The sequence below is a fragment of the Nicotiana tomentosiformis genome, chromosome 5, assembly GCF_000390325.3.
Source record: "Nicotiana tomentosiformis chromosome 5, ASM39032v3, whole genome shotgun sequence".
Taxonomy (NCBI): domain Eukaryota; kingdom Viridiplantae; phylum Streptophyta; class Magnoliopsida; order Solanales; family Solanaceae; genus Nicotiana; species Nicotiana tomentosiformis.
The window spans coordinates 137,803,843-137,874,170 of NC_090816.1; the positions used below are offsets into that span (position 1 = coordinate 137,803,843).

General features: G+C 36.4%; 8 protein-coding genes and 1 long non-coding RNA gene across 14 annotated transcripts in view; 4 read left to right on the top strand and 5 right to left on the bottom strand.

Moving 5' to 3' along the window:
- Positions 1 to 1,427, top strand: part of LOC104117953 (uncharacterized) — a 3,160-nt gene extending 1,733 nt beyond the window's left edge. The window contains exon 3 of the long non-coding RNA XR_691168.4: positions 1,222 to 1,427. This is a non-coding gene — a long non-coding RNA (uncharacterized lncRNA). The remainder of the gene's footprint in view (positions 1 to 1,221) is intronic.
- A 575-nt stretch (positions 1,428 to 2,002) lies between these two features.
- LOC104117954 (intracellular protein transport protein uso1-like) lies at positions 2,003 to 6,047 on the bottom strand. The gene is made up of 5 exons (XM_009629103.4): positions 5,365 to 6,047; positions 3,982 to 4,200; positions 2,970 to 3,059; positions 2,658 to 2,762; positions 2,003 to 2,482 (listed from the first exon to the last, which is right to left on the bottom strand). Exons 1-5 carry the CDS (start codon positions 5,905 to 5,907, stop codon positions 2,264 to 2,266), a joined length of 1,176 nt encoding a protein of 391 aa, XP_009627398.1. The 5' UTR covers positions 5,908 to 6,047; the 3' UTR covers positions 2,003 to 2,263.
- A 2,121-nt stretch (positions 6,048 to 8,168) lies between these two features.
- Positions 8,169 to 27,518, bottom strand: LOC104117955 (F-box only protein 8-like). Of its 5 annotated transcripts, XR_011408058.1 has the most exons (4): positions 27,365 to 27,518; positions 26,777 to 27,072; positions 9,840 to 10,929; positions 8,796 to 9,729 (listed from the first exon to the last, which is right to left on the bottom strand). XR_011408058.1 is itself a non-coding variant. In XM_018778195.3 (3 exons), exons 1-3 carry the CDS (start codon positions 27,380 to 27,382, stop codon positions 8,330 to 8,332), a joined length of 420 nt encoding a protein of 139 aa, XP_018633711.1. In that variant the 5' UTR covers positions 27,383 to 27,517; the 3' UTR covers positions 8,169 to 8,329. The 5 variants fall into 5 exon arrangements, 2 of the variants coding, with proteins under 2 accessions (XP_018633711.1, XP_018633710.2); XM_018778195.3 differs by lacking the exons at positions 8,796 to 9,729; positions 9,840 to 10,929 and adding an exon at positions 8,169 to 8,435 and having other exon boundaries at positions 27,365 to 27,517; XM_018778194.3 differs by having other exon boundaries at positions 8,796 to 10,929.
- Positions 24,717 to 26,494, top strand: LOC104109907 (uncharacterized). Of its 2 annotated transcripts, XM_009619291.4 has the most exons (3): positions 24,717 to 25,626; positions 25,717 to 25,835; positions 25,934 to 26,494. In XM_009619291.4, exons 1-3 carry the CDS (start codon positions 25,272 to 25,274, stop codon positions 26,306 to 26,308), a joined length of 849 nt encoding a protein of 282 aa, XP_009617586.2. In that variant the 5' UTR covers positions 24,717 to 25,271; the 3' UTR covers positions 26,309 to 26,494. The 2 variants fall into 2 exon arrangements, with proteins under 2 accessions (XP_009617586.2, XP_018631021.2); XM_018775505.3 differs by having other exon boundaries at positions 24,717 to 25,835.
- Positions 27,519 to 36,539: 9,021 nt separating the features above from the next.
- Positions 36,540 to 44,686, bottom strand: LOC104099954 (uncharacterized). The gene is made up of 7 exons (XM_070175436.1): positions 44,382 to 44,686; positions 43,208 to 43,503; positions 38,912 to 38,985; positions 38,705 to 38,827; positions 37,808 to 38,623; positions 37,422 to 37,638; positions 36,540 to 37,023 (listed from the first exon to the last, which is right to left on the bottom strand). The coding sequence occupies exons 2-7, from the start codon at positions 43,500 to 43,502 to the stop codon at positions 36,770 to 36,772; spliced, it is 1,779 nt and encodes a 592-aa protein (XP_070031537.1). The 5' UTR covers position 43,503; positions 44,382 to 44,686; the 3' UTR covers positions 36,540 to 36,769.
- A 2,616-nt stretch (positions 44,687 to 47,302) lies between these two features.
- LOC104099929 (uncharacterized) lies at positions 47,303 to 48,012 on the top strand. Its single transcript, XM_009607068.4, has one exon. The coding sequence runs from the start codon at positions 47,345 to 47,347 to the stop codon at positions 47,903 to 47,905; it is 561 nt and encodes a 186-aa protein (XP_009605363.1). The 5' UTR covers positions 47,303 to 47,344; the 3' UTR covers positions 47,906 to 48,012.
- Positions 48,013 to 48,789: 777 nt separating this feature from the next.
- Positions 48,790 to 51,254, bottom strand: LOC108945754 (TPD1 protein homolog 1-like). Its single transcript, XM_070175535.1, has 4 exons — positions 50,962 to 51,254; positions 50,753 to 50,841; positions 49,820 to 49,939; positions 48,790 to 49,380 (listed from the first exon to the last, which is right to left on the bottom strand). Exons 2-4 carry the CDS (start codon positions 50,802 to 50,804, stop codon positions 48,953 to 48,955), a joined length of 600 nt encoding a protein of 199 aa, XP_070031636.1. The 5' UTR covers positions 50,805 to 50,841; positions 50,962 to 51,254; the 3' UTR covers positions 48,790 to 48,952.
- Positions 51,255 to 54,553: 3,299 nt separating this feature from the next.
- On the top strand, positions 54,554 to 56,603 carry LOC138893227 (uncharacterized). The gene is made up of 4 exons (XM_070177005.1): positions 54,554 to 54,623; positions 55,280 to 55,408; positions 55,480 to 56,027; positions 56,166 to 56,603. Exons 1-4 carry the CDS (start codon positions 54,554 to 54,556, stop codon positions 56,601 to 56,603), a joined length of 1,185 nt encoding a protein of 394 aa, XP_070033106.1.
- A 12,543-nt stretch (positions 56,604 to 69,146) lies between these two features.
- On the bottom strand, positions 69,147 to 69,834 carry LOC104099938 (uncharacterized). The gene has a single exon (XM_009607077.4). The coding sequence runs from the start codon at positions 69,798 to 69,800 to the stop codon at positions 69,471 to 69,473; it is 330 nt and encodes a 109-aa protein (XP_009605372.1). The 5' UTR covers positions 69,801 to 69,834; the 3' UTR covers positions 69,147 to 69,470.
- Between the last annotated feature and the right edge of the window lie 494 nt (positions 69,835 to 70,328).

The window sequence follows — 70,328 nt, forward strand, 5'->3', positions numbered from 1 at the left end:
TATTGTGTAATTTTTCAGCAAAAAGGGTTCAGATAAACCCCCTTTCGTCACCCTAGCTCCGCCTCTGCTTCTATGATGATGAATTTAAATGTTAGTAGTATATACCAGTGTTAATTTAAATGTTAGTAGTCTAACTGTTCTAACGCAAATCACGTGTCGAATTTCCTAATTAATATCGTTGACCCTCAAAATTCTTTAACAAATTAATGATAAAAGTTCTATTCATCGATAGAAATATGAAGATTGAGCATAACTCTAATAATGAGACATAGTATTGTGAATTTATATCTTCACTTGTTATTGATCGTGTCTTAGTTCATATGTCTCTCCTAGTTATAGACTTTTATTAACTTGATATCTTAAACTAATTTGTATTTATTCATGAAAGAGTAATATTTTAATTATCGTACTAATAAGATTTATTGATTATTTACTTTTAGGAAGGTAAAATGTGGAGTTTGATAATTTTTAAAAAAATTGTATGTTTTTAATTATTTGAAAGTTAAGACGTTATACGTGATTTGTATGCATTAGTTATACTTAAGAATCATGCTAGATATTTTTTTTCTATGAGTTTCTTTAATTTTTAACTTTTAATTTATATTTTATATTTTTTGTGTTATTATGTTATTTTATCAATTTATAAATTAAAAATTTTAAAGATCCACGGGGATTATGCCTCCCGCCTCGCTCCATATCAAGTAAAACGCCCCGCCTCACGCCCCTGCCTTTTAAAACACTGGTATATACATGCTTCTTCAATTATGCATGTGTACAAAGTTCAAGTCGAAGGCATCCATGTGCTACCAATGGCGGAGCCACCTTATGCTAAAGGATATCAATTGACACCCTTTCACCGGAAAATTACACTATTTTAGTTAGATTAAAAGCTGATTTTATGTATATATATATATATATGATATATTGACTCCCTTCATTTATTTTTTTGTATTTACTTTTTTATATATATTGACACTCCCTTAGTAAAATTTTTAGATTCGACACTACGCGCTACAACAGATAATGTACACTATAGTTTCACTCATAGAAGAATTGATACTTATATTTGACAAACCTCAAGCAGAACCAGTCAATAGCCGATGTAGATTTTGTTTAAATGCTGCAAGTGCCTCTTTATTTTAGTATAATCAAAATTTATTTATTTTTTCCTTTTCCAAAATGATGCAATAAATCTTTGTTTTTTGTTTTTTGGATGTGCAGTTGTTTTCCAGGTTGTGAAGATGGCGATTAATGGTGGGACGCTCTGAATATGGAAGCTCTTAATTTCTCCAGAAGACGAAACTTTAAGCACAGGAGTAATCTTTTTAGAATAAATAGTTAATAATAAACCAAACTATGAATAAGTTTGTGATTAAAATTCTCTTTTACTTGGTTACTACCCTATAAATTTCTTTTCCTTCTCTCTACTCTTTCTTAAGTTTCATTTTCCCCCCTAAAATAGCATCTATTTTAGATAATGCCCAACCAAAATATTTTAACCATTTAAATTTGGACCTCAGTTACAATTTGAAAAGTGCACGCTCGCACACACACATATAAATAAATTATTTCGGACCTCCAGACGTACTTGTTACTCTTGTTGACGGAAAAAAAATGTATTAGGCTATCAAGTTTAAAATGCTCGGTATTTTCACTAGTCTCAACTCTCAAGAAAAGAAATTTTCATTTACATCATTACACAAGCTACTGAGTCCCATGGGAAAATTTTAAAAGAGAGGTCATATATCCTAATATCCATTGTAGAAGAAAAGGAAAAAAAAGGCTGAATTCAAAACAGACAAATATATTAGTGTGGAATCACTTATATGATATTCTTACCCAGATTTAGTGAAATACAATCTTGAAATTGCATCCTTATCGCGCCATGATTATTTCATGAGCTTGATCTTTCTTGAAATACATGTGCATTATATGATATTATCATCTTATTAACGAATCACGCAGTTCATCACAAGAGTTTGTAAAACATAACCATGACTACTCAGATTCAATGGACTATTGGAATTAGGCCAGCATATCTTATAAGATACCAACAAAATGTATACTGAACCAGATACTTGGTCTACATCTCAAAAGAATGTTGAAAAGCAGATTGATTTCGATAGTATATTAGAAAGGAGAGAAGGGAATAGGAATTTGATTTCGAAACAACTATGCATTCACCACGAATGTTGTTCTCAGCCGAGCTGTTGGACTTAAGGTTTACTGCTCCTCAAGAAACATCTTCAGGATTGAGGACAACTCAGAAGAACCTACTGTGGACTTGCTTTCCATATGTGCATTTGCTTTCATCAGATCTGCGAGCTGCACGGGTTGTTTTGTTGCTTGTGTTGGAATGTTGGCGACAGTCTGAACTTTTAGACAACTTCCTTGCACAAGAACTGTAGCTGGTCTCATGATACACTTGAATATTGTTTTTTACCACATCTTTAGTATCAGGAGAATTGAAGTTCTCAAATTCCTAAAACATAACATGTTAGTCACTGAAACACGAGTCGCTTTACTTATAAGAGCATAACACTATGCATCAAGAAGATATTTCAAAGCAATAGCAAATTCAGGATTGCCCCCACAAGAAGGGCTATCACTGACAACTTTCGATCTTTACAAAACGAATGCACCAATGAGACGCTCACCTTGGACTTTGTCTTGGCGTAATAAGGTGTTAAGCAGGGGTTTACATCCTTGAGAAACATGTCATCTGGACTGCCGGGAATTGTTTGATCCTCAGAGCTGAATTCCTAAATAGAAACAAAAAAACTAATTACTCCCCTGAAGGCTGAAGCGAATGCCTAACATGTACATCCATGTCAAATATCGTTTGAAAGGATAATAACTTAGAGCAGAATTATTGCATAAAAGGATATTATCCAAGTTAGATCATGTAATTTGTTCACTACAAACTTTGTGTTGTGTTTGAAAATTTAGTACATTAATTAGAAATTTACCAGAGAATTAGCTGCTTCTTCTTGATCATATCCTGGACGGCTACCAAGGGAATCATAGCTCCCTCTTATAGCATATTTATCAGCTTTGACCTGTGAAAATTATAGTATCAGACACTTTCTCAAACGATCTAATGCTGGTCTTTTAGTTAATACATTATTACATCCAAAGCACATGGGGACCAAACCAGCAGACCTTTAAAAATTGTGGTAGCAACCAAATAGCGTAATTAAAAGAAACAAAAGAGTCTTTTGCGCCTATCAGAAGGTAAACTACAGAACAAACATATTACTTGATGACATGAGAAACCAAAGAGCAAGCTAATGGCACTCCTTACCTTTGTTTTTTCATCTTACAGAGAGCACTAGAAGAAACCCTGTTAAACAATTTATTCCCATACGTTATACGGATAACGAAGTGATGCAAGATCCCAACATATAGCTCCCTCCAAATCATTTGTAAGAAACATAGAAGTGAGAGTTTGACTTTCAACTTGCAAAAGTGAAAATATTGAAAAAGTCTATATCAACTAGATCCGTTTAGGATTCTTCCGTATTTTCATCTTGACCAGTATTTAAACTACTGAGTTTCTGATGGAGCAAGCAGCAACTAAAAACAATACTGATTTTTTCATGCCACGGGGCCTTTTTGGTTCATCAGTGAGGTAGAAAATCATTTCTCTTCTGCAATATGCTTTAAGACATATTTAAGAGTTCATGGATCGTTCGATCAAGGAGATTCTCTTTGGCAGTAGATATTTTGAATCTTTGAAGTACAACCGCAAACTCTAGTTTGGTGCACTTGCATTTCATGTTGAAGATTAGTAAGGCTAATAATATTAACAGAAAACTTGACTGAGTTTAACTAGTTTTTGTTTATCATAAGTAATGGTGAAACTTTTTAAATACAACATACATTGGAATTTTGTGGTTTAAAGAATAGAAAGATCCCAACAAAGAGTCCTAAACGATTCATATAAAGCTGATAGCACGCGATAATGACTTATATTGTTACCTCAGCAAGATCTTCGGCTAGGCATTGTAGTTGGCCTGTAAGAGAAGTGACCTGCCTTTGAAGACTAGGTATAAGCTGCTTTGCCTGTATAAGTTCTGAACCCTGCTTCTCCAAAAGATCCTGAAGTTGAGAATTCATAACATCTGGGAACAGTACGGCACTTTTCAGTGACTTTATCTCTCCCCTTTGCTTTAAGCACAAATCCTTAAGCTTCTCAACCTATCAGTATTATGAGCAAATCAGAAAATTAAGCAGAGTTAACAAAAGCTCAAAGCTTCAATTACTTCATGCTGCAAACTGCGGGGAGGAAAAAGGGAGACAACTTTGGATTATTCTTTTTTCTGTTCAAGGTCCAACACCAATCTCATAATAAGGAAATTCAAAAAAGAAGAAGAATAAAATCATATAACCAACTTATTGATAGACAACCAATACGCCATACAAAATAATAACATCATTACCCACATTTGCAACAACAAATGTGGCATCTCCAACAGGATAATTACATTATTCTTTTCGATTATCAACCACCAACACCAGACACATTTTACAACAACAAATGAGTCATCTTCTAAGCGAAGTTTCCGCACAAATTTACACCTCTACTATCCTTGAAAATCCACATATCAAAAGATAAACTTTTTGAATAAAATAGACAAAAATTTTGCATCTTGCTCTAAAATGTACTCCCAAATAATTAAAAACAACCACTTTTGAACAAATTAAAGAACAAGCTGTTGGTCAAACATTTCATTCAAAGTTACCCTCCAATTATTAAGATGCAAATAGAAAACTTCCCTTATAAAAATTTATGCTACAGAAGAAAAAAAGGTTCAAATTTCAAGAACTATGATAGAATGCAAGATTAAACTATATGATATACAATTATAGCACCTCTCTCTTTTTCTCTTCAAGCATCAACTTAAATAACATACGTGTATATTCAGTTAGTATCCAGGAATAATTCCAACTAATTGATAATCAACCAATGTGCCATCAAAAGTAACATCATCCCACATTTTACAACAATAAAAATGCCACCTTGCACAAGATAAATTCCAGCACTTTTAAGATTATAAACCTCCAGCACCAAAGACATTGATTACCAATTTCACATCACAAATACTTCTAAAAGGGGCATTTTATGATTTCAAATTATACCTCCAATATTCTGAAAATCCACATTTGGGAAACTAATCTCTTTGATAGAAATAGGCAAAAAGCTTGCACCTTGCCCAAAAATTTACCAAACATAATTCAAAAAGACACAGCTTTTAAACAATCCCAAGCTGTTTATAAACTTTTTAAATCAAAATTAGCCTCCAAAAATTAAGATAATGCGACGGTAGGCAGCAAAATCAGATATACAAATAGATTAAGTACCTCTCGGTTTTTCTCCTCAAGCATCAACTTGAGCTCAAGAATCTGATCCTCTTGCTCCTTGTTCATACTCAACAGCTCCCTCTCACTTCTAAGCACCATTCCCAATGTCCTCGTATTCCCTTTGACCTCAGTCAACGCCTTCTTCTCTTCTTTCTTCACACCAGTAGCAGAAGAAGAAGTACCTTTAAACAACTTCTTATGCAAAGCACTCAAACCACTGCCTCTTTTTACCGTTTTCTTCAAATCTTCAGCTATAAAATCCGCAGGTATAACCAATTTCAAATCACCCTTTTTCTGCTTAATCAATTTAGAAGAGGTAGATTTGTGTTCAACGAATTTCTTAACCATGGAGCTGAAATTGGAATAGTGGGTAGTAGTTGGAGTAACACCATTTGAAGCGTTCTTGATTTTGATTAGAGCGTTGTTGTTGTGGGTTTTTGGTGTGAGTTCTGTAGAAGAAGAAGGATCGGATTTAGTGGAAGATCGTTGTGAATCAAAACCAGTTTTATTAGAATAGCGAGACGATGGTCTGATAGAAGACATTGTTGGTTTTTTTTGGAGAGATTAATGTTTGAATTTTAGGACAGAGAGTGTGTGTCTGTGTGAAAGAGGTGAAGAAGAAGAAGAAGATGATTAGAGAGAGAGTTTGGCGCTGCCTTGAATTCAAAATTTTGAGCACGAGAATTTTGCCCTTTTGTCTACTTGGCTTACATGAGCGTTTACACTTAAAGAGATTTCACATGATGATAATTAATTATAATTACTTTTTGGGATTAATACATACTAACCCCTCAAACTTTCACTAAATTTAGAAAAAATAACATTGTACGGTCACTTTCGAAATAATAGTCAAAAAAGTATATTTTTTGCATTATACATTATGTATGTTATATACAAAAACTATATAAATTTTATATATTTTTCGACTATCGAATATAAATAGTTTGTGACGTGGGCTAAAAGTGATAATAACCCCTAAATTTACCCCTTACAACGTTAGCTTTATGGGAAATGGAGTTCTATTACACCGTCCTTGTTCGAAATGCATATTGACCCCTCATACGAAAAAATTACTATAAACGTAAACAAGAAACAAGTGTTTTGTACGAAATTTGTCTAAGCACCCTCAACTACACAAAAAAAAGTATAATAATTAATAATTGAGGACCTTTCTTGTTGAAGAAAGGGATGTATATATACCTCTATGAGCATAAGACCTCTCTTGTTGAAGAAATTGAGGCTAATAAGCTACGTGATATCTATCTTGGCATTTTCTCAACCTTTTTATGATAAGTTGTAAATTAGATGATACATCCTTAATCTGTCTTAAGGATTTAATTGAAATTAGTTTTGGTTCCTTTTTTTCTTTGTAGTCCAAATAAGTGATAAGTTTGGTGGTGGAAGGATTTCAATGAACCGATATTTTTTATTTTGAGCGAGTGAAGTTCACAATTAACTGCCGGATAGGGGTGTTCAAACAGAACCAGAAAATCGTACCAAACCGATAAGTCAAACCAATCCGATTAAAAATTTTGACTAGGTTTGGTTTGATTTGGTTTGATTTGGTATTGAGTAAAAAAATTCGAACCAAACCAACATATAAATATATAAATTTTTATATATATTCTTAAGATTTTATATAGAATTTTGTTTAAAAGATGTCGAGAAATATTTGAGATCTTCTCTTGGGGTGTAATATTTGATATACAGTGCATTCATTCTTATAATTATATCACTTTCTTATTAAGTGTTATTGAAATGCGTCAATCATCTCTTTGTTCTTTCATATTTATATTTCAAGATTTCTTATATACTTTTCGAATTTGAAGTGTTATTCCGATAATCTAAAATTACATAGAACATATCATTATTTAGGTGTTATATTGATTTTTATGTTTAATTACTAAATTTGGTTAACCTTGAAAGCGTGCATCAACCTAAAATTATTGTTAGACGACTAAGAAAATAAACTATCATGTGTTATTAAAAAATCTCCCCTAAAAATACTTTAATAGATCATATGTTTATTTTTATTTTTTTAAATTTTTAGTAAACATATATTCACTTATCAAAACATTATCTATAACTTTAATGAATCAAGATTGAAATTATATTCATATAACAAAAAAAATCCGAAAAATCCGACAAAACCAAACCAATCCAAATCGATATAATTGGTTTGGTTTTGATAAAATCCGAACCAACCCGGTCCATGTACACCCCTACTGCCAGATAATAATTGTTCTATTTTAATTAAGATTTAATAGCTTTGAGTATGGAGAATTGTGTTGCTTATTTTGAAGAAAATATATAGAGTATTTGTTAGCATCTGCATGATAAATTTATCCTTTTTTTTAATCTCACATAAATTCATTTTTTTTCCTTTCATGACCATACGAAAGTTTATTAGTATTGAAAGATATAGATAGATTCTTAATCTCCTTCAAGTGTATCTAATAACAATAACTTACAAGTCCTTTATTTTATATGAAATATGCTTGTTTTGAAAGATAGAAACAAAGACGAACTTAAACTCTTTTAGCCTGTAATCATACGCTAGTTTTGGAATTGTAGAAAGAATACCTTAATTTCGCAACGGAAGTATCTTAATTCTACAAAACCACAATAATATTAGCCTCTTTCAGAACATAAAACAAAAAAGAACCAAAAAAAAAAAAGGAGAGAAAAATAGTACTATTAATTATTTAAGTAAACCAAACATATAGATATAACAGTTACGACTATAGTTTTTAATACATAAATTGGATTACAGAGCGTTCAAGAATGTTCGAAAATAACTAAAAATTGTATCAAATACTTCAATCAACAAAGATGTCAGATCAATTCTCAAAGTAGAGGGCTTATAATTACAGAGATTGAAATGTTCTCAGCAAGTACTAAATTTAAAAAACTATAGTCCAGCTGATAATATATATCAGATACTTCAATTAATAAAGTAAAGCACTTAAACTATCTGAACTAAGACCAAAAGGAAACCAGTTCCCAATATCTCAATAGCACCTTTGTCTGAAGATTCAACGGAGACTTCATATCCGAAATGCAGGAATGATCTGATTAGAAAATCATTCAAAACTTGATTAAAAAAACAGTGTTTATTGAAGAAGCTATAGAGACGATTACCAATAGTACTAGTTTTAGACTCGTTGGAATTAATCTGTTACGGTATTAACATTATACGCAACATAAGCACATGAAGTAATCAACATAATAGGTATTAGTTTGGTAATAGTTGGAGCAACAAACTCGGATTCTACAAGAATATCATTTTTTGGTACTACGAAGAGGGAATTCTCACAAAAATTGGATAGGGGTCAAGGCGTTGTCGGGAGCCAGCCTAACTCAAATGCCCCTGAACCACGCGAAATGGTCGTTTATTACACGGCTCGCGGACTCTACTTGGGGTGTGAGTATGGTATGAACTAATATTACTCTAAACCAAAGGATTACAGATTCAATGGATCCACTACTGATTTGAGTATTAGCAGCAACAATGAAATAAGAAAAAAAAAACTAGCAAAAGAAGGGAGGTTCCACAACTAACAAAACCTATAGTAAAGATAAAAGACAAGACTCATTTTGCATAATCCCTACATACTAGTCTCCTGCTCATTTATATAGTAGACTCCTCCTTATGTGCCCTTCTATGCTGTTGCCTTATCTCTAACGAATGTGCAGCATTGTCCTTCGTAGGGACCACAAAGTTGTCCAAGTATTTTGGTGGACGCACTACCCTGTTGTTGTGTCTCTGCCCAGTCTGTCCTTCAGTGTGATTCATTACATTGTCATCCCCTTCAAGTCGAACCTTGTCCCCAAGGTTCATCTCAGGAAACTTGCGCTGGATAGATGAAGTGTCTTCCCAAGTAGCCTCAGAGGATGGCAATCCCGACCAACTAATTAAACATTGATCAACTTGATGTCCGCCTTTGGAATTACACGATGTTGCAAAATACTCTTGGGATGTAGAGTCTTGGAAGAGGAGTGGTCTAACAAGTCAATTGGGGTGACTTGTTGGGAAGGCTGACCAATGTTTGCGTAGAACAAACACATGAAAGACATTGTGTATCCTTGATGAAGCAGGAATGTCCAATTTATAAGCAACTTCTCCGATTCGTTGGATGATTTGGAATGGACCAAAGTAGCGTCTGCTTAACTTGTTGTAGCGTTGAAGTCAGATGGAGAGTTGACGATATGGTCGCAACCTTATGTACACCTTATCACCTACTGCAAATGAAATATCGCACCTACCTTTGTCAGCTAGGTGCTTCATTCTATCTTGGGCTACTTTGAGATTGTCTTTGAGGAGGGCTAACATCTCATCACGTTGGAGAAAAGATTCCACCACACCTGAATTACTAGAGAAATCAGCAACAAATCGGATAATAGAGGGTGGAGGTCTACCATACACGACCTCGAAAGGAGTCAATTTGGAGATGTTTTAAAAGGAAGTGTTGTACCTAAATTCAGCTCAAGGAAGTAGTTTAGACCAAGCATCAGGGGTATCGGTAGCGAAACAGCGAAGATACATTTCTAAACACTTGTTTAGAGCTTCAGTCTGGCCGTCGGTTTGAGGGTGATACACTGAACTTTTGGCTAATTGAGTACCATGGAGTCTGTTGATTTCTTTCCAAAATTAGATAAGACAATAGGGTCCTTGTCGATGATGATCTTGGAAGGAAACCCATGAAGTCTGATATATTCTTGGATGAAGAATTCAGCAACCTTTTAGGAAGAAAAGGTAGGAGGCAGAGCAACAAAGTGGCCATACTTATACTACTAGAAAAATGTAAATTTCCCAGGAAAATTTCTCACAATTATATTATCAGTGGCGGTTCCCACTGCAATTTAGAAAAACTCAGTGGGAAATGGAAGGGTTTTCTTTTACCTTTTTTTTTAAAATGTTCCCACAGACTATAGGTGGGAATTATTTGGCGCAAAAACGAGTGCAATTTGTTTTCCACTGAATCAGTGGGAATGGAATTTATTTCCCACCGAATCAGTGAGAAATACATTAGAAAAATTACTATATAAAGTTGTTAAACTTTTTTCAATGAAATGGTGGGAATCTAAAGATAAATAATTATTTTAATGTTCCCACAGATGCAGTGAAAAATGGAAGAGTTTTCTTTTACCTTTTTTTAAAACGTTCCCACAGACTATAGGTGAGAATTATTTGGCGCAAAAAAACGTGCAATTTATTTCCCACCGAATCAGTGGGAAATACATTAGAAAAATTACTACATAAAATTATTAAACTCTTCCCAGTAAAACGGTGGGAATCTAAAGATAAAAAATTATTTTAATGTTCCCACAAATATAGTGGGAAATTCAAAATTTAAATTTTGGTCCAAAAAACCCCACGAGGTTAAAAGAATTTCACAAAAAAATGAATTTAATAAGACAATTCCCACAAATATTCCCAGTGAATCAATGGAAATGTCTTTCCTATTATAGTACATCCCTTCTTCTTTCTTTTCATTTTCACTTTCATTCTCTCTCATTCTCTTCTTTGCAAATCCTCCATTCTTGTCCAAGGAGCTTTCACTCCTGTAAAATCAAAGGTAATATCATATTCACTCATGTAAAATCAAAGGTTAGAGGATTATTATTAGATTTTGAACTCGATTTAGCTTTATGAAGCCTGAAAGCTTTTCCTTTCATATAATAGTTGTAACTTTTTTGCAGAATACTTTCAAGCAATCATTGGAGGAGTTCATTGAAAGCCAACCAACCGATGATCAAGCAAAGCCAATCCAACCATCCCAGGAGAGTTATATGGACTTGCGGAATTTCAAATAATCGTTGGAGGAGTTCATTCAATTGGATAAGATTGAATGCTGAATTTTTTATTTGAGTGCTTAGTTGCATTATTGGTTTATTGTATTTCTGTTTTGGTTGGATGTTTATGAAATGGATCAGAACAAATGCAGAATTTTGTATGTGAATATTTAATTGTATTTAGGCTTGTTGTTGGTGGTTGTATTTTTTGTTTGGTAGGTGGTGCAGTATAAAAAGCAGCACAATGCACAAAAATATTTTTCAGACTTCCCACTGAATCCGTGAGAAGGTTCGTCCTTTTAGTTATAGATTTTGCATGATTCCCACTGATATCGGTGGGAAAGTTCATACTTTTGTTTTCATTACATACATTTTTTCCATCACTTCCTTGGTTAATATATTAAAATAATAAAAATTACTAATAATACTTCTCGCGGATTGTTGGTGGAAAATTTTATTATTTTTCCTATTAAATCTTCGCTAGGAAAACTGCGGGAAACTTCCCACTACTTCTCTGGGAAGTTTTTTCCCATCGGGCCTTTTTCGGGTGATCTGTTTCGGTGGGAATGCGGTGTAAAAACTCAATTTTCCCACTAATTTCCCACTGATTTTACTGTGGGAAAATCATGTGTTTCTAGTAGTGTTAGAGAGTCGATCCACAATTACCAGAATCGCAGTACGACCATTCAGTGGTGGAGCTAGAATTTTCATCAAGGGGTGACAAAATATAAATAATTAGATATATCGAAAAATCAAGGGGAGTCAAACGTATAGTAAATATACATAAAATAAAAAAACTTATCTAGCAATATAGTGTAATTTTCCGATGAAGGGGTGTCGCTTGACACCCCTGGGTTCAATGTGGCTCCGCCACTGCGACTATTGGACGAGGGTAAGCCAGTGATAAAGTCCATTGAGATTTCCTCAAAGATTGCCTCTGGGAGGGGAAGAGGTTGAAGCAACCTACTAGCTTCAAAGAAGAATTCTTCATTTGTTGGCAGACTTGGCTTTCCTGAACAAATTTCTTGACATCTACACATGCCTTGCCAATAACAATTGGATGATAATCTGTGGAAGTTGCGAGCAATCCCTGAATGGCCTTCGATTTTTGAAGCATGAAATTCATGAAGCAACAGATGGCGAATATCCTGGTTCGATGGAATTACCAACCTATTGCGATAGAATAAGAGTCCCTCGTGGAAGGAGAAGTAGGGTCATTCTCAGGTTGACGTCGAAACTCCAATAATGTAGGATCCGACATGTTTAAAGTTTGCAACCTATCCAGCAAGGCAAATTCAGTGAAAGCAATGGAGAGAAATTGAGAAGTAGGGATGCGAGAAAGGGCATTAGCAGCAGAATTGCGTTTTCCAGGTCTATAATTAATATCAAAGTCATAGCCAATGAGTTTGCAAAGCCATTGTTGTTTTTCAGGGGTCTGGATTACTTGATTTGTCAGGGACTTAAGAGGTTGTTGATCCGTCAAGATTAAGAATTTGCGACCCAAAAGATATTGATGCCATTTTTGTATAGCCTAAGTGATTGCGAACATTTCACGATAATAGGTGGACGTCGCTTGCATGCGAGGAGAGAGTTTCTGGCTAAAAAATGCAATTTGGCGATGATCTTGAGACAACACTGCTCCTATGCCGGTACCGGAAATATTAGTTTCCACCGAAAAAACCTTTTGAAAGTTCGGCAGACATAACACTGGATAGTGCTCAAAGTATTTTTAAGCGGCATGCTCGACCTCAGTCCACCGAAAAATATTGTTTTTTAGAATATCTGTCAGTGGAGATGCTAATTGGGTATAGCCTTTTACAAAGCGACGATAATAACCAGTAAGACCTAGAAATCCTCGTACCTCTTTGACAGAGGAAGGAGAGATCACTCATTGATGACTTCGATTTTTGAGGGATCAACCTGAAGGCCTTTCGCCGAGATAATATGGCCAAGATAGTCAATAGAGGTTTGTCCGCACTTGGAGTGTTTGACAGCTAAAGTGTGTTGGCAAAGCAGGTTAAACACCAATTCAAGGTGTTGAAGATGAGCAGACCAAGAATTATTGTATTATCAGAATATCGTCAAAGAAGACGAGTTCGAATCGGCGAAGAAATGGCTTAAAATGGAATTCATACTAGCTGAAAGGTAGATGGTGTATTGGACAGACCAACGGGGATAACAATGAATTCATAATTGCCCTTATGTGTGCGAAAGGTTGTTTTCTCAATATCATGGGGATGAACTCTAATTTGATTATACCCAGCCAGTAAGTCCAATTTGGAAAAGAAACAAGCATCGTGTAACTCGTCAAATAGTTCATCAATGATAGGAATTGAAAATCGATCCTTGATAGTGATGGAGTTCAATGCCTGGTAATCAACACAAAAACACCAAGTATCATCCTTCTTGCGAACGAGCAAAACAGGGGATGAGTACAGACTTGAACTTGGCCGAATGATACTTGATTGTAACATTTCAGCAATGAGACGTTCTATTTCTGTTTTCTGGAAAAGAGGGTAACAGTATGGCCTCACATTAATGAGTGTCGACCCTGGTAAGATAGGTATTCGGTGGTCTAGAGGGAGGTAGGGATGCGACTTGAGCAAAGATATCAGAATATGCATCAAGAAGGTTATGAAGGTCAGGTGGTATGTCAGTGGTAGAAGAAGATGTATGCGACACTAGTTGTAATTGGAAGAAACAAGAAATAGAGTTTGTGGATTGGAGCCGGCGAAGTGCCTGCAATTGGACTTATTTCACAACTAGGCCAGCATTGTCGGTCCAAATGACTTGTTGACCTTGGGCCTGGAACTCAAAGACCCGAACGACATAGTCAGTAACTGTGCCGCCCAAATTTGCCAGCCAAATTACACCCAAAACAACATCATCACCTGTGAACTTAATGACAAAGAAGTCCTCTGTAAGAGTGTAGTCTTGAATTGTTAAAGACAAGGCCTTGACGTCTCCCAAACATCTCAAGCGACTTCCATTTCCAACCATAACTGAAGATTTGAATGGATCTTCAATTGGGAGCTTAAGAAATTTGGCTATTCTGGGGTGTATGAAATTGTGAGTGCTACCCCCATCCAAAAGGACTTGAACGGTGTTCCCATGTACAGCACCCGTGAAACGCAATGTGGTCGGAATTTGGCCCCTGAATAAAGCCATGTAGCTAATAGATGCGATAGGGTCATCCTCAAGTGGTTGTGATTCTTCTGTTGGGTCAGCAAAAGGATTATCAAGAGGGTCTACTGCAGGGTCAGAATGTTCTTCGTCGGAGATGAGAAGAAACAATTGTGGTGGTTTGGTGCAACGGTGACCCTTGACCCATTTGCCATCACAATTAAAGCAAAGATTGAGGTCGTGTTTGCGTTGGAGCTCCGCTGGAGATAATTTCTTATAGGGTACACGACCGAGCCCTGGGATCGCGACTGTTGGCGTTGTGGTTGCTGGTGGTGCAGAGGTATTAGGCAGATGAGTAGCTGGTTTGGGGGGAAAAGGGGTAGAGTTTGGGGAAAGAATTAAGCTGGACCTGGGAAGAGATGTGTAAGAGTTGGCATTGGTCCGGAAGGAAGAAGTGGGCCTGGGAGAAGCATTTGGGCTTGAAAGTTTCTGCTCTTGTAGAAAAGCGAGGTTGATAGCCTCATTTAAATCTTTGGGCCTAAAGGAAAGGACTTCATTCTTAATATCTGGTCGGAGCCTAGAGGTGAAACAATGGAGCAGCATATGCGGGACCACATCAGTGGTTTGATTAGCTAAATTCTCGTACCGAGTCAAATAGTCTTTCACCTTCGACGTCATTTGCAGTTTTTCCAATAAACTCTCTGATGCTTCCAATGATTTAGGGCTAAAACGAACAAGCAAGGCTCTGGTAAATTGATCCCAACTATAAATCTGGCGATTTTTGTGCATCCAACGATACCATTCACGAGCTTCCCCTTCCAAATAAAATGGACAAACACTCAGGCGTTGTTCCTCAAAGATGTTATTAAAATCAAAGTATTGATTTGCTTGAAATAACCAACTCTCAGCGTGTCAACCATCGAACTTGGGTATGTCAATCATGTTCGATTTGGTACGGCGAAAAGTGCCGAATGTGTTTTGTGAAAATGGTGGTGGTCCAAGGTTGGAGTTAAATGGCGGAGCAAATTGGGGTAAGATGTGATGACTCAATATGTCATCTTTAATTTTAAACATTCATTTCTGTGTCCTAAGTCCTCGAATAGCACATTTCAGCATTACTCGACTTGCGTGCGCAGTCCTTAATTTTTTTCCGAAAATTTTTTATGTGAAAAATTGATTAAAATGTGAAATAGTGCTTCAAAACTCATTTGAGTGATTTCGATCAACATTTTGAGCAAACGGACCCGGATCAGTATTTTGAAAGTTCTGGTAGGTTCGTATCGTGATATGAGACTTGGACGTATGCCTAGAATTTAATTTGGAGGTCCCTAACTTGAGTTATTGCCATTTATCAAAAAAATGGAAGTTTGAAAGCTTAAAATTTTCAAAGTTTGACCACAAATTGACTTTTATCGATATCGGACTCGAATTGAGATTTCGAGAGGTGGAATAGCTCCATTATAACATTTATGACTTGTTTGCCAAATTTGGTGCCAAACGGAAGTGATTTGACGCGATTCGAACGTCCGGCTGTTAAAATAAAAAAAAATTAAGTTTTATTGAAAATTTCATTTGATTTGGTGTCAGAATCGTAGTTCTAGGTGTTATTCTGGTGTTTTGATCGCGCGAGCGAGTTCATATGAGATTTTAGGACTTATGTGCATATATGGTTTGGAGCCCTAATGGTTCGGGTGAGTTTCGGATAGCCTACAAACTTTTTGAACTTTGGAAAAAATCTGGTTTTTCTGCTGCAACTGTCAAATGGTGTGTGGTGCTTCGCGATCGCGAAGCCACTCACGCGAACGCAAAAAGGGATTTGAGACTGGGGAGGAAATCGTTCTACGCGAACGCGAGACCTCAGTCGCAAATGCGGAACATTTAGAGGTTGCTCTTTGCAAACGCGACCAGGCATACGCGAACACGTAGCGTTAGATAGGCTGGGTAGGGGAGCAGAGGCAACTCTACGCGAACGCGAGCCCAGTCTCACGAACGCGGAGGTGAGGCAGGCTAGACCATCGCGAACGCGAGGACTTGCTTGCAATCGCGTAAGCTAGTTAGGCCATGCTCTTCGCGAACGCGTCAGGATTCACGCGAACGTGATGAACACCTGACGCCAGGATTCGCGAACGCGTCAGGATTCGTCCCATTTTTCATTATCCACGATTTAGAGATCGATTTGGGTGATTTTCAGAGGAGTTTTCACAAATTCGAACTGGGTAAGTATTCATTATCCTATATTGATTATATTTCTTAAATCCGTATTTATATTCATCATTTATTTCGGATTTAGATGGAAGAAATTGGAGTTTTTGTAAAGCTTTCCAAAACAGAAATTTAGGATTAGAAAGATAATCCGATGTCGGAATTCGATAATTAAAGTATTGTTGAACTCGTATCGGAACGAGTGTCCGAATTCCGTGATATTTCATCGGGTTCCGAAAGTGGCCCCACGTTGACTTTTGGTTTACTTTTCCGAAAATGACTTAAATTAAGTCCCTTTCGAATTATGAATAATTTTTAAAACTTAAATTGAACTGTTGGTAAATAATTTGCTAGGTTTGGTTGATTTGGAGAATAATTCGAAAGGAAAAGTTGTGGTCGAGTGATCACTTGAAATTACAAAATATGTAAGTAACGTGGTTAACCTCGACTTGAGGGAATAGAACCCTGAAATTATTTGTTATGTGAATTCCACGTGTAACGATGTATAGGTAAGGTGACGAGTGCCTATACGTTGTCAAGTTGATTGTTTGCACATTTATCTAGAAATCATAAATTATTTTCTTTATCATTAGTTAATTATTATATTAATTGTTTCTCTCATAGTCCTTGCCAAATATTAAGTCTTGAATCCATGCTATAATTGCTACATGCTTATTTGACTTATGTGTCTTAATTGCTACGTGACATTTAGCATATTAAATATTAAATTGCCTATTTTCTCCCTGATTTCCATAATTAATTGTTACTTGTCATTACTTGTTTCTTAAATAAATTATAATTATTGTATGCTTTGTTGCCTAATAATTTCTTATTGAATGTGATATTTATTGAAGTATTTTTATTACATTTAAGAGTTGTTAAATTATATTGTTGGAGCGGGTTGCACGCCGCAACGAAAATAAAAATGAATATATTGGGGGATCGGGTTGCATGCCACAACAGATTATATTTTAAGTTTATATTATTGGAGCGGGTTGCACGCCACAACGGAATTTAATTGAAGGATTATATTGGGGGAACGGGTTGCACGCCGCAACAGAATGAGAAAAGAAATAATTGGTTGTGACTACTGAAATAATTTTAATTATTGGTATGATTTATCTGTCTTATTATTATTGTAAGCGACCTGCCTTAGCCTCATCACTACTTCGTCGAGGTTAGGCTCGACACTTACAGAGTACATGGGATCGGTTGTACTCATACTACACTCTGCACTTCTTGTGCATATACCGGAGTTGGTCCCAGTGGCGTACTGTAGATTTTGCTCGGAATCAGCTATCAGAGGAGATTTGAGGTATAGATACACGACGTTCGCAGCTCTAAAGCCTCATTCTACTTTATTTTAGATGTGTGCTTTCTTTTAGACAATTTTATTTTTATTCAGACCTTTGTTTCTATTATTCTAGAAGCTTGTGCACTTGTGACTCCAATTCTGGGATGGTATTTAAACATCACATTTATTTTGGTTTGTTCATTTAAATTCAAATATTATTCCAGTTGTTGGTATACTTTACTATTTAATTAAGATGAATTGTAAAACAATTGGTTAAAATTATTCTAACGTTGGCTTGCCTAGCAAGTAAAATGTTAGGCGTCACCACGACCCCGAAGGTGGAAATTTCGGGTCGTGACATAAGACGGCAGCTGATAATATGGTTGTGTGGGAGAGAGTGGTTATGGCGACAATGAAAGAAGAAAAAACTAGCAGAAGGAGGGAGGTTCCAGAAATAACAAAACCTATAGTAAAGATAAAAGACAAGACTCATTTTGCATAATCCCTACATACTAGTCTCCTGCTCATTTATATAGTAGACTCCTCCTTATGTGCCCTTCTATGTTGTTGCCTTATCTCTAACAGAATGTGCAGCATTGTCCTTGGCAGGGACCACAAAGTTGTCCAGGTATTTTGATGGACACACTACCATGTTGTTGTGCCTCTGTCCAGTCTATCCTTCAGTGGGATTCATTACATTGCCATCCCCTTGAAGTCGAACCTTGTCCCCAAGGTTCATCTCATGAAACTTGCGTTGGATAGATGAAGTGTCTTCCCAAGTAGCCTCAGAGGATGGCAGTCCCGACCAACTAATAAAGCATTGATCAACCTGATGGCCGCCTTTGGAGATTACACGATGTTGCAAAACACTCTTGGGATGCAGAGTCTTGGAAGAGGAGTAGTCTAACAAGTCAATTGGGGTGACTTGTTGGGAAGGCTGACCAATGTTTGCGTAGAACAGACACATGAAAGACGTTGTGTATCCTTGATGAAGCAGGAAGGTCCAATTTATAAGCAACTTCTCCGATTCGTTGGATGATTTGGAATGGACCAAAGTAGTGTCTGCTTAACTTGTTGTAGCGTTGAAGTCAGATGGAGAGTTGACGATATGGTCGCAACCTTATGTACACCTTATCACCTACTGCAAATGAAATGTCGTGCCTACCTTTTTCACCTAGGAGCTTCATTCTATCTTGGGCTACTTTGAGATTGTCTTTGAGGAGGGCTAACATCTCATCACGTTGGCGAAAAGATTCCACCACACCTGGATTACTAGATAAATCAGCAACAAATCGGATAAAAGAGGGTGGAGGTCTACCATACACGACCTCAAAAGGAGTCAATTTGGAGCTGTTTTGAAAGGAAGTGTTGTACCAAAATTCAGCTCAAGGAAGTAGTTTAGACCAAGCATCAGGGGTATCGGTAGAGAAGCAGAGAATATACATTTCTAAACACTTGTTTAGAGCTTCAGTTTGGACGTCGGTTTAAGGGTGATACGCTGAACTTTTGGCTAATTGAGTACCATGGAGTCTGTTGATTTCTTTCCAAAAATGAGATAAGAAAATAGGGTCGCTGTCGATGATGATCTTGGAAGGAAACCCATGAAGTCTGATAAATTCTTGGACGAAGAATTCAACAACCTTTTGGGAAGAAAAGGTAGGAGGCAGAGCAATAAAGTGGCCATACTTAGAGAGTCGATCCACAATTAGCAGAATCGCAGTACGACCATTCAGTGGCGGAGTCAGAATTTTCATCAAAGGATGACAAAATATAAATAATTAGACATATCGAAAAATCAAGGGGACTCGACGTATAGAAAATATACATAAAATATAAAAAAAACTTATCTAGCAATATAGTGTAATTTTCCGACGAAGGGGGTGTCGCTTGACACCCCTGGGTTCAATGTGGCTCCGCCACTGCGACCATTGGACGAGGGTAAGCCAGTGATAAAGTCCATTGAGATTTCCTCAAAGATTTCCTCTCGGAGGGGAAGAGGATAAAGCAACCTGCTAGCTTCAAAGAAGAATACTTCATTTGTTGACAGACTTGGCATTCCTGAACAAATTTCTTGACATCTACGCATGCCTTGCCAATAACAATTGGATGATAATCTATGGAAGGTGCGAGCAATCCCTGAATGGCCTTCGATTTTTGAAGCATGAAATTCATGAAGCAACAGATGGCGAATATCCTGGTTCGATGGAATTACCAACCTATTGCGATAGAATAAGAGTCCCTCGTGGAAAGAGAATTAGGGTCATTCTCAGGTTGACGCCGAAACTCCAATAATGTAGGATCAGACATGTTCAAAGTTTGCAACCTATCCAGCAAGGCAAATTCAGTGAATGCAATGGAGAGAAATTGAAAAGTAGGGATGCGGGAAAGGGCATCAGCCGCAGAATTGAGTTTTCCAGGTTTATAACTAATATCAAAGTCATAGCCAATGATTTTGCAAAGCCATTGTTGTTGTTCAGGGGTCTGGATTACTTGATGTTTGAGGGACTTAACAGGTTGATCCGTCAAGATTAAGAATTTGCGACCCAAAAAAAGATTAAGAATTTGCGACCCAAAAGATATTGACGCCATTTTTGTATAGCCTGAGTGATTGCGAACATTTCACGATGATAGGTGGACGCCGCTTGCATGCGAGGAGAGAGTTTCTGGCTAAAAAATGCAACTGGACGATGATCTTGAGACAACACTGCTCCTATGCCGGTACTGGAAGCATTAGTTTCCACCGAAAAAAACTTTTGAAAGTTCGGCAAACATAACACTGGAAGTAATAAACATAATAGGTATTAGTTTGGTAATAGTTGGAGCAACAAACTCGGATTCTACAAGAATATCATTTTTTGGTACTACGAAGAGAGAATTCTCACAAAAATTGGATAGGGGTCAAGGCGTTGTCGGGAGCCAGCCTGACTCAAATGCCCTCGAACCACGCGAAATGGTAGTTTATTACACGGCTCACTGACTCTACTTGGGGTGTGAGTATGGTATGAACTAATATTACTCTGAACCAAAGGATTACAGATTCAATGGATCTACTGCTGATTTGAGTATTAGCAGCAACAATGAAAGAAGAAGAAAAAAACTAGCAGAAGGAGGGAGGTTCCCGAACTAACAAAACCTATAGTAAAGATAAAAGACAAGACTCATTTTGCATAATCCCTACATACTAGTCTCCTGCTCATTTATATAGTAGACTCCTCCTTATGTGCCCTTCTCTAGTATTGCCTCATCTCTAACGGAATATGCAGTATTGTCCTTGGTAGGGACCACAAAGTTGTCCAGGTATTTTGGTGGACGCACTACCCTGTTGATGTGCCTCTGCCCCGTCTGTCCTTCAGTGTGATTCATTACACTGGATTAATTGTTCGTCGGCGGTCCCGCGCATCCCTACTATACAAAGCAGCCGTCCCAACTCACTTAAGGATGATATTTACTTGCTAAAACTTCTAAAGAGGCACAGTCCTCAAGTAATAATATCTAAACAAATTCACCCATACATAGTTAAACACTCTTTCAACATGAAAATGAATGACCAAGAAAATGTCATAACTTGAATTACCTTGACTATCAAAACATGTACATACAAGCACCAACAGCAAAAACGAGTTATTATCGGGGACAGCTGCAATTGCTCTTACCAGAAAAAAAAGAAAGGTAAGTCTTACAGTTGCTAAAAGTGAACCCACTAATACTGACGAAAAGGGGCGGATTTAGGGGGGCGGAAGGGTGTTCACCCGAACCCCCTTCGCCAAAAAATTACATTATATATGTAAGGCAAAATCTATTTTTTACCTCTATATATTATGTTTTGAATCCCCTTGACACAACCCAAAAGTAAAACTTAGTGGTCAACGGGATTCAAAAACTTTATGAGGTCATTGGTTCTATTCCCACTAGCTACAAACTTTTTAACTTTTTTCCTTTGTTGACCCCCCTTGACGGTAATCCTGCCTCCGCCACTGCTGACGAACATTATTGCACAACAAATATGGCTAATTTCTCTACCATGTCTCACTTAACAAAAGTTTTAACATATCCTGCCACAAATCCTTTAAAATACGATAGCACTTAAGCCCAACTCACAACTCTAATCAGCAAACATTAAATTAATTGATTCAGAGTATTAATTATCAATCCAGCTAGGATGTTGTTCCACTAAAACTACTAGGGAAGAATAGGCAGTGCATTAATTCTAGCAATTAGTATATAAGATTAGACAAAGAATAATAGGTAAACGAGTAGGGGGTTTAACCACTTAAACTTAAAAAAGAGAGTGCCACATCATACAAAAGCAAATACTAAGTAAGTAACTTTGGAGAGATCAAGCTTTCCGTAAAAGCAAATCCCTTCTGACCACGAGCTCGAGGCCATAATACAGATGGTTCTCTGGATGTCCTAAATACATTAGTCCCACCTTGATAGTGTATGCACCAGAATAACAACTCACCATCTACAAACCTATACTTCGGAACAACTACATAAATCTCGGAATCTCTTATAGTAAATAATGCATTCCAAGATTCCTTGACGTGATAGTCTTTCTTTACCCATAACTTAAAAGTGCCCTCCTCCCGATGAGACTCATAAGTAGAATAAGCACAAAGCATTCCTTCCAATACTGAAACGCCAACATTGATGTCGCTCAGCAAGCATATTTCCTCAGGTAATGGTATTTCTCCATACACTTCATTTGAAATACCAAATGAAACCACAAAATAATTTCCTTGTGTTTTTCCAATCCAATGAAATGCCTGGTGTACAAATGCTAAAGAATGCATACCAGACAACACATTGTGACTGCCACAAGGATGTTTATCAATTTCTCTCCGGAGACCACTTTTCAGCGCGAGAATTTCACTAGGCCATTGGAAACCATCATTATATATGATATCGTGAATAATAAGGATCTTATAGTCGCCACTAGTTGAGTCATAACCAGTGTTTAGAAAAGCGACGCGACGCGACTTAGTGTCGCTTCTAGCTGCCTGAGGCGACTCGACCGAGGGAAGCGCACGCTTCAACGGAGGAAGCGACGAAGCGATCGCTTTCGTTAAAAAAGCGCAGAGGGCCCTTTTTTTTAAAAAAAAAACTTTGGGTTTGTTTTTCTATTATACAAAACAGACCCTAAATTGACAAAAATTGGCCATTTCTTCTTCTCTCTTCTTCGATCGAGGTCGACCAAAGCTTAGGGTTCAACTTCATTGACATTGCTGACCAGTCCAGGTAATTTTCTTCTTCTCTTATTTTTCTTTCTTCTTTCTTTCTTCTTCTTGTCCCGTCAGATTCTGCTTTTTTTTCTTTCTTTTTCCTTCTTTCTTCCTTCTTCTTCTTCGTTTATCTCTGAGACTCTGACAGTCCAGTTTGCACTGTTCAGACTTCAGCGTCTTCTTCTTCCTTTTATCTCTAACCCATTTTGTTTTTTCCCCCCTTTTATTCTTCTTATTTATTACTTTTAATGTGTATTTTAGTTTATAAAATTAATTATTATTTATATATGTTATATTTTTCAGTTTATTTGATTTTTTTAATGTATATTTCAGCATATAAAATTAATTATTATTTATATATGTTATATTTTTCAGTTTATTTGATTTTTTAATGTATATTTCAGTATATAATATTAATTATTATTTATATATGTTATATTTTCAGTTTATTTGATTAATTTTATATGTATTTCATTTTAGAAAATTAATTATTATATATATATGTTATATTTTAGTTTATTTGATTTTTTAATGTATATTTCAGTATATAAAGTTAATTATTATTTATATATGTTATATTTTTCAGTTTATTTGATTAATTTTATATGTATTTCACTTTAGAAAATTAATTATTATATATATATATATGTTATATTTTAGTTTATTTGATTTTTTTAATGTATATTTCAGTATATAAAATTAATTATTATTTATATATGTTATATTTTTCAGTTTATTTGATTTTCTTAATGTATTTTTCAGTATATAAAATTAATTATTATATATATGTTATGTTTTCAGTTTATTTGATTAATTTTATATGTATTTCATTTTAGAAAATTATATATGTTATATTTTAGTTTATTTGATTTTTTTAATGTGTATTTCGGTTTATAAAATTAATTATTATATATATTATATGTATTTTCAGTTTATTTGATTATGTATTTTCTTATATCTTAATAGGGATTTCAAAATGTCTCAAAGATCGAAAGATAAAGACCCGGCTTGGCGATATGGCGATAGAGTTAATGAGAAGAATACAAATATTGTATGCAAGTTTTGTAACAAGATTACAACGGGTGGAATTTATCGCTTTAAATTCCATCTTATTGGTGGCGATAGAAACGTCACAAGTTGTCCGAAATGTCCACCGGAGGTGAGGGATGAAATAAAGAATTTTGTTGAGAAGAAGAAGGAGCAAAAAAATCAAATGAGTTATCAACCATTGGTGACCAATCTTGATGATGATGGTTATGATGATATTGAAGAATTGTCACTTCCAACAAAACGGGGAAGAGATGCAATCTCTTCCAGCCATGGATCGACGGGTACGAGTAGGACTAAAGGTCCTATAGATTGCTATTTCCCAAAGAAGCCGGAAGGAAAGAGCGGTGGAAAAGATGTACAAAAAATTGCTAAGGACATTTTGAGGGATCGTGCAGTTAGAGCTTTTGCACGATGGGTCTATGATGTTGGGCTCCCCTTAATTGTGTCAACTATACTGACACTTTTGGAGACTTTATTGAGGCCGTTGGTCAATACGGACCTGGAATGAAGCCTCCCACTTATCATGAAATCAGAGGTCCTTATCTAAATAAGGAAGTGGAGAAGACTAATAAAATTGTGGAGGAACATAAAGTTGCGTGGAACAAGTATGGCTGCTCCATTATGATGGATAAGTGCACGGCAAGAACTGGGAAAATGATCCACTGACCACATCAAAATGTTCACCTTGTTTCAGAACACCATTGAAAAGATTGGCCCAAGCAAAGTTGTTCAAGTGGTCACTGATAATGCGAGTGAAAATGTGAAAGCGGGTGGCATGGTGGAAGGAGCGTACAAGAATGTCTATTGGACTCCATGTGCGGCTCATTGTATCAACTTAATCTTCGGGGACATTTTCAAGGAAAAACCCTTCTCTACAGTTTTTGGCCAGGGCGTTAGGGTACATTCTTATATTTCTCAGCGGCCCTTGTTATTGAATATGATGAGAAGATTCACCGGACAAAAAAATTTGGTGAAACCGGGCAAGACAAGGTTCGCCACTGCTTTCTTGACTTTACATAGTATCCACTTACAAAAATCCAATTTGAGAAAGTTGTTCACTTCAGAGGAATGGAGCAAGAGTAAATTTGCAAAGTGCAGGGAAAGATGTTGCACGCATTATTCTTTCTTATTCTTTTTGGAATAATGTCCTTCATGCTCTTAAAATTGGTGGCCCTTTGGTTAAAGTACTCCGTTTGGTGGATGGGGAGCAAAAACCACCAATGGGCTACCTCTATGAAGCTATGGATAGGGCCAAGGAAGCTATTCAAGCATCATTCACTGATGAGCAGAAATATGCAAAGGTCTTTCAGATCATTGATGCAAGATGGAGTGAGCAACTTCATACACCTTTGCATGCAGCTGGACTTATTCTGAACCTGTCACTCTTTTATGATCAGCATGAGAATAATTCATTGGCTAGAGAAGTGTGGACAGGATTCCATGAGGTTGTTATCAAGTTGACCCCAGATGAAGACATGCAAGAAAAGATAGTAGATCAGCTTGCTATTTACAAGGCAGCTGAGGGACTTTTTAAGCTCCGACTTGCTATTAAACAAAGAAAGACGAAATCGCCAGGTGACCAAGTGCTTCTATATTTTATAGCTCTAACTTTAATGTATTTTTTATACTTATTAACTCTTGAATTTTTTTTTTTCACTTCTATAGTTGAGTGGTGGGACCAATATGGTGTAGAGACTCCGGATTTACAGACTTTCGCCATCAGAGTTCTAAGTTTAACTTGTAGCTCATCCGGGTGTGAAAGGAACTGGAGCGTTTTTGAACACGTGAGAAATAAAAAGAATTATTTCGTGTTTTGAGATAAAGTAAATTATATCTCAATTGTCCCAACTCCTACTAATTAGTTGACACATCTTGTTTGCAGATTCATACAAAGAAGAGGAATCGACTAACCTTGAAGCGCCTCCATAATCTAGTGTTCATAAAATACAATAGAGCATTGAGGCGTCGCTACAACCACCGCAATCTAATTGATCCAATTCTTTTGGACAATATTGATGAGGCTAATGAGTGGCTAACCGGAGTCCCCGAAAATTGTGAAGATGAAGAAGTATTTGAAGGCGATTCTAATTTCACTTGGGGTGATGTTGCGGTTGCTAGTGGAGTTGGGGAGAATCCTTATGGTTTAAGGGGGAATACTTCAAGTTCAAGCTCGATTAGGAAGGGAAAAAGTGTGGCTACTACAAGTCGATCCCTATCCCTAATTGATGAAGATGAAAGTGATCATGAAGAGGAATAGGAGGGGGAGGAGGAAGATGATGAGCAATATGAAGATAATAGAGGAATTCAAGATTTTGACAATCTTGAAGAAGAACAAGAAGAGTAGAAGAATAAGAGGTTTATTCTAGTAATTTAGTAGCTTTGATTTTGACAATTTGAACTTTTTGATTATTTATAATTTTATATTGTGTCTTTGCAAGGTTTACATTATGTTTTTTAAGAATTGTGCTTCACTTTAATAAAGCGTGCGCTTCGCTTTTGAAGCGAGGCGAGCCCTTGTCGCTTTTTTGCGCTTCTCGCGCTTAAAAACACTGGTCATTAACCCAATCCCAAATAGGAATCTCCCTTCAAAGGAAATTCTGGATTAGGAAGTACAATTGATTCTCTTGTGGAGGGGTTCCATAGCAAGAGTATGGGCGTTGCATCAAAAATATTATCAACCGTGATAATAGCCAAGCCATTGTAAAAATAATTGATTTCGCAGTACCTTGGTCTAGAGTTTGAAGGGCAATCAAGTTTCTGTACATCCTCAACCAGTTGAACCGAGGATAAAGGACAACAATACATGGAAAATATACAATCCTTAGGGCACTTTTGGCAAATAAGAAACTTTTGGGAATTTTGATCATTCTTGGCATGATTGAGATGCTTCACGTTAAAGTAAGGCTTGGAGATCAATGTATTCCAAAATTTTGAAACACATTCGAAACGAAGAAGAGACCGCACAGTTAACCTGCTGAGGATGTCCCCAAGTATTTCCTCTGGGAAGTGAACTGCCGTGACCTAGATTAGAACAACCAGACAATTTTTTAAAAGTACTCCAATATTAGACATTTCAACCATGAGTTTAGAAAAGATAAACCTGAAACATGTTTGATTTCTTCTATCTAAATTTTACAAAGAAATAGTAACAAAATTGAAACTTTCAGTATTTCCGACACGTTTGATGCATTGGTTATACTTTTCTAGTGTGACTTTAACATTATTAACAGTAATTTAAGTAAAATTAAACACGGAATTATACACCTTTTAGCCATAGAAAAAAACAAAAAGTGTGTTCAACAAAAGAACTCACCTCATCAACAACCTCCATCTGCTTTGATGGCTTCACCAACTCTTTGATTTCTTCCTCTGTTTGTGATTTGCCTTTCGTGTCAGTTTGGAGCTTTGATTTGAATGGTAGGTATTTTTTTATAATTAGAGATGGGCCGGGTCGGGTCCTCAATATTGGAGTACAAATTTTGTCACTTCTTTTAATCTTTTGTAAATTAATGCTACTTTTATATTTTTGAAGATCTTTTACCTTTATTATTTTATTTTATCCTAAATTACACTTTCTTGTAAGAAAGAATCTGACCACAAGATTATAGGAACGATTTTAGGATTTTATTTTTTTTATTTTTTTGTAAATAAGCAATTTTATTACCAACTAAGAGAATACAACTCAAGAAAAAAAAGAAAATGGCAAATTGGACTCAAGGCCGGCTGGAGGGTAAGGCTGCTCAAGTCATTGCCTTGGGCCCCAAATTTTAGAGGCCCCCAAAAATATTATACTATATTATTATGTATTATATATCTTATGCGATAGTCCAAATTTTAATATTTATTTATTTGGTTAAGAATGTACAAATGAGTGAGTAAAGAGCGATAAATCTCCGTCTTGTTAGTAGCATATTTATTTTCCTCTTCCGTTCTAATTTTTCCTCCTTTCTTTCACATGACTTTGAAATTTTTTTTTCCAATTTCAAACTCTGTTTCTTTGATTTAGCTACTTTCTCATATTTAATTGACTCATTGATTAGAACAGAAGTTCTTTGTGTCTAAGTGTTACATGAATTTTGTGAAATAGACCTCTTAATGCAATTTGGCTTTAGGCCACCAACTTTATTGAGCCGCTCCTGATTGGACTACCCCAGGTTTGCACTCCGACTCTACTCAGTTAACCATGTCAAATAGCCTAAAATCCTTATAAGATGATGATCATCTTGATAATTCCTGTAGGTTGTCTTCTTTTGCTACGAAACACCACCAAATTCCTTTCTTGCCAATTGCAATACACAATTGCTGCCAAAGTTATTCTGTATATGGTGGTTGTTGCACTCTTCCCTCTGTGATTACTTTCAAGCCATTGCATTTTCTCGGTCCACTCCATAACATTCATTGATATACCTTGCCATTCCAATAGCTTCCCCTAAATAAAAGTAGATACAACACATGTAAAGAATAGATGTTCAATACTTTCCAATGTTGCCTGACACAAAGAACATGTCTAATCCGCCACCATTCCCCAGTGAGCTAGACGATCCTTTGTATATAACCTTCCATAAGCCACCATAGTCACCATGAACAACCATTTAGGAGATCCTGGGTTGTTACATATTAATCTTTTCCAACTAACTTTTGTGTACTCTCCAAGCATCTTTAGATACATCTGTTTGATTGAAAATGAGCTTAGATTCATCAAATCTTCTTTGGTCATACCAGCCCCCTCAATATATTGCTTAGTTTTAAAAACCTTTTGTATCATCCAAGATCCAACAAGCTTGCTTGGAAAATTTATCCCACAACGAGTCGTATATGAATCCACTTCACCCATAAGATATCTTTCTTCTTACTCAACTTTTACAATAGCTTACACATAGCCGTTTTATTTCATAGCTGAACTACCAATTAGGTATCTTGGGGGTACCACTAAGCTCTAAAAGATTATTGTCATATGATGTCAACCAATAGATAAAATGATTGGCAGGATAACTTCATGAACTTCTAAATTTAGTTATGTGTCAATATTTTCTTTCCTAAATTTTGTATTCAATTAAACATCGCGAAAGAATGGTCCCATATATTAATATTTGCCTATGTTGCTTTATAATATAGAAGTATAGAATAAATATATAAAACATAAAGTACAAGAAAGTATAATGTACGCATGACTCTTGATATTTACATAGAGAACGAAGATCCATATTTTAAAAGGTTAACAAATTTACCAAACCAGATTGTGATCTAATGTAACATAACTTTTTGATATGAAAAGTGCCAGTAATGAAAGTTGTGAGCATTTACTGTGCTTGAATATTTCCCGCTCCCATCTTCCCATGCGTGTCCCCACTCTTTGTCCCTCACATTTTGTCCCCACTCCATTTTTCCTTGTCCCCCACGCTTGCCCTCCATGCTTATCTTCCACACTTTGTCCCTCATTCTTGTACCCCATGTTTGTCCCACATGCTTTGTCCCCCATGCTTATCCCCCACACACAACCCCCCACATATCCTCATTTCTTTTTCTTCACATGAGGGGTGCAAAAATATCACCCAATAAAATAACATCTTCTTCCCATCTATGTTTTTTTCCGAAAAAAGGCAGTCAAAAAAAAAAACTTTGAATCTTCATTTTCGGACAGGCGAACACGCCGTCCATTTTCCTCCAGATATCAGCCTTCAAACACCATAAAAATAGCTGAAATACCTCTGATAAACACCATTAAAACATCTCCAAAATCTTACATTAATCCAGTTGAAGCTCTGTGCTCGAGGTCGTTGCCGGTTCGAGATTTTCGTACGTGGTCTCCGAGTGACGGGTCTGTTTGTTTTCAACCTCATCGAGGTGTTCTTCTTGTAAACCAGTTGGAAGATCTTTGATGTTTTGAATGTTATAAAAGGTTCAGTTATTTACATTCATCTTGTTTCCTTCCATTTTGTTAGTTAAGCGAATACTTGTTCATTTCGTCATTGCTATATGCTATCATGCTTTTGGTTTGTCACCTTGATTAGTTTATCCATTTTCTTGATGGTTGTTATTTTTTGTAGTTTTTCTTTGTGATAATAAATCTGGTAAATTGGGAACTTGTAGTCCTACTTTGTTTACAACTAAAAGCTTTAGGCTGAATTTGGTCAGTCACTCACTGGGCCATGAGTTTGAGTTGAGAACGAATTAACATGTGGTCATTAGTAGTAGTTAAATAAGAATTAATGTATATTCCATCAAATTGTTTGTCGAATTTAAGATAGGATTTTAAAATATTGACTTGAATTGGAAGTAGTAATTAATGGTAAGGGGAATTAGATTACACGAAAAGACAATAGAGCTGACTCAAATGCAAATAAGAATAAGTGACATCTCTTTCCATGACGCTAGCTACTACTAATTAATCAAATTATCGTGATTATGTATATGTTCGCGTGATATAATTACGATTACCAAAATTAAAATCAAGGTATGCGTTCGCGCAACTTTGGACGCAACAATCGTAATAATTAAATAAAGTGTTATTAGTTGTATACACGTATGTGTGACATAACTTTTGGTACACCAAACAAAACGAGTACATATGCGGGTGATTTATTTTAAAGATAATTTCATATTTTAATAATTAAAAGCGGAAGGTAAAACATGAGAATCAATAAATCAAAGTTTGTCCAAAATTAATTCAAGCCAAATTGTAGTCAATAAAGTGACCGTGCTAGAACCACGGGACTCGGGGAATGCCTTACACCTTCTCCCCGGTCAACAGAATTCCTTACTTGCACTTTATTTTCGCAGACCAATACTAAAAGAGTCAAATCTTCCTTTGACTAGGGATTCAAACAAAAGGTGACTTGGAACACCCAAAAAATCAATTCCAAGTGGCGACTCTATAAATAAAATAATCCCTACTCAAATTTGTCACTTCAAATAGAAAAACTCTTTAACCCACCATCCATAACACATATTATCTTTTGTGGGGGTAGAAAAGGGGTGAGACAAAAGTTCATCTATAAGGGTGCTTTAAAAGCCCATAAGAGTAAAACAATAATACTCCCTCCGTTCTAATTTATGTGAACATGTTTGATCGGACACGGAGTTTAAGAAAAAATGAAACTTTTAGAATTTGTGATAATAAACAAGTCAAAAAGGGGCCCAAGTTATTTGTGTGGTTATAAAAGCTTCTCATCAAGGGTATAATTGTAAGTTTAAGCAAAATTGTTTCCAAATTTAGAAAATGGTAATTGTTTTTTGGAACAGACCAAAAATAAAATAGGTTCACATAAACCGGAACGGAGTAAGTATATAATATGATAACCATCACCGACCAATGAATTATGCGTGATATTTTATTCGCAATTCATCTTACTCAATCAGGTTCCGTTTAAGGAGATTCATATAAGTTTTCCGCTTATGAATTATGCGTGATCTGTCTAGTTTAGATGCATATTTTCCTTCGAAAAGAAATTCAAGTACATTTAAAATATTATACAAGATTTAAAGAGTCTTATTAGGTATGCCCTTATAGTTTTGATTTAAAATATCACGTTCTGAACAATTTTTGTACCAAATATTTTTCAATTAAAACTTGCTTATGATTTCAAAAGAAATCAACCCATTTATAACCTAGAAATTTTTGAAAATTTTAAAATAAAATTAAATAATATTCATGAATAACTTCATCAATTTGCGATCAAGATATTTTTTCAAAACCAAGAATGAATCTACTATTGAAATTTAAATCACTTTGAAAATCCACAAAACATAAATATATTTAACTAAATTCTTTATTTCAAAATATCTAAAATCTTATATAACTTATTATACTAGTTTCAGAATATTATAGTGACTCTTTAACAATCGTCTATTTATAAAGAATTCAAGCATATGTATTTAAATATATACAAAGACAACGTTTTTTGTTATTAGCAAGTAATTATGATACAACTGATATTTTTGTGTTTTTAGTGAGATAAATATTCAACTTTTGAAAAACCCAATATGAGCAACCTTGAAATAAATGGTAGCCCCCACTTGAAACAACTGTTTTACACAAGAAGATTAATAATACCCGTCAGATGTAGCATTATTAGTAGTTAGCGGTGGTGATGAGAAGCCATCCAGAATCAAGTCATCCAGCTTTCTTCAACATCAGAAGCAGTTGGCACATGGCTTCCTCGTTTTCCCTATATCATATGGAGAAAAATAAAACTTGGATTGAAAAATTATAACAAGATCCTTTAATATATTATAAACACAATAAACAAACTTAGAAAAAACTAAGTATACCTCTTTAAATTTTCAACTGTCCTTTCTAAAGCTTCTAACTTAACTATGAAACCATCCACGTGATCTGATTCTTTCAGTGGTGCAACTTCTTTCACTCGATTAGTTATCCATGCTTATTTTTTAAGAGGTATTATATCAGTTAGCTTGTTTCTCAATTTTTCTTGACCACCATAGAATTCGCGTAGACCCAAGAAATCATCAATACCAGATTCCCTAGTAAACGATTCAGCAAAAACACATCCCTGATAATTTATTGTTGGATTGGTGTTGTGACATATGAAACAACTCTGAATCGTCTGAGAAGACGAGGATGACTGAAGCAAATTCAGAGGTGGAGAACCAAAAGTAGGCCCAACATTAGAAAGCCTCTTCTTAATATCCTCATTTTCTGTATAGCACATATGAAACAAGTTTTAATATAAATATCAACAGACAACAAACAAATTTTCAATTAAGATAATCCAGAATTACCAAATATTTTTTTACCACTTATTCCAACATCTATTCCTATCGTCCTTCACTTAGGCATAAGTAAAGTATACAAGTACAAGAGAATAAACGGACGATTCACTCAAAATACCAATTTTATTTTGGACATGAACCAAGCAACACTGATGTGAAATGTTGAGATTGACATTACAATTGACATTGCTTTTACTTATTTAAAGGAATTAATAAAGGATAATATACCAAAGATGCATGAATTAATTCTCTCATCCCAAAAATAAAAGGCTAAGATTCAACATTCAACTCCAAATAGGTTCTCGAAATTACTATTTAATTTTTTTTTTAAATGCTCAAGCTTTTAATCTAATTTTCGAATATGTAATTGTGACTCAAATATTAGTTCAACAAACCAAATACATTTGGATGGTGAAAAGTTAGATTTTTAAGATAATCCACCATTGTTGAACACACTTAAATAAGTGGGTTTAAATTTCGAATATGATTTTGATAGAAATTTGAAGTGGATGTTGTTTAGACTTGTTAGAAATAGTATAAGGAGGTTGTATACAAAATTTGAAGTCATTTAATAAAGATTTAGACTGGTCCACCATTGTTGAACAAGCTTAAATAAGTTTATTTAAATTTCGAATCTGGTTTTGGGAGAACTTTGGAGTGGTTGTCCTTTAGACTTGTTAGGAATAGTATAAGGAAGTTGTATACAAAAATTGAAGTCACTTAACAGAGATTTGGAATGGTTTTGAACAAAAATTGCAACTGAAAATCGTAAATATACAGACGTTTTGTATAAAGGTGTATAAAAGTGTATAAGAGGTATTTATACACCCATATATACTATTATACAATATTATACATCATTATACAAAAAGTGACTTCATATTTTTCCTTGCGTCTTTCTGAAATTTAACTCAAATCTTGCTCAAATCTAATCCAAATCACTTCAAATTTTAATTTTGAACTCCTCTTGAGATTTTCAATCAATTGGAACAACATCTAATACTAACAAACTCAAAAAAAATTATTTTCGAAAGTGAAGCTTTGATGACCGTCAAAGGTGGACTTCTATTCTTCAATTTTATGTTCTTCAATTTTCTTACATCCACACGCCATTGCAACTAGGTGATACATTTATAATTTTGCAAATATGTAGCCCAAAGATAATAGGCCAAGGTTTTAAAAAAATCAATTTTTTCACACAATCAACTACTATTTTCACACAAAGATAGCATAAAATGCAAAGCAGAAGCTCCAAACAACTAAATCGGGTAGCTTCCAATAATTTTCTTTTCAAATCATGTACACATTTGGCTATGTCGGGTAAAGATTTGAAATATGGGCCAATTTGCGTTATGTGTTCCAGCAATGTGATTCTAAGTGTAATTGGTCCTTGTTTTTAATGAATATGGGCTATATCAGTACAAACAAAAAGGGAGAGAAATTCAAAAATAGCCGGATTTACAAGTGGTAATTGAAAAATAGTCACAGTTTCAAAAGTAATCGAAATTTAGCCACTTTTCATGTAAAGATAAATCTGAACGAAAGCACTGTTCAAAATTCGAAAAATATTCCAGCATAATATACTGGAGTTCCAGTATAATATACCGGTCCAGCATAATATGCTGGAAGTTCATACACATGTGCTCCAATCTCCAACATATTATGCTGGAACTTTCCGCGTGTTGGAATTCCAACATAATATGATGGAAGTTCATACACAGATGCACCAATCTCCAGTATATTATGCTGGACCGGTCCGTGTTGCAGCAAAATAGTGGCTATTTTTCAATGACTTTACAAATACTGACTATTTTTGAATTACCAGTCCGAAAACTGGCTAGCAAGTGCTATTTTTACACAAAAAGGGCAAGCTACAAATTTTGCAAGTTGGCCAAAAATAATTACATCGCTAGCCAAATATACAAAAAATTATACATTGATTATGTATAAATATATATATTATATATTAATATATAAACAAATATATTTGCTGGTTATTATTTTTGGGAGCGACTATATAGAGTAATCTCCCAACAAAAAATTATAAACCTAAATAATAATGTTATTTTCCTTGTAGTACGTAGGAAAAATTACAAAAAATATAAACTTGGTCTTTACTTATTGTTTAGTTACTCACACCATATCATATCTAATTCCGAGACAATGTCCTTTTTGCTCAAATAACTCCATTGAGCTTATTGATTCGTTTTGATATAAAGGGTTGTGTTTTCATCCATTATTAAATACTATAGATACTAGTATTATTAATTGCCTTTTACTTAAGTTGGTATATCGTCGGTACCCTTATCATGAATAATTAATCGTGTTTGTTAGACACAATATGACAATAACCATATTTTAAAAAAGTTCTGAGCTATACTAGTACAAACTAAAGTTATAGACTTTTACCCAAAATTTGTTTTTTATAGACATACGTAGGAAAATAAAAGAACATAAACTTGGTCTAGATAAACACTCCGAGAGTGCATAATACAAGAGTATGCGGTGTTCGATGGACTCACTTTTGGGGCTTCGTAAAATACGTATACAGTCAAATCTCTCTATAACAATCACATATGTTCCGAATTTTTTTAGTTGTTATAGCGAAGTGTTGTTATAGAGAATGTATTGTAGACATATAAATTTTATTGGAATTAAATTCGTAAGATAATTTGGACTATATTTTATATTCAGGATATATTAGTTCAAATAAACTTATTGGATTAATATAATTGAATTAATTATATAAGTCCAATATATATGGATTAAATAAATAATTCTTAATCCATTGGGCTAGCCCATTTAATTAGGCTAAAGTGATGAGCCCACTTCATCAAGCCCAAGATGTCATTTTCCTAGAGGCCCAGTTTGGTGCCACGTGTCGTATGACGTGGCACGCCAAGTCAAGCGGAAGAGCCAATAGGATCATGTCACGTGTCAAAATGACAAGACATGTCAAGTCACATTAAAAGGCTAATAGAATCGCGCCACGTGTGCAAGTGACATGTTCTGGCCAATTAAATGCGGCTATGTCACACTTCAATTTGATTGGTCGGAAAGAGTTTGTTCTTATCATAACTCCTCTCTCCCACAACTATAAATAGGAGTCTTCATAACTCAGGAAAAAAAAGACCAGAAGTTATAACAAGAAGCAAGAGAGAGCTCGTGGATCAAACGCTGAAAATTCCTCCACAAGTTTCAAGCTTCAAGTAATCAAGTTCAAGTTCAAGCTCAAGCTCAAGAACGAGAATGAAGAACAAATCAAGTTCAAGCTCAAGAACGAAGAGCAAATCAAGATTCAAGGAGTACGAGTTCAAATCAAAGTTCGTGCTAGTTGAATTCAAGATCATCGTTCGTGGAAACAAATATAGATTCAAAATCAAGCTCAAAGGCCCTTGAATTTATTTACTATTGGAAAGAAGAATCAGTTTTCGGTCTTGATTTTATTTTCTTGACCCAAATTTATTGTCTACACGTATATTAACAAACATTGCATGAAAATTGGTTCCATAAAAAACTTAACTTTTATAGTGAATAACTGTTATATAGTGATACTGTTATAGAGCTATAACTGTATTAATGCAAGGAGACTGCTTGCCTATAGTCCTAAGTTCTATAAAGCCTTCCTTTCCATATTTTTATATGGGTTTTTTTACACAAATAGCCGGTCATATTATATACATGTAATACATAAATTATGCATATATTGTACATTCACCGACTATTTTTAGTTTAAGTGGTAGGGTGAGCGGCTATTAGGGTTAATTCTTCTTTTTATACCAAGGCCTATATATTTACAAAAAAAGCAAATGGGGCACTGTTGAGAGTTACTTACAAGTCAAAAAATTTTACCCACAGTGCCAAAAAAGCATTAATTTGTCACTCTCTTCCTGCTTCTATTGCTTCACCATTAGTAGAGGTTGTCAAAACTATCACAAAAATTGACTCCTAGACGCCAACGTTATCACCTGTAGCATGTCTGAAATCAGTTCTTCTTACCTTCAAGATAATCATTACGCCATCGCCTTTTCAGTTTAGGAGCCACATTGCTATCTTGCTTCTCCATTGTGTGTTTAGAAGTTGACTCTACTTTGATACTGCACTTGGATACCTCAGTTAAACTTGAGCTTATGAATGACTTTATGTCTGTCTTTCGCTTAACTTCAATCCATTTGTTATCTATCCAATCTCTTGAAGCCCTCACATTCTTCATTTGAAATTCCAACAATCTGTTCTCACCTATTATTGAAAAAAAAAATACTTTGGGACGTCAAGTCATGACAAACATTGAACATCCAGAATTCAGACAACAAATTAGCCAGAAGCTAGGCCTACTTTTTGAGCTTTTTCCACTCCTATGTTAGATGACAATGCTGAGCTTAGACCTGTGATTTCAAGTTAGATTTGAAGTAATTGGAAACTCCAATGTTACATCCATAGGCTGTTGAGTTAGTTCCTTATAAGAAGATGTTATGCCGCATCAGCCAATAAGCGAGAATTCTCCTTTTATTCTTGTTCTCTATTTCTATTTTGACTTTTTAGTTTTTTTGGTGCTCTTTGGGACTGTTATATCTTCATCAGTAAGGGGGTTTTGGGGGGGGGGGGGGGGATCCATCTTTTGACAGCATGAACCTTACCAGGGAAGTAAACCTGAAGATGACCACTTCCACAAACATCAAATCCAGCAACAACACCTTCCCACCACCCATCACACCACCAAGCATCAACTGCAGCTCCTACTTCAAAAGAAAGATCAGAAGAATCCTCCGGAGGCTGGGGCCGGACCGTGAAGCGTCCTGTGCATCTCATGCCCAACTTATCAGAGTCTGCAACTCTGGAGGAGGGAACCCATTCCTATAAATCAAGCAAAGGTGTCAGAAAACAGGGTAAAGAAAGGACAGGTCAATATATATTTTTGACATAAATGCAAGTAGATCGTAGAACAGATTCAAATTTTCTCCCTTTTGTATTTACGAATATTACTGCACATAAACTGAAGTTATAGTCGCAGTGATTATGGTACCTCTAGCTTCCCTGGACCGTCACAGTCCTGAATGTCATCATACTGAACTTTCAGACGTTTATGTAAGACCTGTAAGACCTTACACCTGAACCAGCAGCCTCTCATGCCACTGTCCTGACAAAGAAACTCTATGTTGTCACCAACTTCAAAAGACAGCTTACATTGGACCTTGGGCCGAACAAGCTGAATTCCAACTAGTCCTCTGCTTGACAATTTTATTTTCAACTTTTGGCAAGTTGGTTCGGCTTTTGTTATCTGGTTCCCAGGAATTGACTTTCTGATACCAGAATGGCTGCTCTCCAGTTTCGGACACTCCTTGACACTTGTACTCCTCCTTGGCCCTCGCTCTAAAGGATCTTCATGGGTTATATGTTTTACTTCATGCAACTTATGACCCTTTGACTTATGCTGGGAAACATGTTGACTGCGTAACACAGTAAATATCGTTTGATTATAGTAGCCATCCAATTTACTCAGAGAGACTGGCATGACCTTGTTGTGTCTGAATTCCCTAAAGCACATGTAGACACCAGAAGACGAGCTTTTTGGGACGAGAGAGATATATTTCTCATAATCTCTAGGAGTCAAAACTGCCGCAGGGCCATCAATACACTCCGCATTGATCACCTGAACATGAGATGTGATAAATACTTCTCTAGGGTGTCCCTCAAGCTGAGGAATTACACATCGAACTTTCTGAATATGGTGAAACCACTGCACCTTAACTTTTTTCTGCCCCTTGTTCTCGTATAAATCTTCCAAGTAACCAAGGTAGTGATTTTCTTCTTCGGCCATGACTTTCGCAAAGGAATTAATCTGCAGAAAACTAAGAAATTAAAGAAGGAAGGGAAAGAAATATGAGGTCAAGGAACTGATTTAATGCTACAAAGTGCTTACAGCTATTTTAGTCCCGTTCCTGCAAAAAGAAGGATAATGCTTAAGTTGCTGGGAGCAGGTCCAAGCAGTACCTGACCACAAAATATTTGAGTTTCTGGCCTTCAATTTTCTAGGAAGCAAGCCCTGCAATAGATATTTTTCCCTTCATTAAATGTAGTTTAACAAAGTCGAAACTAATCTCAAAGAATAGATCAACATATTTGAGACCTCATCAGCTATGTGGATCCCCCTATTAGGTAAACCAGCCATTAAAGAATTTCTCGTTTCACTTGTCAGGGTATCTGCAAGAGAAGGGAAGTCAAATTTACTAAAAGCAAAGCCGATTAAATTAAGAAAAAAATAATTTATAACTATTAGGCAAACATTCTTTAAGCAGTGATTTAACTGTACCCAGCATCACACAACTCAGAAAGCAAATAGCAACTTTGCAGCTGAAACAGCAATTTACCGGGAATTCAGCTAAAAACAAGAGCGTTCAAGGCCTATGATTCCACAGGCGGCTATGGAATAGATCATGTATCAGGTGTAATATAATCTTTCCCTATCTTTGTATTAGCTGAAACAAGGAATATAATTGGAAAACTCTCCTGCCTTCGACCACATTCAAGCAAGACAAGTAGCTATAATTAAAGGACATTAATTTAACAAAGTTCAGCCGCCTAGCCTACATTTCCTTAAAGAAAATCTATTCTAAAGTCGAGTGTTATTGAATTAGGGTCATACTTGGAAGTACAAGAATATCAAGCACAACACAGAACATATATATCAATTGAAAAGCAAAGCAACATAGCAAGATTATGCAATCCGATTCTTCAATATTAATAAGATTACCAAACATGCATGATATTAAGGATCACACATAGATGCATAAGGAGAAATGGAAGAGGGAAGCAAAAGACAAAAATGAGAAAAAGTTTGCCGTTCAAGTCAAATACCAAAATAGTGTAAAAGGCACAGGGCAGACTCGTATTGACTAGGAGTCTAGGTCTACTAAAGATTCTACCCTATTTGGAAATGCAAAAGATCACAACCAGACAGCACCAAGATCACAATCAGACAAATTGTGACCTCATCATTTGCTTATATAAAACATCCCAATTGCATAATCTTTAAAAAAATTAATTCTTCCTTGCCGCCACAACCCTACGTAGGGGCCAATCGACCTTCTCCCTCTTCCCTGAGGGAAGCGCGCCGCCTCCAGGAACCAAGGATTATTTCCTTGCATTTAGCCCCTTTCTCCTTCAGGGTGGAAGTTGAAAAGAGGTCAAACTGGGCCCTTGCACATTAGAGCAGGGATGATATCTATTTTTTGTTGGCCAAAACCACGCAAAAAGATGTACTAGTGCTATCCATCGAGAAAGAAAAAGATATATTAGTTCCAATTAGCCCCTAGAAAGAACAGGACGACCTAGGAAAGTTCAAAGTAGTTACTTAAAGTAATAGAAACAAAGCTTAGAAACTCTTAAGATCAACAAGCATCAAAAACTACATTCTTCTTTGATTATCACCAATCAATCAAAACAGATACTGACAAAACAAAGGGTCTGAGAACTGTAACCTCCCCGTCTGTGAAAGAGTTAAAATTGACTTTATCAGGGAAAAAAGATATACAATTTTTAATGTTATATAGACATAGAAGGATAACAAAACTCTAAGATCGGATATCTCCAGGTATCAACACTTTTACCTCGATCTAGTTTTTTCTTTTTTTGATCGTCATATGCAAACATTTTTACCGTGATCTCTTCTCTGCGCAACACAAATACTATAAAAAGAGAAAAGATGGACTCAGAAGGTCAGATACACCTGCTGAGACTCCTCAGATACTAGTGATGATTGTATTTATATTATCTCCACCACAAGTGCAGTCAAACACATGGAAGTAAGCATTTTGGTATTACACAATTGCACCCTTTCCAAACTCAATTCTTTTTCCTTGGTAAAGATTCAGGTAATCTAATACTTTAAATCTCTCCATTTGGCGAATGAATCCTATATATCAACTCCACTCTATACAGACCATCATATTTGATTGTTTTAAAGTGGTCCTCAACCTACTACAGCCCTCTTCGACTCCTTTTTTATCCAGATTTGGGACCGGCAATGTATTACATTAACACACATAGGCGGAGTTTCTACACAACTTTTCAACAATTTAAATTATTACATCACAATTCGAATTAAATACTATATTTTTCCTATAGGATTCTCCTTAACTTTTCTACTATAACGTCCCATTTTTACCAGCTCGATACCTAGAGATAGTTACCTTCTTAATCGCCATAACACATCAATCACGTAGCATGAAGTAAGACTGTGGGGGATCTTCTTAAAACAACTCATTTAAAATTTCTTAAAATAATTTAATGTTGACTCAGTAAAAAGGAATTTTTCTTTCATGATGTTAATAACATCATAAAAAAAAAAATAGTTTCGTAGTGAGGTGTCAATTTAACCATGATTAAGTATGATTCCAATCTTAAGATGTTAGGAAGCGCAAAATCAAGGTGTGAATATCTATTGCTGAATTTGGTCTATTGAATAACAACAGAACCAATAGCATAATAGGAGTTGCGCCTCCACCCTGGATTTGACTCCTTTTCTTTTTAATGTTTTTTAACATCACATGTAAAAAATAAATTCGTGAGAATCACTCGACGGGGGACCTCCTTTATGAGTCAAATCGACTAATGCCATGAAGGTCAACAACTCAAGCCAGAACTGTAGAAAAGTGAATAATGATGCACCTTCTCTTCTGCCATTGTACACTTCAGAATATGATTATTACCGGATTCTTGGTCCCTATGTTGTGTAAGGGTTCCAAACGTTTCAAAAGTGATAGGTAGTAATGTTTCTCGGTACTCTATGTTCAGGAGTTTGGGTATTGGATGCATGAGCAATTGCTTCTTGGCCAACTGATTATTACATGATCCAATTTCGAACTGTATATTTTCACTTTTAGAAGTCTTCCTCTCTATACACATGTTGAAAATCACCGGATCATGATAACATAAATATGGCATCTAAACTTCTCACAGTAGAAGCCGACATCCTTAGCAACCTAGTGTAGGGCTTTTTCCACTTATACAATCATAGTCCTAAACAACTCCAAGGTCATTTATTATAAATACTTCACAACTAATGTAACCACTAAATACTTGATGCTTTTTGGTAACTAACACAAAACACAAAAAACTTGTGAGATAATATAAAGTATCTTAATTACAAATATTTCAGGAGGACATGGCTTTGCAGTAAAATTAGACCACTTACTTTAAATAAAGGCAACATAGTGTTAACAATAAGTTAGTACTTTACATGGGCAAGTAGTAAGGAAACCATGATCTGTATGACTATTTGTCTATTGCCTGGTGAAGAGAGTATAGAAGAGCCTCCCAAAAGGGAAGCACAAAATACCATGTCAAGTCCAAACTCCAAATCTCCAGATCAAAGAGTAACATAAAAAGAGGAGGTTTCCTTTCGTGCTCGCTAACACAACTGGTAGCTAGTGTTAAGACGTCACATGAGTGGTCATAACTATTGTTCTATATTAACTTATGTGCTTCAACAATTAAACGGGAGAGTTGAAGTTTAAATCACGTTGTACTTTAGGCTTTGGGATCGAATGACCCATCATGTTGCTGGACGGGTGTAACCTTATTTATCAAATTATTTCTCCTATTATCACCACAACTTGTAAAGTTCAAATCAGCCGAAGAAAAGCCTCATTCTCAAAGTATCATACTAAACCACAAACTTGTGTGCTGCACATTTGAAAGTACAACAACACACAGGCGATTGTGGTCAGAACAAGGAGCACAAAGTATACTTTCCTTGCAAAACAAAGCATAGTGAGGTAGTTACTTAGGAAGATACGTTCCTATTTATTCTTCAAACAAGGATCATCCGTCCCTGGGATACAAATAACTACCATCGCTCCACCACTCTAGGTTAAATCGAGATACAAAAGTAAATTGAAAATTCAGTTTGTGCCTGGAAAACTCAAGTCCAGAACCAAAATCCCAAAATAAAAAAAGGAACCGGAAATATTGTTCAACCATCTCTCTCCGCTCCCTCCCCAAAATCCCTCGGGAGGGAGGCTTCTTCATGGAAACAATAATTGAGACATAATTCAGTTTCTTTCCTGTCAAAGCATAAGATATTTCATCTACACTTCTACAGTTCATCAAAAAAGGATTTTTCATCTACGAATTAATTTGCAAAGCATTGTAGCAAACCAAAAGTTCATAAGATGTGAGACTGGGATTAACCCATCAAGGAGATAGTTTGGACATTCGCAGAACTTTTTGCTTTTAAGCATGATCATAAAACATCTGCCTTCTCTGCATTGATCGGGTGTAACCAGCAGCCAATAATCTATTGTCAACTTCTTCCGAAAATGCCAAATACCAGAAACTAGAGCAATTCAATGTACATTTATGCCAATAAATACTGTAAATCTCATGTAACTGAAATCTTAGACAGCAACATGATTATACGTACTTGAAATAGGTGATGATTGGCGACGCTTTGAAACCAAAAACGTCAGCCATTCCACTACCTCTCGTCTTGTACGCCACTTTGTTCCAGAGTTTATAGTTCTTGTATGCCCAAAAGCATCCAAATAATCCTCTGAGACAACATATGTTATGTGCCTTATACTTCTTTCAGTACCCACCACAGCAAGGATTGACTCCCCCGAGAAACCCTTCAAGTAGTAGTGCACAACACGATGGCCCTTCTCTTGAGAAATAACCCGCTCTTCCCACGCAACAAATACATGATTATCTGCAGCCATCCTGATTTACACAGAGGACAAACAGTTTGGATTAATCGAAAACAACCACAGTTCCTAAACACCCTCATCCAGAAACATCAACAATGTTTTTCTAAAGAAACATAAACAATCATTTTGGGCTAAAGAGTCACGAGCAAGCATAATCCCACTAAGCTCTTTCACAATTTAGGACCCGATCAAAACGTGGCAAAACATTACACCTATTAAAACAAACAGAAATGTATGTAAGTAAAAACACCAGATACAAAGAACAGGTTTTTCCTTCCATCCCCCAGGACTTTTGGGGTAAGAGTTCAACTTGTGATGTTTAGGTTAGGCGCATATCACACGCCGTTATTTAAAGTGGAGAAGGGTAAAGGGGCGGACCCCCATTATCTACCGGAGTTTCAAACCTTGCGCCACTAGCCCTCGGGATTTCTCGGTTATGAAAAAAAACATCAGATACAAATAACAGGTTTTTCCAACGATTAGCTCCTGACAACCAACTAAACAAATGGAAAAGCAGCATCAAAGCACAAAACCCAAGTAAGCACAAAGAGGGTTTTGCTTAGTTTCAAAGATTAACTAACCTTAATTCCAGAAAGCTGTCAACAGAATATCAGACACAAAGAAGTGAAGAACAGGTTTTTTTCCATTGAAAAACAACAATGAAGCTAAAACCCACGTGAGAAACAAAAATGGGTAATGCTGATTTTAAAAGATTAAGCATGTACAAGAACATAAACATACAACATTGAAGCAGCATTGACCAGACATTAAGTGATCACATACACAAATAAGCTTAGGGTTGGAAATGGAAACAAGCAACAAAAAAGAACCCAAAAAAGAAGGCAGAATTCAGGGAGGGGAAAAAAGTAAGTACGTAACTCAGTAACTGACCTGAAAATAGCAAAAAGATTGTATCTTTTTTGGGGAAACAGAGGAGAACAGCTTCAGAGAAAAACCAGAGAAAGGTGATAAGTTGGGCTTTTTTCCTCTACAAGCGGTGACGGTTAAGGAAAGATAATAGTACTAATAAAGAGTAAAAGAAGAAGAAAAAGAAGAAGAAGAGAGGTGGAAAAGGCAAGTGCCATGGCCAAGTGGTTGCAGGGGTTTGAAATTCCTTAGTGCCGCAGTGACATGTGGGAGCTGCAAACCGGAGGGAGAAACAAAATGTACTATGGACTACTACTAAACTGAAGCTTTTGAGTTTTGGCCTTTCACCTTTCTGGGGTTTCTTCTATTTGTTTTTTTAAATAAAACAAATTATCTTCTGTAAATCATGTAAAATAAAATTTTAGAGTTAAGTTATTTTTAAATAAAAATATGATATTATTTTCGGAACAGATTAAAAAAAAAATAATTTTACATAAATTAAGGAGATGGATTAATTTTAACACTAAACTTTTAAATCCTTTTTAAATATAGTTTTACATATTTACTATTAATCTCAATTATAGTAAATTTTGTTTAAGAAAATCGTGATCAAATAAAAATTGATTGGCTTGTCATTTTTCAAGTAAGCAGTGCAATTTTATTGTTTTGGGTGTTTTTTTTTTTTTGGGTATCTGTTTTAGTGCCTTTCTAGATAAAAGGAGTATATTATTTAAATCTAATTGCTCCATTTGCCACCTTTTTAAGTCCAATTGTACTTAAATTCTTGTACGCAGTTTTACAAATTTCCATGTACTTATTAATTGGGTCGGGTCAGCTCAATCACAGCCCAATTCAACCCGATTCAGCCCGGTACGGTAGGGGGTGGGACGGGTTGGGAAGGGTTGGAGGGAGACGGGCGGGAACAAACATATTTTGATAACCGGTGCCCCGGAATCCGGCTAGCCCACTAACCCTTCCAGCCTGATTTTTGTGTGTGTTTTTTTTTAAATTATGACTGTTGCCAATGGTCAAATCAAAAATGATCGTTGGGCAACGATCATTTTTTGCACTTCTAGCCATTTCGACATATCCCCTTACTAAAATATCCCCTCCACCTCCTAATAATTGATAAATTACATTCTTAGTCTTTTAATAACTATAAATAGCCTCCCCCCCCCCCCCCCCTTTATTTTTTTCACAACTTGCTCTCTTTTTCTACTTTAATTCTCTCTCAATTCCCTTTTGATTATTGAATTGCTTATTGCTCTCAAGTTATCAATTAATTAATATTTCAAGTTTTATCAATTATTTACGGTAGCCACTACAAAATTATAATTATCAAGTGAAGTGTGGTTAAAATTTTTGTTAGGTTCAAATTAAATCATGCCTTCTAGAGTGCGTTCACACATTTGGGAACACTTTGAGGTGATAGAAGAAAATGAAGAAGTTCGCAAAGTAGAGTACAAGAACTGTGATCGAGTCTTTAATGTTCATCGAAAGTGGGAGGGCACAAATGGTTTAAGGAGGCATATGAAGGGTTGTCTTGTGCGTCCTCCAGGAATTCGTATTTAAGTTGATTTGAGACAATTTGGGTTATTTTGAATTTGTTAGACTTATTTAAGTTTAATGTGTTAGTTTATAAGACAAGTTAATTTGAAGTATTATTATGCAATGAAAATATGAAATGAAAACCTTTGAAATTTGATCCTTACATATTGATCTTATTAAATAATTTTATATAGCCACTTAATTTTAATTTTTAAATTTTAAAATTCAAATTTTAAATTTAAAAGTTTAAAGTTTAAAAGTTTAATTTTATCCCTTAAAATACTTATTTTATTATTTAAAAGTTTGCAAACACTTAAGCAATAATTACATTGAACAAGGAAACATAATACACAAAAAAAAATTAACCTGGCCCGATCCGGAGCCGATAAATCCGAACCCGAACGGACCCACTAAAACCCGAAATATTCCAGCCCACTACCAGCCTGGAATCCCAGCCCATTAACCGGACGAACTGTTTTTTCCTATGTCCAGCACGTCCGATTAACACCTATAACTTATAGCACGTGCTTTTTAATTTCCATTCGCAGCTTCATGTCACAAATGTTAACTAATTTGGATTGGAATTTATAAAGGAACTTTTCTTTCCTCCTTTGCTTGATTTGACAAATAGAAAGAGGGAAATGGTCAAAAAGGGAAATAGGTTTCTTCCTAAAATGTTTCTTTCCCTTTTCATCTCCTATTTTCTCTTTGTACTTCTTATTTCTATCTCATTCTCTTTTTTCTTTTCCTCTTTTTTCCCCTTTCGTAATTGCTAGCGTCGTATAAGAATTCAACAAGAATGGATGAAGTTCTTATACTTTTAATTAGAGATTTCAAATTCGAACCTCAGAATGACTTCCTCTTTAATGAGCTTATCGTAGCACAATCGCAAATTAATTAGACTAGTTGATACCCAATAGCGTAGGGTGATTTGCACAAATAAGACACTTCGATGTCATTATTAATTCTTTGACCCCACTTGACCCGTGGACACAACTTTAAGTTTAACAAGTGTCGTTCCTCGCTTGTCCCATGGGGCATGGGCAACACTTTTGACTTTTGACATTTGCCCATGAGGCAACAACAATAACAGTAACAACCCAATAAAATTTCACAAGTGGGATCTGGGTAAGACAAACGGAGGTTAAAAATCAAGATCACCCATTTTCAAGGTGATTGAGTGTAATTTCTTGAATACATTATTAAACAAAAGAACTCAACAATACAACTAGATTTTGGTAAACTGCATGTCCCTTTTGACCATATGGGCTTAGATTGATAGAGAATGATATAGAGTTGGGCCTAGAATTAAATGGGCCCGAACTCAATCTGTTTAATCTAAAGGCCCATTTTCAAGATAAGAGAAAGAAGATAAGGCATAAATACATTTAAAACAATCTACCACAACCTTTCATTGCTCTATCTCGCAAAAAGAAAAAATGAGACTTCAACTCCATTTCCAACGCTCTAATCTTCCATTGCTCGTCCAACTCAAGCACAATTCACCCCTTAATAAACCTCAAAATTTGCCATATGGGAAGAGAGAAATTCACCAGCTAGCTGCAGAAAAAAGAAGCTTAGTTAAACCAATAGCTCTACAAATCTCGCACAAATCCAAGATATTTTCAAGAACTGAAATTTCTGAGTCTGAAGCTGGTTTAAATGAGAAAAGTTCAAAGCTTTTAGTATTGGGAGCTGTATCTGTTGGGGTAATGCTGTTTTTACTGGGATTTGATGATCAAAACAAGGCATTAGCATTGGGTCCTGAAGGTCCATTAATGGAGGAATTTTGGGATAATATGAGGAGATATGCAATTTATGCATTGACAGTTAGTACTGGAGTTCTTTGGGCTGTTTTTGAACCCATTTATGAGCTGTTGAAGAATCCCATTTCTGCAATTTTAATATTGGTTATTATGGGAGGCAGTTTTTATATTGTTTCTCAAGTGGTATCAGCTATGGTCGGTATTACTGACTTTGCTTATGATTATAACTATTAGATTTCAGTTTACTTCTGTATAAAGAGGGACTTTCCTTGTTAATCCAATGCAAATTCTATACGTTTGTGCTTAAATTCAGTAAGCAATATATATTGCCTTCAAACTCATAGTGTTGCATACTATTTTAGTATAGTTTTTTGACAGGTCACTATTGATATGGTCATATCTGTAAATGTAAATTTGCTTTTCCGAACACCATTGTGATTTTGGTATGTAATGCGTCCTTATTTGGGAGTCTTGGAGTAACCAATAAGGTTGTTGGGCCAGGAGGTCACGGGTGCAAGCCATGAAAACCACCTCTTGCATAAATACGGGATAAGGCTACATACAATATACTTTTGTAGTCCGGCCCTTCCCCGGACTCCGCGCATAGGGGAACCTCTTGCATAAATACGGGATAAGGCTACATACAATATACTTTTGTAGTCCGGCCCTTCCCCGGACTCCGCGCATAGGGAAAACTTAATGCGTCGGGCTTCCCTTTGATGCTTCCCTATTTGCTAAAATCACCTTTTCTTGTCAAGCTTTAGAGGGATCAAATTTGATTTTATTTTGCAATTGGTCTTCATTTTCTCAGTATCAAACAGACATGTCCACTGATGCCATTGAATTAAATCCACAACTAGAGTGTAAAACTCAACAGCTAAAACAAACCACAACAAGTGCAATCAATCAGTCAACTACACTTCAATTGAAGACCAATTGAAATCAACTACTATATAAAACTTCAAAATCCATTACACCCTATTTAACCATTACCAGCCCAAATAGGAATCACACTTTGTTATCCATTTAGAATAGGCGTTCAAATCTAAACTCAAATATTGTTGAAGCACACTTCACTGAGAATTAAGAATTCACATTTATTCACATTGATGCCATTAACTAAATTACAAGAACTAAGATAAATACTAACACCATACACAAAGACTACTACTAAGTTATTCTCGGGCATAACATACCCACAGTCTAATCTTAGCCCAAGAAAAGATCCCAAAAGAAGCCATCTACATACGATTAATAAGTAAATTTTACAAAGCAACACATCTAACAGGCAATGGAAGAAACAGAAAGAGGATATTTAAAAGTATTAGCATATTGAAAAGTGAGGGATTGTCCAGGACTGAGAGGCTCTCCATCATTAACAAGGCAATCATTATAACTAAGTCTTCTGAAAATTCTAGGATTTATGAGCCTTGCTGAACTAAACCAGCCACAACTCAAGTGAATGTTGGACACAGTGCAACTTCCTCCTGAGTAACATGCATTTTCGATTATGACTGTGTATGTTGGAATGCCATTTGGAAGTGGCGCTGTGTCACCTTGGTTTACTTGGATGCTGTCTTTTGAACATGATGATGGCCCTATTCTATTCTCCGAGCCATCGCCTTGATCATCGCCATCATCCCCACTGTCACCATTATCATTATCATCACCGTCATCACCAGTACCATCACCATCACCATCACCAATATCTATTCAATGCTCGAAAAGAACAAGATTAAGTCAAGCAATGTAGCTACTAGTTCAAGTGCTCAACAATATGGTACTAAGTTTTACACCTTTAAAAATTTTATGCAACAGGCAAATGCCAATGTGTGAATTGTTCGCCTAGGTAACAGGGGTTGACAAAGGGCATATTCGTTTCTTTTACTTTGCTTTTGCTATATAAAAATCATAAGTTGAGAAATAACAAGATTGGCGAAGGATAGTAAACTTGACTGACTAAACAAGTTTAAAAGGTTTATTTTGATTGTGATACATAATGACTAAGGCACTTTATAACAATATAAAGGGAAAAGCATGTGGAACATTATATTAGGAGCCAAATATATGTAGCTTTTTGAGCTTATTTATAACCAAGTTGCGTGCAAGCTAGGGACAATTAATGTTGATCGGGGATATATGTCTTACCAGGAAGGCGTAGTAATTTCCGAGCAGAAGTGACAGTGTATTTTTGCCTGGGAATTAGGGCTCTTTCTTGAATTGCACCACCTTTCTCAGCTTGTTCCAATGCATGATTAATGTGCATTACTGCATCATTAAAAGATAACAACACTTGCTTCAAGATTTCAGGCCTTGAACATTCAAGATAGAGTTGGAATCATCAAACCCCAAGAGGGAAAAAATCCCAAAATATTAACCAAAAAAATCCTGTAGGGGTACATGCATAACAGTAGAATAAATATGTTTTGTTCAGAAAAGAAAACAATGCACTGTCACTCATGTTCGGAAGTTACTGCGCCTTCCTGGTAAAACATATATCCCAGATTAACATTGCGCCTTGTTTGTGGCTTGGTAATTATAAATAGAAAAGCTGCATATTTGATTATCCTAATAAAGTTCAGAAGCTTTTGCCTCTATGTTGTTCCAAAGTGCCTTAATTATCTTTCAAAAGTTGCACCACCTTACTCAGCTAGTTCCAATGCATGAGATTAATGAGCATTACTGCATCTTCAAAAAGATAACAACACTTGCTTCAAGATTTCCAGGCCTAGAACATTCAATATAGAGTTGGAAATCAAACCCCAAGAAGGGGAAATTAAAATATCGCGGATGTTTAACCGAAAAAATCCTATAGATGCTAGGGATACATGCATGGCAGTAGAATAAATATATCAAAGCAGTAACCATAGTTTAGATTTCCCAACTTCACTTTTCTTTTCTGAATAAAAAAGAATTTCTTAAAAAGATAGGGAGCTGCAGAAGTGACATGGAGTTGAGCAAAGAATTACTCTTTCCGGCAAAGGTGAAAAGCAAGAAAAAGGCCAGTTAGTTATAAATATCAAACTCAACATAAAAGGAAGATAAATGAAGGGAGAAGGAAAGAAGAGAGAAAATATATACCAGAGAATGAAACAAGCAACAAAACCATATAGACCAGGAAAAGACTCTTCATTGTCGTTCAATTTCAGCCCTTGTTTTAGTACGTTGAACTGCAAATGAGGAAAAAAATGAACCATCACATACAAGATTGAATGAAAATTTTTGTAGTAGGAAAAAGGAAGGAAAGCTGCAGAGTAAAGTGCGTGAGAATAAATATGAAGCAAACTTACAGAGTTTGTACTTTTTAGTAGTAGTAGTAGTAGTGGCAGCTAGCGCAGAAGCAAAACTTTAGGTTGCGGGGTACGTAAATCTAACAAGAATAGGAGAAATTTATAGTGTCCAATATGGACAGAAGGAGAAGTTCGTATATAGTATTAAAATATAGGTAGCTAGTGGATTTATGGGCTTGTTCTAACACGTACTTGTCATTCAAAGGGTTATATATGTTCTCTCCTTTTTTAGGCAGTAATGAGGAGGAAGAAGATATGGAGATCAAATACTAGTAATTATAGCTGCTGCCTCCATTTTCCAGTAACTAGCTGTGACTATAGTGACCACCTTTCATTTCACTGCCTGCATCCTACATATATGTATATATATATATATATAATGTCTAGGGATCTAATAATAAATTGCTTTTAATTAATAGTAGTAGTAGAAGTTATTGTAATACTAGGCTTGGCCTGAACCTCCTCTCTTGAAATGTAGTCCCCCTTGAAATGTAGTCCCTCTCCGTTCGCTTTTACTTCTCCATTATATTAAAGATATATTTTCACTTTTACTTGTCCACTTTACTAAATCATGAGAAAAATATTTTTTTTTGTTTTACTCTTATCATTAATTACTCATTTCCCAAAATTTTTAAAAAATATTATCATTATTATGAGTAAAATTATAAAATAAATATATTTTATTTATTGTTTCTTAAAGGACGCGAAAAAATTAAAGTTGCACAACAAAAAGTGAACAGAGGAAGTATATAATTATTCATATCGGTGACGTGTATTAAATAGGAAAAATGACATTGTATAGCCGCTTTCAAAATAATAGCCAAAAAATATTTTTTTTGTGTGTATATATATATATATGTTATATACAAAAATTATACATTTTTTCGGCTAACAAATACAAATAATTTATGGCGGGGCTAAAAGTGAAGAAAGTCCTATTAAATACTAGTAGTAGTTCATGCGCGAGTCAAATTCCTTTTTAATGTCATAACCATGATTAGCGAAAGAAGCACAATTCAAGAATCGTCCAATATATACATATTCAACTACCGTAAATGCATTGAATTAATTCTTTCACCTTTGCTCATCTAAAAATTTAATATATTTTAGTTATTTACAGCTTCAAGTGTCACTATCTTTTCCATTTCATCCATGATGCTAAAATATGGAGTAGTTATATATAGGGTGCGAAGAAAATGACTGGAGTTTTCTTTGAAATGAATGCCAATTTGCACTTTGATAAGATTAGAAATCAATCAACCTTAGGAATTGGCAGACTTATCGTATTTAATTTCATTCATTGCTGATGGGAAAGCCAACTAGTGAAGGATGGTACGCATCACCCCAATCTAATTGCTCTTTACCACTACTCCCTACTCGAGTTCATTGCGCAAATGATCATGAACTATGCAAAATGATGGAACAAAGTCATTTTACTTTTAGTTTGTAATAGGAAAATCACTCAACTTTTTCTAGCGCACACAAATAATCTTTAAAGTTTATTTTATTAAGTGGGTGAGTTTTTATTTAGCGAGTTGGGTCGGATCGGGTGTATGGATAGATTTTTTATGTTTTGTTTGGATGTTATTTGGTCAAATAATAAAAAATTTCATGTGGACTGCCATGTCATTTTATTCCACCAGAAATATTGATACTTCTGGTTGAGTGACTATTTGTGTGTACTAGGAAAGATTGAGTGTTTTTCCTGTCACACACTAAAGTAAAATGACTTTGTTCCATCATTTTGCATAGTTCAGTAATCATCTGCATAATAGACTCCTCCCTCACGGACCGATCATAGAACCATGTTCAATAAGTGAAACGCATTAGCTGTCCGCTCTCAGGTTGGGCAGGCCCGGAGAAGGGCAATGACTCATTCTTAGTTATAGTGGGATTCCAACTCAGCACCTTTTGAGTGAGATTTTGAAAAGAGTTGCTAGTTTGAGTGCGCCATTATTATCTTATTTACTTTGATTCCGATAAACTAACTACTTTTTTGCTACAAACACAAATAAAATAATTGAACTTAGTGCTCTACTTGATTTTGCTTGACTTTTGATTCAAAGGAAAAAAAGGCGTGGAGCTTAAATAACTCACTCAGAACGGTTTTTAAAAAATTACATAGTACAATTAGGTCAAATGAACCTTTCTGGAATAAGTATTCAGCAACTTATGAACCTTCTGTATTGTTTTATTCAATGTTCAATTACTCTTTTTCTTGCAAATGCAATGCATGCGGCAATAATGGTACCCCTTCTCTCTCGTTTTTCTCGGAATAAAACATTTCTTTTTTTGTTTAATCATTCGGTATCAAAAATCTATTAATCTGATTTCGTGCAGAAATATAAGAATGAAAACAAGAAAAAATGAAAATTTAGGAAGCACTTCGTATCAAAAAATTTCCGTCCCACTATTTGTAGAAACAGGAGAAAGAAAACAAAACGAAAGAAAACCAAATTTATGAGCTGAGATTAAGATAATGCTTAATTTATATAACACAGTGGCACTGTAATAGGCAATCCCTATAGTGCATTTCACTGGCTTCCTAAAATCCATGAGAAATATACAAATACTTTACAACAACAACAATAAAAAAAATCTAATTGTTTATCCTAAAATTCGAGTAACAATTAAACTTATTTAGTGGTTTTAAGGATACGTGATTTAATTCAATACCAATTGATAAACAAGGAATTGAATAGATAATTTGAATAGTAAAATAAATCAAACCAGTATTCTGGCAGTGCTTCCGACCTCGATTCGGGATGGTCTCGAGGTTGGGTAAGAAGAACAGTAAAGAACAGAAAATAAACAATGATGAACAATAATAGATAGTAAGTGAAATAGAGAGCAGCATTTTTGTATATGTTTTTCAGTGAATACATCCCCCTACAAATGAATGGGGTCCCTCTTTATATAGTAGAGGAATCCTAAATAAGGTACAATTCTAATAACATAAACAAATCCCATGATTGGCGTCAATAACAACTTGATTCGATCTGTTCCGGATTTTTCGCCGAGATCTTCGGTCGGTTGCTAATATTTCGCCATTCCGTTATTATGCCTTACTCGAAGTCGGTTATGCTCGGTCTCGATCTTCAGCGAGTACTTCGATCTTCATGCTCCATACTCTGCTATTGAGCTCGAGCCTGGTCTATTACAAACTTACTCTCGAGGCAGCTCCTCGTACCTATGAAATCTAACATGCCCGATTTCGACCGTATAAAGATAGTCCTCGCGTTTCTTGGAATAAAATGATAAGAAACGGTTTGGGCCTTGATTTTTTGAAACCTCGATCATGACGTCGTCCTTATGACGTAAGTGACGACTGTGATAGAAACGTCCCGTCAGTTCAGTTCTCAAAATCATTAATGCCTGTCAGTTAGCGGTCGGCCACTAACGCCACCGAACCGTCGCCATGAACCTATAAATACCCGCTCCTTCCTTGAATCAAACTTTACTTTTGCTCTAATCAAACCTCTAAGTATTCTCACTATTCTCGTCTCCTCCTTTTCGCCGTCTGTAGAGCCACCTTCGTTAGTACCGAAACCACCAGTTTTTCATCTTCCTTCGCTCTTCTTTACTTATACAAATGGCGAAAACCTCAAAAACCGTACTGCAGAAGGAGAAAGCTTCCTGCTCCTCTTCCCGGCCGTCCAGCGGTAACCACGAATATGTTCCCGGCCCGTGTACTCTAAAATCCGACTTCAAGGTCGAAAACCCTTCATCGATCCCGGGCCGATGTGAGCATGTGTCGATGTACATGTGCTCGATATCGAAGAGCCACCTCGAGGCCGTGAAGAGGGACTGCAACTGGGGTCCCGAGGTCGTGGTGCAAATTCCTGCTCCCGAAGAGAGCATCACCACTTATGTGGAGGGGTTCCTAAGTGTTTACACTTACCCCTTCACATTGGGTCCCCTCGACCCAGTGATTATTGATCTCTCTAAAAGATATCAGGTCACCTTCGGTCAAATCCACCCCTCTCTATGGCGCATAGTAATTATGATGCGCTTCTTCTCTAGCAAGGCCGAGGGGCTAGAGTTTACTCTAAATCACCTCATGTGATTATACCGGCCTCGAATCTACCGAGGACTAATCAGGCTCCAACGCCAGGCAACGAAGGTCTTGATCTCGAGCATCGACGAGGACAAGGATCGTGGTTGGATGAGCCATTTTATACGGGTCAGGAACCGCGACATTATCCCGGAAGAGAAGATGTCGTTCCCTGAGGAGTGGAACTTCGACCGTAAGTGATCTTTTAAACTTTGTTCTTCGTACCTTCTTCGACTTCGACTGATATCCCCTTTCGACATGCAGCTATCCCTTGGATGCCTCAAGCGGTACCTGATCTCGAAGATTGGGTTCGGAAGTTAGCCTCAACTTCCACTTATGCCGAACGCGCATGGCGTGATTTGGCAAAGGGCATATGGGAGGCCAAGAACCACGGTAATGATCTCCTTTTTCATGTTCTGAAACATTTTTTATACTCCATTCATCAATAATTTTCTTTCATGCAGGCCTGACCAAGGATGCCATTTTGAGGTCTTCAAGTGGCGAGGAAGAAACCAAGTCCCTTGTTCCGAAGTCGGGGGAAGACAAAAAGAGGAAAACTGCCTCGCAGTCTGAGGACCCCAAGCCCAAACCTCGAAGGGTGAGGAGGAAATTAATCGCTCTCATGATAGACTCGGTTAAAAAACTGAGAGACGAAGAAGATGAAGAAGAGGAAAATGCCTCGGCACTGACGGTCCGACCTAGGAAAGCCGTCGAGGTCACCAAACCTTCTGAGCCGACGGTGGCTGCTAAAATCAAGCCTCGTGTCGAGGAGGCTTCCAAAAAGAAATCGGGCGAGGATCCCGAGTTACCAGAGGTTGAGATCATTTCTCGGCCATCTGTAACTATATCGGACGGGGTCGGTTTTGATACCTCGAAGATCGATCAGAGCGTCCCGAGTGACTTGCTTGGGACCATGACAGCAGATCACTTCCCTTCTCTTCCGACTTTTTCTGAGGAGGCACTAAGGGAGGCTCGAGAGTTGAAGACCCCTGATATAGGCGGAGGCTCTAGTGTAAGAGATCCTTTCGGGGTTGCTTTATCGGAGTTGATGATGCCTCTGATCTCGGGTAAGAATCATTTTACTGCACTTCTTTTCTTTACTTTTTTTTTCTCTCTCTAAATCTGACTTGTGTTTTCCTTTTTTGTATAGGCCTTCACCAAGTTTCGAGCTGACCTTAGCCATTGTGAAACAGAGCTCCAAAAGGTCTCGGAGGAGAGGAACGCTCTGAAGCTTCTTTGCGGCCAAAAAGACGAAACTATAAAGGACCTTCAAGTGGATTTGGCCAAGGCTCATGAGGAAGAGGCCGAGCTAGATAAGCAGGTAAGCATCCTTTTGATAAAGTACGAACTCGACGCAACTGTAGAGGCTAATACTTCATTATCTCAGCTGCAGCAAAAGGTTGAAAGGATTGACCTGCTTCGGGGAGAAGCCGATCAGGTGAAGGCCGATTGTGATCAATGGAAGGAGAATATGGACCGCCTGGATGCGGAAAAAAAAAACCTTGGCCAAACTATCATTGGCCGAGGTTCAACTTTGGGGCGTCAAAGAGAAAAGTTCAGCCCAAGCCAAGAGGATCGAGGAGCTTGAAACCGGGCTTGTTGAGGCCAAGGCGGAGATCAAGAAGACAAAGGTCATGGTAGACAAGTTCATTGCCATGTACGGGCCAATGTTGAGGCCGCTCAAATGCAGCTAAGAGAGGCTTCTGACCGAAAGTTATAGATAATTGACTCGGCAAAGTGTCAATCCCGGAGGGAAACCCTCGAGGAAATCCATACTCTAGGTTTTGACCTCTTCGGGGAGATAGCCCGAGCCAAGGTTCTTGAAGCTAAAGCCATGCAACTTGCCTCCTTCGATGACGAAGACGATGATGAAGAAGGCAGTCGAGGCAGATCCGATTGCTCCTGGAGAAGAGGTCGAAACCGGCCGTAGTTAGGGATTAATTTCTCTTTTTGTAAGACCTTTATCGGTCTTTTGTACATAACCTTTTTTACCAATATATAATAGAAAAACTTATTTTGAATGTTTTATCAGTTTTATGTTCAAACGTGTTTTGTGCTTTTGCCTTGTAAAAATTTTGTATTTGCAGCCTCTGTAATCGAGTGAACACTAATTCGAACTTTAGAATAAACCCTTAGGTTTTTTAGACGCGCAAGGGAGAGTCCCCGAGCTCAATAATATGTTCGAGATTTCGGATGGCTTGATCGATGCCATGACTGCACTGTTTTTATAATTAAGTTCGAGTATGTTTCGAACTTAGAATAGAGCAAACCCTTAGGTTTTTTATCAAATAATGGGTAATTTTCGAACTTATAGTAACATACCCCTTAAGGTTTTATGGCGGATCCTTGAGCTAAATTCAAGTTAACTTTATTTGTACTCGGAATAGTGGAACCCTTAGGTCCGAGTTGAGTGAGAACAAAGTCTCGAACTCTAAATGTATTGGCCCTTAGGCCTTTTTTGGTTGGGCCCATATGGCCTCTAAAAGACGGCTATTATTTCCCCTTTTCGGCTTAAAAGACTTTGTGAAAATTTCTTTATGCCTTAGCATGTATTTTTTTTACCCATTGGGTTTTTTGAGGGTCCGATGTCGGTTGAAACCCTTTTGCTTTTTGTGCCTTAGCACATTTGTGTTAAAGATAATTTGATACCTCATAAGGTTTTTCGAGGGCTGATTTTATCGAAGCCCTTTTGATTATTTGCTGAGGGTAGCCTTTTTAACCGTTTTATGAGAGAATTTGAAGGCCTATCGTTATTGTGGAATTCGGACGTCTCCAAGCAGCATTATTTAGGCCGTAGCCTTTAGTTTTGCCGTAGCCTTCGGGTATGTATTTTAGCCGTAGACTTCGGGTATACCTCTTGGGCTTATTTCCTAATAACATTTCGAACTAGTTTTAAATGTCAGTCCCCGAGACTGGTGGCCTTGACCTATAGATCGAGGGGTGCCTCTTTGAGGTCTTATGAATTTGAGTTTAGATAACTCGAATATGCCTATCATCGATGGTAGTCCCCGAGTGTATATTTTCACTTTAGCTCCTAAGCCGTTTCTCACAATCATAAGCATGAGGTTTGTATAGTAGAGGATTTTCTTCGAGACACAAAATGTTTAAATGAAGAGAGAATGCTTCTTTGAATAGTTTATACATTTGCACATGTTTTGCCATCGGGGCTCGACTAATTTATATGGACACGGTTCACTTGACCGTTTGGCCCATTACAAAGCTTCCCTATCGAGGCCCTTTGACATGAAGTATTATTCTCGAGAATACAACATACAAGGGTGATATTCGCCAGTATTCGAGGTTGATTACAAAGAAGCCTTGGATACTGTTGAATTGTCCTCAGGTAGCACATAATTGTTGCCTCGTTAAAAACCTCGCCGGAAACACCCATTTGAGATAAAAACCGATCTAAGGGAAAAAGTGATCAACGCGTACTTTAAAACCCGAGGTCTCGGTGTCTTTGGTCGAACTCCTGCAATGAGTTAGCGTCGAATATATATAAACGAAATAAGGGAGAAAGTGATACCTTAACAATAATATCGTTTGAGAAGTGATATGTTCCAGTTGCTTGACAGTGGTTCGCCGTCTATCGTTCCGAGTTTATAAGACCCTTTTCCGACTATATCGAGGACTTGATAGTGTCCTTCCCAATTCAGGCCGAGCTTCCCTTCATTAGGATCTCGAGTATTGATGGTTACCTTCCTTAGGACTAAGTCCCCGACCCTGAAGTGGCGAAGGTTGGTTCTTCTATTGTAGTACCTTTCAATTCGTTGCTTTTGTGCAGCCATTCGAACGAGTGTCACTTCTCATTTTCATCTAATAATTCGAGGCTAGTATTCATCGCCTCATGGTTCGATTCCTCCGTTGCATTTCGAAACTTGGCACTGGGTTCTCCGACTGGAATCAAAGCTTTGGAGCCATATACTAAGGAAAATGGAGTTTCCCCTGTACTGGACTTCGATGTTGTTCGATATGCCCAAAGGACTTAGGGTTGAATTTCTCTCCACTTCCCTTTAGCTTCGTTCAACCTTTTCTTCTTAAGGTTTTGGATGATAGTCTTGTTCATCGATTTGGCATGTCCATTCCCACTAGGGTGATATGGTATTGACAATATCCTTTTTATCTTATGGTCTTAGAGAAATTTCGTCACTTTACTGTCGATAAATTGTTTACCATTGCCGCATACTATTTTTGCGGGTATCCCAAATCGACACACGGTGTGATCCTAAATGAAGTCTATAACCTCTTTTTCTCTCACTTTCTCGAACGCTTGTGCTTCAACCTATTTAGAGAAATAGTCAGTCATAAATAAAATGAACTTAGCTTTACCTAGGACCGATGGAAGAGGGCCGACGATATCCATCCCCCATTTCATGAATGTCCATGAGGATAGGACTGAATGAAGTTGTTCTCCGGGCTGATAGATCATCAGTGCAAATCTTTGACATTTATCACATTTTCTAACAAACTCATTAATATCTTTTTCCATGCTATCCCAGTAGTATCCTGCTCTAATGATTTTGTGAATCAGTGATTCGGCGCCGGAGTGGTTCCCACAAGTGCCTTCATAGACCTCTCGTAAAACATAGTCGGTGCCCCCGGTCCTAAGCACACTACCAATGGTCCATCGAATGTTCTTTTGTATAATGTTCCATCTTTAGCCAATGTGAATCAAGTAGCTTTGGTTCGTAGGGTTCTCGACTCTTTAGGGTCCAATGGGAGCTTTCCATTCTTCAAGTATTCAATATATTTATTCCTCCAATCCCAGGTTAAACTTGTAGAGTTTATCTCGGCATGACCTTCCCCGATCACAAATTTCGAGAGTTGAACGACAGTCCCCAAGCTGATCTCATCTTCCTCAATCGATGACCCCAAGTTTGCAAGTGCATCGGCCTCACCGTTTTGTTCTCGAGGTACATGCTGTAAAGTCCATTCCTTGAAACGGTACAAAGTTACCTGCAGCTTGTCCAGATACCTTTGCATTCTATCCTCTCGAACTTCGAAGGTTTTGTTTACTTGGTTCACCACTAGTAAAGAGTCACACTTGGCTTCAATGATTTCTGCCCCCAAGCTTTTAGCTAGCTCGAGACCTGCAATCATGGCCTTGTACTCGGACTCATTGTTAGTCAACCTAGAAGTTTTGATAGATTGCCTAATAGTGCTACCCATGGGCGGCTTCAAAACGATACGTAGCCCGGACCCCTTCACATTTGAAGCACTATCTGTGAAAAGGGTCTATACCCCCGATGACGTACCCGATTTTAACAAGAGTTCCTTTTCAACTTCGGGTACGAGGGTTGGCGTGAAATCGGCCACGAAGTCCGCTAAAATTTGAGACTTGATGGCCGTCCGAGGTTGATATTCGATGTCGTACCCACTGGGTTCGACGGCCCATTTGACCAATCGGCCCGACAGTTCGGGCTTGTGCAAAATATTACGAAGTGGGTAAGTGGTTAATACGCATACTGGGTGACATTGAAAGTATGGTCTTAACTTTCTAGAGGCGCTTATCAGTGCAAGTGCTAATTTTTCTAAGTATGGATATCTAGTTTCTGCTTCTCCTAAGGTTCGACTTACATAATAAACGGAAAATTGCGTACCTTGCTCTTCTCAAAGTAGGACACCACTTACCGCGATTTCCAATACTGCCAAGTACAAGTAAAGCTTCTCATCTGCCTTTGGAGTGTGAAACAGTGGTGGGCTCGATAGGTATCGCTTCAACTCTTCCAATGCTTGTTGGCATTCCGGGGTCCAGGCGAAATCGTTCTTCTTTTTGAGTAAAGAGAAACATTTATGGCTTCGATCCGATGACATCGAAATGAATCGGCCTAAGGCAGCTATCCTCCCAGTTAGCCTCTATACTGCTTTTACACTATCCACGACGTCGATGTCTTCGATGGCCTTGATTTTATCGGGGTTGATCTTGATTCCTCGATTTGATACCATGAAGCCAAGGAACTTGCCTGAACCAACCCCGAAAGGACATTTCTCGGGGTTGAACTTCATGTTGCATTTCCTTAAAATCTCGAACGTTTCCTGCAAATGAGCCAAATGGTCCTCTGCGCGCAGGGACTTTACTAGTATGTCATCAATATAAACCTCCATTGATTTACCTATTTGTTCTTCGAACATTTTATTCACTGGGCGTTGGTAAGTAGCTCCTGCATTATTTAGCCCGAAGGGCATTACGTTATAACAATTTGTTCCATACTTGGTGATAAATAGAGTCTTTTCTTGGTCTTACGGGTTCATTTGGATTTGATTGTACCCGAAATAGGCATCGAGAAAAGTAAGGATATCGTGGCCGGTCGTGGCATCGATCATGCGATTGATGTTAGGCACTGGAAAAGAATCTTTGGGCACGCCTTGTTTAAATCCTTATAATCTACACACATTCTAAGTTTATCCCCTTTTTAGGGACTACAACTACATTGGCTAACCATTCGTGATATTTCACCTCCCGAATGGATCCTATTTTGAGAAGTTTAGTTACCTCGTCCTTTATGAATGCGTTCTTTACTTCGGACTGAGATATTCTCTTTTGCTTCACCGGTTTGAATCTAGGGTCCAGGCTTAGCCGATGTGTCGTTACCTTCGGTGGAATCCCTGTCATGTCTAAATGGGACCATGCAAAACACTCTATGTTATCAACAAGAAATTGAATAAGTTTTTTCCTAAGTTCGGGGGTTAATCCCGTTCCCAGGTATACCTTTTGCTCGGGCAGGTGCTCGATCAATACAACCTGTTCTAGCTCTTCGACCGTTGATTTGGTGGCGTCAATATCTTCAGGAACAACAAAAGTTCGAGGGGTCAGAAAATCCTCTTCTTCTTCTTCTATCTCCCGCTTCCCCGATTCGATCGAGGCTAGTGGCTGTGATTGCTATTTGACTTCCTGTTTATCTTTGATGTTCGACCTTTCCGAGGCTGATAAAGTCGATATCGGTGTTACCTCACCGATTGCAAAATTTTTGTTTGCAGCATGCTGCTCCCCGTATATTGTTTTTACACCGTCTGATGTTGGAAATTTTATCATTTGGTGGAGTGTCGAAGGGACTGCTCTCATATTGTGGATCCAAGGCCTTCCGAGTAGGACTGTACCTCATGTCGCCCTCGATCACGTGGAACTTAGTATCTTGAATGGTTCCAGCCATGTTCACCGGTAGAATAATCTCCCATTTAGTTGTTTCACTAGCCATATTGAAGCCGTTTAGGACCCGAGCTGCAGGCACGATTTGATTTTGTAGGCCGAGCTACTCCACGACCTTCGATCGGATGATATTCGTCGAGCTACCTGGATCCAAATAAACACGCTTAACTTGAACTTTATTTAATAAGATAGAAATTACCAGAGCATTGTTGTGGGGCTGAGAAATGCCTTCTGCTTCTTCGTTGTTGAATGATAAAGTGCTTTCGGGTACATAATCTTGGGTTTGTTTTTCCCTAGTGATTGATACCTTAGTGCGTTTGAATATTGGTCCTAATGGAATGTCGACCCCACCGACGATCATATGAATGACATGTTGGGATTCCTCCTGTTCATTTTTCCTGTTAGCATCTCTTTCTCTGAAATGATTCTTGGCTCTATCGCTGAGGAACTCTCGAAGGTGGCCCTTATTGAATAGACGGGTTACCTCCTCCCTTAATTGCATGGAATCCTCGATTTTGTGATCATGCGTGCTATGATACTTGCATATCAAATTTGGGTTTCTTTGAGAAGGATAAGTGGGTCTGGGCCACCTAGTATCTTTGATCTTTTCGATTGTCGATACAATGCCTGATGCATCAATGCTAAAGTTATATTCCGATAACCGAGGTGCTTCTGTGGGATCGGCGTACTTGTCAAAACCACTCTTGCTCATAAGTCCCAGAGAATTCTGTCCTCGATCACTTCTCCGATCGTTCCGGGCGGAATTGTGTCCCGAACCATTATCCTTATTGTTCCTTCGATCTGCGGTATATGGTTGATATCGGTCTCTGTTCGACCTTGGCTCCCTGTCGATGTCCCTATGATTTTTAACTGCCGACCTGTTTGGATGTGCTGAACCGGAATGAGCTCCCAATTAATCGTCCTTGACCCTGATCTTCGATTGGTATCGATTATGCACATCTGCCCAAGCTACAGCTGGATATTCGATCAAATTTTGTTTCAACTGACGTGATGCTACCGAACTCTGCTCGTTCAACCCTTGGGTGAAAGTTTGAACGGCCCAATCACCTGTGACCAGTGAAAACTCCATGCGTTCCATTTGAAATCGGGACACGAACTCACTCAACATTTCATTATCCCTTTGTCTTACATTGAAAAGGTCCGATTTTCTCGTTGCGACCTTTATGGCCCCGACATGTGCCTTTACGAAAGAATCTGCTAACATGGCAAATGAGTCGATGGAATTTGGTGGCAGGTTGTGATACCAAATCATTGCTCTATTCGAAAAGGTCTCTCAGAATTTTTTCAACAGAACAGATTCGATTTCATCATCCTCTAAATCGTTACCCTTGATGGCACATGTATATGAAGTAACATGCTCGTTGGGACCAGTGGTACCATTATATTTGGGTATGTCTCGCATACGAAACTTCTTTGGAATAGGCTTCGAAGCCGCACTTGGAGGAAAGGGTTTTGTATAAACTTCTTGGAATCCATTCTTTTCAAGATTGGCGGTGCCCCCGGTATCTGATCAACTCGAGAGTTGTATGTCTCCACTTTTTTATCTTGGCTTCGATTCTCTTCTCCCCTGATTCAATTCTTTTGGTGAGCTCCCCCAGCATTTTAATTATCACAGGATCAGTCCCCGATTCGTTACCATTCGGCCTCTCCAGTACTGGTTCGGTACGACGAGTAATTTCCGACTCGACCCTATTCGGAGCTCTATGTTGATTTTGTAACTGAGCAATAGCGGCTTGCTGTGCCTGAAGCATCTCGAATATTACTTGGAGACTGACTCCCTCGTCTCCTCTGCCCTGTGTTCCTTGGCCACTAGATCGGCCTTCTATGCGTACACTCCTATCGAGATCTGCGCCTAGGTCCACATTTAGAGCAACGTGTGAACTGACATCGATGAGGTTGGCGACCGGTGCTCCCCCGTAAGTAGCCTGTGGTACTTCGATTCCTGGAGCAATCACCTTTTCGTTTTTACCATGGAATCCGAGGCCATTGTCACCGTGTGTGGATGTGTTTTGTGAGTTTGACATGTTTTAACCTGAAAGCAAAGATACTTGACAAGAACTTTCGTAAAATAGTGTGTGTCACCAGAATCAGTACTGAAAAATCACTATTATCCTTAGCCCCACGGTGGGCACCAATCTGTTTACTCTAAAATTCGAGTAACAATTAAACTTATTTAGTGGTTTTAAGGATACGTGATTTAATCCAATACCAATTGGTAAACAAGGAATTGAATAGATAATCTGAATAGTAAAATAAATCAAACCAGTATTCTGGCAGTGCTTCCGACCTCGATTCGGGATGGTCTCGAGGTTGGGTAAGAAGAACAGTAAAGAACAGAAAATAAACAATGATAAACGGTAATAGATAGTAAGTGAAATAGAGAGCAACGTTTTTGTATATGTTTTTCAGTGAATCCATCCCCCTACAAATGAATGGGGTCCCTCTTTATATATTAGAGGAATCCTAAATAAGGTACAATTCTAATAACGGAAACAAATCCCATGATTGGCCTCAGTAACCGCTTGATTCGATTTGTTCCGGGTTTTTCGCCGAGATCTTATGTCGGTTGCTAATATTTCGTCATTCCGTTATTATGCCTTACTCGAAGTCGGTCATGCTCGGTCTCGATCTTCAGCGAGCACTTCGATTTTCATGCTCCATACTCTGCCATTGAGCTCGATCCTGGTCTATTATGAACTTACTCTCGAGGCAGCTCCTCGTGCCTATGAAATCTGACATGCTCGATTTCGACCGTATACACTAGTATAATCTCATAAGTAAGGTCAGAAAAACATAGTATATACGTAGACCTTATCCCTATCTATTTCCGACAGATCTCGGAGAAATATACAAATACTTTAATGGTTTTAAATGCCTTTCGAGCACTTCATATTTTACCGTAGAAAACTAGTCGATTTGTTAAACTCCTATTAAAGTAGGAGTTGGAGTCAGAAAAGGGAGTAACTATTAAGTCACATCGAATAATGAACCCTACGGCTGAGTTGATATTTACAACAATACTTAGTAGTACTTCAATTCAATTACTACTTGAAAACATTCCTGGACTTGGTCATTAAATACTCTGTGAAGTGGACAGTTAGACAATTATAATCCCTCTATATATATATAGTAATGACTAACATTCAATAAGATCCACTAATATATAAATTTTTGTTTTATGTTTTATATATATTTATTATTCCCATAATATAGGCATATATAATTCATTATTTTACTTAATAAATTAGCCAAAATGCTCAAGATAATTATAAAGAAAAACAACTAGCTTACCTGCGATCTGATATGACACATGGAGTGGCAGCAGAAATAGAGACATAAGTTGTGTGTGCCAATGCTCTAAAAATGCAAGTAATAATTAGGTAACTTTATTACTTTTAATTAGTAATTTGAAATAAATAGTAAGTAATCGGTTTGTTATAATTGGTTAAACTATACTGATTTATGAGAACAAGTCAAATAACTACTTCCCTTGACATTTTACTTTTTTTTTTTTTTTTTGACATTTTACTTTAGGAAATAAATATAGGCGGATTAAGAAGTTTTAGAGGCAATATTAAGGTTTCGAATTGATATGAATACGGTGTGATTCTCTCTCATTTTCATATCATTCAAAAAAAAAAATTAAATCACGAATCAGTGAATTAATTTAAACATCAAGCTTATAATTGTATGGGTCAAAATTCATCTTTAGTCAAAATGGTATTAGTAAAATATCCCTTGGATGCCATGCATCGAAGTAATCTAATTATCAGCGAGTGCCGCAGTCGAAGAGTCAGCAAGTCTGAAGTCGAGGAATTGTCATCGAGCCCGAGGTCGGGCACCCTTAACAGAGCAGTAACGACTAGTTTCGAGATAGGATACAAATTAAAATATTCTAGTGAATATTCTCTACACTTGTACTATTAGGGTTTTTGGGAACATGTTCCCTATAAATAGAAATAGACACAATGATAAGGGACATGCAATATTCATTTGCAAAAATACACTTGGACTTGAGAAAGAGAATCGGATCTCGTTACAAATATACAAACATCACATTTTCACTAAGATTCTTGTCTAAACTTTTCCACTAGATCCGAGAATAACTCAAATATTCAAAGGATTGTCCATCATTCACCATTATCAGAAGGAACATTCACTGATTTCATCCTTTCTTGGTGCCTCATTTATTCTATTTACTTAAATGTCATTTATTGCTATACATTAATATTGAATGCAACATTATTATCTTTGATTTTTGGAATACTTCGTCATCACCCAGATATATCTCCATAATATTTAGTGTACTTTTGAGAATTCCATCTCAAGGATATTATTGTTAGCTAAAATTAACCTTCATTTATATAAGTTTAATTATTTGAATCAAGATCTATATTTTTTGGTCAAACAATAATTATCCTAACCTTAGATACTAAAAAAACAAAGCACATCATTAACTAAGGTTGTTGCTTACTTTGGGATCCATTTCAGAAGTGAAGTTAATCAAAAGAAGAAGTGGACTTCTAGAAACAAAGCTTAAAAAAACGGAGAAGGCCACAAAGAAAAAAACAAATTCAAAAGTACTCGCTCCGGAACATAATAAGTGATTTTTTTGCCTTTTTATTTTGGTCCAAAATAAGTGTCAATTTACATAATCAAGAAGAATTAATTTTATTTTTTCAAAATTTTTTCTTATTTACATATGTAAATGTAACAATATGCAAATTTTAATTCCAATACGTCAAGGTAACAATATGCAAATTTTAATTAAAGGTAATTTAGTGAATGCACATTTTTTTCTCTTGAAGTTCGTGTTTTAAAGAGGTGTGCTAAAGGCTAAAAAGTCACTTATCATGGATCGAAAAGAGTATAGTTAAAAGTTTAAAACTAAAAAAATAACTCAAATTGGCTTTTCCTCAACATGGAATTTAAAGTTCTTTTTTTCTTCGGTCGGCCAAAATCATGCATTAAGATCATTTGCCCTTCAATTTCTTTTTCCTTTTTTTCCTTTTTAGTAATGAAGAAAATGTTACAAATGCATCTTATAGTATTTTTTATCTTGCTACTATGATAGAATATTATTCATGTAGAATGTCATAACACACTATGTCTTTGTTTTATTTTTTGGGTGTTAATTTGCTTTCCTAGATCGAACTATAGGCTATACCAAATGAAATATTTCATTTCCAACTTTTTTAAAAAAAATACTACTTCTTGTAGTGGTGGAGATGAATATATAGAAGGGGGTCCAATTGAATCTTATTCGTTGCAAACTTTTAATTAGTGTAGAGTTAAATTAGTTCAAGAATTATTTTAAATTACAAATTCAAATCTCAACTGTTATATTCTTGTTTTTCTTTGAATTATGTGATTAGAATTCATGGTTTCACTACCGAGAGGCTTCCTTAAGCAAAAAAGAGGGAACAAAAGTCACTGTTTCATCAACCATTTAATAAGTAACTGAATGATCCTTCAAAAAAATAAGATGGAGTAAATAAGTATTAAGTATTTGGCAAATAAATTCCTATAAGTAGTTGAATAGGAAAAAGATGAAACTAAAAAGTCTTGAATGAGGTTGGTGAAAGAGATGTGAGATTGAACACCATTTGGCGAACCTGAACTGAACTTAGGTGTTGGTGATGAGCTTAATTAAAATCAGTGGTCACAACTTACACCTTGGCCAATGTGTACAAAATTGGGATCTTTACGTAAATAGTCCATCAAAATTATTGTTCATTTTTCCTAGGTGATACACATAAGTTATACGTCTATTATTATACATAAATTACGTATTTTTTAAATATTCGGCGACTATATTACTCTGAGCAGTTATTTATTTTAATTCTTCAAAAAATAAATCTAGTTCATACAATAGGGCCTGGACCGTCTTAGGAGGCTCTTTGTTATAGCATTTTGAAGTGCGAGTTGGCAAATAGTACAGACTAGCCAATTTTTGGAATGGTAATTAAAAAATAGCTAGCGTTTGCAAACTCATTGAAAAATAACTACTATTTTGCTGCAACACGAAAAGTTTCAGCATAATATACTGGAGATTTATACATCTGTGTATGAACTTCTAACATATTATGCTGGAACTCCAACACACAGAAAGTTCCAGCATAATATACTGTACATTGGAGCACATGTGTATGAACTTTCAGCATATTATGCTGGACCAGTATATTTGCTGGAAGTCCAGTATATTATACCGGAAGTCCAGTATATTATACTGGAACTCCAGTATATTATGTTGGAATATTTTTCGGATTTTGAACAGTATTTTTGTTTAGATTTATTTTTATATGAAAAGTGACTAAATTTCGATTACTTTTGAAAATGTGACTATTTTTCAATCATCACTTGTAAATATGACTATTTTTTTAATTTCACCCGTGTACACATTAAACGGCCCAAGGCCTAATATGGCTCTTGGATTAAGTTTTGGTTTTTTTTAGGAAATTTTGTAGGGATTTTTTAGAAAAGGGAATAAATGTGTAGTACGTACATATCAGCCTTTCGTTAAAAGCAACTTTGGGTTGTTTCAACCTACGCAGTGTGACTATTTGACAAAATCCTGCCTCAAAGTCAAAGATTTGCAGCGAGTAGAAAAGTTATGTTTTGAAAAGTCAAATTATCTTCACAATAATTACTCATGATCATAACTTATATTCGGCAATAGATCTAATTAATCGAAATACATCAGTTCAAGGAGTTTCTCTGTTATAATTAACAAACATTAGGAGCATAATTAAGAGACATGTTCATTAGAGAGGGGGCTTTTGTTACCCTCCTCCATACTCACAAAAAATAAAATAAAATAAAATCAATAGAGATATGGGGCTAAAGAATTTGATATTATTTTATCTAATGTTTGGTTTGTATTTTTAAACATGTACGACTAATTCTCATTAAATTAAACACGAACAAATTTTGTACGAATTATAACTTTTTCGGCCTGGATGCTTCAAGAGTGAAGATTTCCCTTACAGTATCTTGAAATTCATAACTTATAAAGTTCACTACTATGGTGCACATACTAATATATACAAAAGTAACTTTCTTCCTCTCCTACGATTCTCCTTATATTCGACGATGACAAGCATATTTTATCAATCTACGAAAAGTTAAAAGAGAAAAGGAAACATAATTCCTCGGGTAGAAGTTCATTATAGTAGTTTTTCCATATAATAGATAGATAGATAGATAGCTTGAGAAGTGGAGAAACTGTATTTTAAAAAGATTTGTCGGAAGTCGTTGGTTGAATTGGTTCGACCAAGAAAGGCATATTCAAAATTGATCAGGCCATAAAAATGCACCCATAGCAAATGTTCTTTTCTCGTCCAAAGTCCCATTAAAATTCAAGAAACCATATTGCTTGAGAAGAATGTCTAATTTCCATTCTTCCATCTTCTCATAATCTCCCTTCTTGTAACGTGGATAATGAAGTGGCATCTGAAATCCTTCTGACAATGAAGATGAAGCACAAACTTCACTATGATCGTCTTCTTTTTTCATCTTAATCTTCTGTATTTTCTCAGTTTCTTGACTTGAAATTTGGTTCCCATATCCTAAAACTATAGTGCATGCAGATTGGAAAAATCGGCTCAAAGTGGCCATTTTTTGAAAATTTGAGCATATGGAATGATCATGGTTGAGATTAAATAGACGAATGTATCATTAATTTAAGCAATAAATTCCAGGATATATAATATTATATTATTATTTAGAACAATTGGAATCCCGTACGATACTCAAAAGGAAGAAAAAAAAAATTATGTTGTGCTATTTAGAATTAGTAATATTGTTACCTGCCACATATCAATGATTAATGATATTGGTAATGTAAGGACATTTTATTTATAGAAAATTGTTATCAGTCACTTTCTATAGAAGAAATGACTACAGTATTAAATTCTATTTAATTGCGTAATGTTGGAAACAGATTCAATGATTGTTATACCTAGTTGAGTACTTAAATAACAAGTTAGAGTAACATAATTAATATTGATTGATTGAGTGTTGTAAGTTCATGCTAGTTTAAAGAAACATGTTAAGAAACTTGTTGATTAATTATTAGTATCATTTTCAAATACTTTCTCGGATCAATAATAGAGGTGAAGAAAGAAATTCAAAAGGACAGCTAAG

Excerpts from the sequence above, each read along its gene's own strand:
- LOC104117954 (XM_009629103.4), bottom strand. The coding sequence starts at position 5,907 with ATGTCTTCTATCAGACCATCGTCTCGCTATTCTAATAAAACTGGTTTT. Across the intron at positions 2,763-2,969 it reads AAGAAGCAGCTAATTCTCTG|GAATTCAGCTCTGAGGATCA; the intron begins GTAAATTTCTAA and ends GTTTCTATTTAG. Across the intron at positions 2,483-2,657 it reads ACGCCAAGACAAAGTCCAAG|GAATTTGAGAACTTCAATTC; the intron begins GTGAGCGTCTCA and ends GTTATGTTTTAG.
- LOC104109907 (XM_018775505.3), top strand. The coding sequence starts at position 25,272 with ATGGGCTACCTCTATGAAGCTATGGATAGGGCCAAGGAAGCTATTCAA. Across the intron at positions 25,836-25,933 it reads ACTGGAGCGTTTTTGAACAC|ATTCATACAAAGAAGAGGAA; the intron begins GTGAGAAATAAA and ends TCTTGTTTGCAG.
- LOC104117955 (XM_018778194.3), bottom strand. Across the intron at positions 10,930-26,776 it reads CCTTCAAACTCTAGACCAAG|GAGTGAAAGCTCCTTGGACA; the intron begins GTACTGCGAAAT and ends TTGATTTTACAG.
- LOC104099954 (XM_070175436.1), bottom strand. The coding sequence starts at position 43,502 with ATGGCTGCAGATAATCATGTATTTGTTGCGTGGGAAGAGCGGGTTATT. Across the intron at positions 37,639-37,807 it reads ACGGTCCAGGGAAGCTAGAG|GAATGGGTTCCCTCCTCCAG; the intron begins GTACCATAATCA and ends CTTGATTTATAG. Across the intron at positions 37,024-37,421 it reads TCTTCAGGTTTACTTCCCTG|GTGAGAACAGATTGTTGGAA; the intron begins GTAAGGTTCATG and ends TTTCAATAATAG.
- LOC104099929 (XM_009607068.4), top strand. The coding sequence starts at position 47,345 with ATGAGACTTCAACTCCATTTCCAACGCTCTAATCTTCCATTGCTCGTC.
- LOC108945754 (XM_070175535.1), bottom strand. The coding sequence starts at position 50,804 with ATGAAGAGTCTTTTCCTGGTCTATATGGTTTTGTTGCTTGTTTCATTC. Across the intron at positions 49,940-50,752 it reads GTTGCTTGTTTCATTCTCTG|TAATGCACATTAATCATGCA; the intron begins GTATATATTTTC and ends TTAATGATGCAG. Across the intron at positions 49,381-49,819 it reads GAAATTACTACGCCTTCCTG|ATATTGGTGATGGTGATGGT; the intron begins GTAAGACATATA and ends AGCATTGAATAG.
- LOC138893227 (XM_070177005.1), top strand. The coding sequence starts at position 54,554 with ATGGCGAAAACCTCAAAAACCGTACTGCAGAAGGAGAAAGCTTCCTGC. Across the intron at positions 54,624-55,279 it reads CTCTTCCCGGCCGTCCAGCG|CTATCCCTTGGATGCCTCAA; the intron begins GTAACCACGAAT and ends TTCGACATGCAG. Across the intron at positions 55,409-55,479 it reads ATGGGAGGCCAAGAACCACG|GCCTGACCAAGGATGCCATT; the intron begins GTAATGATCTCC and ends TCTTTCATGCAG.
- LOC104099938 (XM_009607077.4), bottom strand. The coding sequence starts at position 69,800 with ATGGCCACTTTGAGCCGATTTTTCCAATCTGCATGCACTATAGTTTTA.